The sequence below is a fragment of the Amphiprion ocellaris genome, chromosome 2, assembly GCF_022539595.1.
Source record: "Amphiprion ocellaris isolate individual 3 ecotype Okinawa chromosome 2, ASM2253959v1, whole genome shotgun sequence".
Taxonomy (NCBI): Eukaryota; Metazoa; Chordata; class Actinopteri; family Pomacentridae; genus Amphiprion; species Amphiprion ocellaris.
Window position 1 is genome coordinate 38,504,697 of NC_072767.1, and position 56,845 is coordinate 38,561,541.

The 56,845-nt window shown below is 39.8% G+C and overlaps 1 protein-coding gene, 1 long non-coding RNA gene and 1 other non-coding gene across 10 annotated transcripts; 1 reads left to right on the forward strand and 2 right to left on the reverse strand.

Annotated features, from left to right (window-relative positions):
* Positions 1–3,051: 3,051 nt before the first annotated feature.
* LOC129350158 (uncharacterized) lies at positions 3,052–35,319 on the reverse strand. 8 transcript variants are annotated; one of them, XR_008603462.1, is made up of 5 exons: positions 35,059–35,319; positions 10,349–10,449; positions 8,500–8,600; positions 6,414–6,758; positions 3,052–6,312 (listed from the first exon to the last, which is right to left on the reverse strand). It is a non-coding gene; the product is annotated as an uncharacterized LOC129350158 (long non-coding RNA). The 8 variants fall into 8 exon arrangements; XR_008603457.1 differs by having other exon boundaries at positions 3,101–6,312; positions 6,414–8,600; positions 35,059–35,169; positions 35,268–35,295; XR_008603460.1 differs by having other exon boundaries at positions 3,100–6,195; positions 6,414–8,600.
* On the forward strand, positions 12,852–33,062 carry cilp2 (cartilage intermediate layer protein 2). The gene is made up of 10 exons (XM_023286242.3): positions 12,852–13,154; positions 19,949–20,026; positions 21,378–21,647; positions 21,794–21,976; positions 22,842–22,997; positions 23,578–23,895; positions 24,291–24,399; positions 25,043–25,200; positions 26,817–29,248; positions 29,341–33,062. Exons 1-9 carry the CDS (start codon positions 13,091–13,093, stop codon positions 29,234–29,236), a joined length of 3,756 nt encoding a protein of 1,251 aa, XP_023142010.2. The 5' UTR covers positions 12,852–13,090; the 3' UTR covers positions 29,237–29,248; positions 29,341–33,062.
* Positions 35,320–35,403: 84 nt separating the features above from the next.
* Positions 35,404–37,553, reverse strand: si:ch211-212d10.2 (uncharacterized). The gene is made up of 3 exons (XR_008603464.1): positions 37,411–37,553; positions 37,006–37,126; positions 35,404–35,424 (listed from the first exon to the last, which is right to left on the reverse strand). It is a non-coding gene; the product is annotated as an uncharacterized si:ch211-212d10.2 (transcript).
* Positions 37,554–56,845: the final 19,292 nt, after the last annotated feature.

Below are 56,845 nucleotides of genomic sequence, written 5' to 3' on the forward strand. Positions count from 1 at the left end.
GGAAGACGATGTGAAGAGAAAGCTCCAGAGGATGAATATCACACATTTACGTTGGAAATAAATCTCCTTTAATTAGACATTGTTATGCAAAAGTTGGATTTCCCTTTAATGATGTTCAAATCTTTGTTGAATGTTTTGTTGATGTTGGTTTCTAAATGTTTTCTGACACTCGGCCCCAAAGATTAAAACCTTTTACTGCTCACAAGCTGCAACAATTCACACATTATCAACTATCTTTCTGACTAAACTAAGATAAAAAGTGAAAAACTGCCGGATTCCTGCATCATGAATGTAAATCTGTTTGGTTTTTATGACAGTAAACTGAATATATTTGAGTTTGACATTTTATGAACCAAAACAAGAAATGAATTAGTGGAGAAAACAATCAACAGATTAATGGACAAAGAAAATGTGTTTTCCAACATATATGGCTGAATTACTGCAACATTACAAGATACATACAGTTTTAATTCAATTTTATTTATATAACGCCAGTTACAGGTCAAATTGTCTCAAGACGCTTTATTTTATATTTTTTTTGTCATATTTAAAATATGACAAAGTAATAAATTTAAACATCTTGACTAATCAAATTTATTATTTGGTTTTTAAGAGACTAATGGACAATTAAAATAAGTTTCTCCACTAAAACTAATAAACATGAGGTCAAATAGAAGGAAGAGTTTTAAATACTGCAGTCCCACGACGACAAGAATAAAGTTTGTCAAGAAAAAGTAAATCTGCTGGTGGATTCCATTAAAGTCCTAATAATTGATTATAAAGTGTGATACTAAAGGTTTGTGGTGCTAAAAATCTGAAAGATATGAAGTTGAACATGTGGATGGAGGTTGATAAAAGTTGACCAACTCCATGGATTTTCTGGATGGTGGTTAAAGACCTGCTCTTCTAGTGGTCTTCCTTCTAGTGGCTGTAAAAAGTCAGTCCATCCTGACCGACTTCAACACCTCTTCATGACAAGTTGTTGTGCCTCGGACCTGGTGGAAACTCCAGAAACTGGGGAAAACCCGTGGAGACTGGAAGAACTCGTGGCGACTCGAAGAACTCGTGAGGCGGGGGAAGGTGTGGTGGGTGGTGGGGGGAGGCGGGGGAGTAGAGGGGGGAGGCCGCCACCCACCTCCCCGCCCACGCTCCGCCCTGACTCCACCCAGACTCCGCCTCGGCTCCGCCCATGTGGTCACTTGAGGAACTTCGATGCCAAAGGGACGACGAAATTATGTCTTTGTATCTGATCTGTAGCTCAGTGAGTTAAGGATTTGCCTATGGAGCTGCAGGTCGCTGGTTCAAGACCAGACACTTCTTAAATTATTGTCAAAATCCTGGCAAAGACAAAGAAAGAAAAGTGCCGGTGGTGGGTCTCGAACCTGCGACCTTCCACTTGGTAGTCCTCTTCTTATCCCCCTGAGCTACTCGCTCAGATACTAATTCTTCTTTTTTTTGCGCATTTATCATCTATTTTTTGTCGTTTTCGATTTTTTTTTTAACTCGAGTCTCGACTCGACCGTTTTTCTCAGGAGGTTGGACTTGCTGGAGGGTTGAACCTTCAGTTCCAAGACTTTCCAAGCCTCCACACCTCCCGAGTCCTCAGGACCTGAGCTTTCACACAGTCTGAGGGCTGAAATTTTCTAAGTCCCACAGTAGTTCTCTGTTGGATTGAACTTTCACACAGTCCAAGGACTGATATCTTCCAAGTTCCTCAGTAGTTCTCTGTTAGTTTGAACCTTCAGACAGTCTGAGGACTGAAATCCGGAAAGTTCTTGAGTAGTTCTCTGTTAGTTTGAACCTTCAGACAGTCTGAGGACTGAAATCTTAAAAGTTTCTCAGTACTTCTCTGTTAGTTTGAACCTTTCCACAGTCTGAGGGCTGAAATTTTAAAAGTTCCTCAGTAGTTCTCTGTTAGTTTGAACCTTTCCACAGTCTGAGGACTGAAAACCTAAAGTTTCTCAGTACTTCTCTGTTAGTTTGAACTTTATGGTTAACAGAAGCCTTAAAACTTGTGACCATGAGTCTTGATTTCACATTTAGACCATCCATCTGAGTTCTTCTCAGACCTTCACCTGTGGGTTTTTTAGAAATCCTCAACAAACTTTGATTCTCTTCACTGAACAGTAAAGTTTGTGGAGATCAGAAGGTAACATTAGTTTGATCCATGCCTTCAACTACTAGTAGACTTTATCTGGAAAGCAGTTTTCTGAAATGAGTTCTTAGTAAATCTGTCCACAATCAAACCAAGAACATAGAAAGAGGAAATGTTTGAAGAAACAACTTGATGTTTTCATTTCAGACTAGAAAACGCTTTCGGACTTTTATCTGTTTTTGCTCTTTTTGATCGTTTTGTTGTCTCTTCTGTGTAATTTGATCTTCTAAAGTCTAACTGGTGTCTTTTCAAATGTTTTGTCTTTAGTTTGATTCTTCTTAAATGTTTAGTTTTGCTCTTTTCTCACCTTTTATTCTTTTCTAATGTCTGATTTGATTTCCAAATGTTTTGTCTTTTTAATGTTTAATTGTTGTTTTATCAAACGTTTTATCAGCTTGTTTGAAAAAATGTCCTTTTCTTTCCCAATGTTTAATTTTTCGATTAAATATTTAAAACTTTAAGGTTTTTCTGTATAAATGTTTTACCACCTTTTTTTTAATTTTGTTTTTAAATGCTTCATTGTATTTTCTGTTTAATTCCTATTTAGAGTTTTATTGTCTTTAAGATTTAATTTTCTACTTAAACATTTAATTTTTTAATTAAATGTTTTGTCTTTTCAAAGGTTTAATAATCTAATTAAATGTTTTGTATTTTTTTAAATGTTTAATGTTCTTCTTGATGTATTTTGTAAATGTTTAATTATCTAAAATATTTCATCTTTAATGTTTAATACTTTTGTTTTAAAATTTTGTTTATTTTCATAATTACATGTTTTGTATCTTCTGTCTAATTATCTAATTCATTATTTTGTCAGTTTAATATCATTTAATTGTATTTAATGTTTAATTTTCTTTTTAAAGTTTTATTGTATTAAATGCTTTTTTCCTTTGATTTAATTGCTTTTTTAAATGTAGTTTATTTCTTCAATCTTTTTTTCTGTCAAAATTTTAAGCCCAACTTTAAAAATGAAACAAACCCTTAAATCACAATGAAAATACTTCTGTTGTCACAATCATGAGTTAGTCAATTATTCAGTTTATCAATTCAACTTTATTTGTTTAGCACCTTTCACACAGATGACAAAACTAAACAAGCAAAGAGAAAAAAAAAACTATGATTAAAACTCAAAAATATATTTTTAAAAAAAGATTTAACATGGTAATAAAATATGTTGTGTCCAGGGGATGGAGGGAGTTTATTGAAGTCTTCCTGGGCTCACGTGAGAAATCACTTAAAATATAAACTTGATCTTCAGTCTAAGGAAACTGGGAAACTGCAGAGCAACAGAAGAACCAACAATATCTCCTGTTTTCTCCTTTAATGAGTCGATTCTTCTTGTGCTTTCAGACCAAAGAACTACAGACTCTTCACAACCTGCTCAAACTCTTGGTACAGGACCTCACCACACGGGTCAATAAGGTTTCTGTCTCATTTCTACTCTGAAGATCACCTTCTCCTGCTCAAACTGCTGACAAATGTTTCTGCTGCTCTGAAGTCTGATCTCCAGAACTTCCTAAAAACTCTCAAAGTCTCTTCTGCTGCAGGTTGCTTTGTAGAACTGTTCCAGAAAACCTCACCAAACCACATGGAGGAGCCTCAAGATAGTCGTCCAAATGAAACTGTACAAAAACCAAACTAGCACAACCCAAACACTAAAGTCTCCTGCAGCCTGCCAGAGAACTTCTTTAAACAGAGAATCAGGACAGGAACTCTTACCTTCTGGACAACCAACCTTGGTTCACAAACAAGAATACAGAATGTGTCTGACCAAAAACCTCTGAAGACTCACTACAGCCAAGATAAAGACACAACTCAGCTGCACCAAATCCACTAATCACTGCACACATTAGCACCACATTTACCAAGACAACTATCCAGTACAAAGCCCTAAAACACACCACGAAACACATTAAAGACGATTTTACTGCTGGAAGCTGCAAGCCAACGCCTAAAGAAGAAACTAAAGCAACGGAGCCAAACCCGGTTCAGTGGTGAAGAGAAACAGAGGAAATGTTTGTCTGCAGCTAAATAAAGCAGGAAGACACTGAGCTGCTCAGGTGTTCCTGATAACACCAAGCAGCCACCTGGACAGCCAATAGGAACACAGCTTACTGGAAGTACAGAGGGCTGGGTTAGTGAAGGAAATTTAGTTTAAAGTGGAAGCAGAAAGTTAACAAAGAAAGTTGAAAACCACCTTCTGATACCTGAAGTCTCTGAGTTTTCACACAAAGAACACCTGAACATGTCAAACTGGTTCCATAGTAGAACCATCATTGTAAAAACGTCATAGTATGGTGTGTTGCTCAAAAAACATTAGGACCCGGCTGTCTAGGGTCGCAGAGGAGCAACACAAAAACAGGACAAACGCTGGTTTCCAGGGGGTTAGGAGGATATTTATTTGAAAGAGGAAGTTTACAAAAACACAACATGTGAGCAGAAAAATCACAAAGTCTATCTTTAGTTCAGCTGAAAATATTAGTTTTTGTCTTTTTTATTGACCAAACTTTTCAGGAAGTAGATGAAGAATAATTAAGGCCCTCATGTAGCAGTCAAACTTATTTTGGATCCTTGTGGAGAGTTTAATCTTAGAGTTTGTAAAGCTGTTGAGTTTTTAGAATCACATGGATTGTTTTGACATTTAATAACCGAGTCCTGAAATAAAATTACAGTTGTGGATTTCTGTCATTTAGTCTGGACTAAGTAAATAACAGCAGCATAAATCTCAAACGTCATTATGAGGAGTCTGGATTGAGGTTTCTCACTTGATAATGATCATAACATGAAATTCAGGTTGGTTTAAAGGAATATTCCACCTTAAATCTTTGAATGTTGACCTAAAAGGTTGGTTTCAGGAAGTATTCCACCTACAAGGTCCTCACACATCCACCTTAAAGGAACATTCCAGCAAAAATCCTTAGACATGCACCTAAAATGTTGGTTTAACCGAGTATTCCATCCAAAATCCTCAAAGAGACCTGAGGGGCTGGTTAAAAGGAATATTCCACCTAAAACCTCAAATATAGACCCCATAGGGTGGTTTAGAAAAAATCCTTCAATGTCGACCAAAAAAGTTAGTATGGAGGAATATTCCACCTGAAATGTAGACCTGAGAAGTTGGTTTGGAAGAACATACCATCCTAAATATCCTTAAATGTAGACTAAAAGATGGTTTGGAAGAAAATTCCACCTAAAATCCTCCACTGTCGACCTAAAAGGTGAGTTTAATGGTATATTCCACCTAAAATTCACTACTGTAGACCTTGGAAGTTGGTCTGATGGTATATTCCACCCAACATCCTTGAACATAAACTTAAAAAGTTCGTTCAAAGGAATATTCCACCTAAAGTCCTTCAATGTGGACCAAAAAAATCTTGGTGTAAAGGAGTATTCCACCTTAAATGTAGACCTAAAGGATAGTTTGGAGTAATATTCTACTCTAAAATCTTCCAATGTAGACCTAAAAGGTTGATCTGATAGTATCTTCTACCCAACATTTTGGAACATTTACCTAAAAGGTTGGTGTAATGGTATATTCCCAGAACCCTCGAACATTGGGCTTAATGGTATATTCCACCCAAAATACTTGTACATATACCAAGAATTCAGTGTAAAGGAAATGTAGACCTAAAAGGATTGTTTAAAGGAATATTTAAACAATTATTTTCATTATCTAATAATCTGTTATCAGTCAGAACCCTGGCAAACTTATTTTCATCAGTTTTTTTAGTGGAAGTCACAAATAAAGGAGCTCTTGGTTTTTCCTGGCGTTACTCAGTCCAAAGCTGCTGTTTCAACACAGAACGTTCACATGCATCCACAAACCTCTCAGCACTCAAACACCCACAGACAGGAGGCCGGCTGGACCGAGGCTCGGCGGCGTCCTCAGACCCACGAGTCGGGGAGTCGCTGAACTTGTTGGTCCGGTTTGAAGGCCTCCGTGTGGTCCAGTAGAAGTCCACGTAGTCGGTGTTGGCTTTGAACCGCAGCGACTGGCCGCCATCAGGTGGACCGGCTCGTCCTCGTAGGACTCCTCCTGTAGCCTTGAGGGGACCACAGGAACATTCAGTAGCTGTTGGAGTTCTTCCTGTCAGGCTCGTGGTAGAACGGCTCTGAAGAATCTTGTACTCGTCTTATCTGGAACAATCTAACAGCCTAAACTGTTAACAGCGGTGTAAAGAAGCAAACACACAGGCATAGATTAGGACTCAAACTAGATTTATTTTAGAAAACAAATCAGCTTAGAGGCATTTGTTCACACATGTGGCTGAATAGGAGGCCGTCCAATCAGATTGGAGGTCTTCACTCTGTAGGTTGTTTGTTGGGTGAGACTCTTGGACCTCCATCAGCTGACATGGATGTTTGATGGTCTTCCTCTCTAGTGCCAGATGATTCATCCATGAATTCAGCAGCTACAGACTGAAATGAAGCTCATGCTGCCGTTATTGAATTCCTGTTCCAGATCAAATGTTCAGATCTCACCTTGAATGCAGCCGTCTGCTGTCTGATAGTTTTTCTCATTGTAGTCTTCAATAAAGTCTTTTTCCTCATGTCAGGATGTGGTGAGACTCTTTCTCAGTCTCTGCAGACGTCCCTCATTGTGCATCTCCAGAGAAGAAACAGAAAAACTGATCACTGCTTCAGCATCACAAACGCTCTCCAGCATTGAGAATGTTTTAGGAATTCATTCAGTGTGTTGTGAACTTTGAAGGAGCAGAAACTTTACAGCTGCCAAAGATATGAGCTCCAATTCTGGATGTTTTAGGAAATGAAGTTCATCAAATGAACACTTGATTTTTGCTGATAACTCTTATTAAATTACTGAAGAAATCTAACATAAAAACCTGTAAACTCTCAGGCAGCTTTTGTTAAAGTTTGTCTATAATTCTATCATCATGTTGTGGAACCAGGACTCTGCAGAAGTTCCTTCAATCAGATACTTGTGTGTTTCTATTTAAGGCCTCAGGTTTGAACAGACAGCAGAGGATTAGAAAGGAGTGATTTTAATATTTAAATCAGTCCAGTAAATGTTTGGAGTAAAAATGATTAAAATTTGGATTTAGATAGATTTGTGTCAAATAATATTGTAGAGTCTCACTTAAATATATCCAAATGAGTTCAGTGTATTTACATTTTATAGAATGTTTGATTTCTTAATCTCAATACTGTAGGGTCTGACCCTAAATATTATAATAATGATGTAAATTATAATAATAATAATAACAATATTGTAGTACAGAGTCAAACTTTAATCAGCTAAACTTACATAATAAATATCACTGCACAATCTTAACCTGAACATTCATATTATTCAGGTAAATTTACATAAATCATGATATTCTAGAGTCTTAACTGGAATATGTCTAACATGAATCTTTTTGTATTGTGCTGATAAACAACAATAACCCAACTTTCAGATAATATTTATTGTCTGTGATTGTGAGACTAAATTCCTCCACATTCTGGAACTTTACGTGCAGCAGCTGTAGGAATAAATAAAAATAGAATCTGTTCATTTCCACATTATGCACATTTATTTATTCTTAATATCTCAGACTGAATGTAGCTGGCAGTAAAAACAAACTCATCTGCTGGACTGCATTTCCCAAAATGGAAACATGGACAGAATTTAACACTCATGTATCCATGGCAACGCTAAAGTTTCTGCTTCTTACCAAAGTTCACAACACAAGTAAAGATTTTAATGTAAAACTTCAGGGATGACTGCTGACCATAAGTATTCTGATCAATACTTCATGATCAATATCAGGACAGATGTTACAGTTCCAGCTCTTCCATTAGACTGCAGTTATTCACAGAGAAATTAAAACATCACATTCCTCATAAAAACTAGATGGAACTTTTATAAAATAAAGTGTTGGTGAATAAACAGTGTAAAAAGTGCAAAGCAGCTCCATTAAATCAGGAGATGTGAGACTTCCACAGCATGGATCACCATCTGCTGTGTTGATTCATAGCTGAATGTCAGAATGAACTGAGACAGAAAAGCTGCTTTGAGCTGCAACATTACAGTCTGACAATCCAACACCATCACAGTTTTCATCTGGTTGTTTTGCTCCAACATGCTGTGAAGTTCAGTTTTTACCTGAATCAATACAGAGATTCTATTTCCAACCAAGACTGGAATAAAAATTAGAATGTTATGGGGTTATTAATGCAACTAAATCCTTTCAGATGGAAGGATTTACTTCTAAGTTCTAATTCAAGTTTCAGTTGGAGCACATTGCATTCACAAAGAAAAACTGTGAAACCTTCATAGCAACATTCAATAAACCTAAAGCTTCCCTGTTGGCTCATTGGTGGAGTTTGTTACTGAGCATCTGAACCTTAAATCCAGTGAGACGACCATCTTCAGTCGAGGCCAGTCAGAGAACTTCAAGACCTTCCATCAGCTGGACCAGATGTGGCATCATCTCCCTCTGAACATCTGGATGACAGGAGAAAAGACAGAAATCAAACACAGATCACAGAAATACAATTTATTCACTTTAATCACTTTATAAAAGTAGCATGAACTTTATTAAAACTTGACAATATCAGTAATGAAAGTAAATGTTTTTATCTCATGTTGAAGCTAAATTTAAAGCCAATTTTAATGACAATTTATCCTGAGAGGAGTGAGAATGGAGCTTTTCTTTCCTTTTTAGAATATTCCCACAAAATATTCTGTTTATTATTGGCTTTAGAAGCATTTTTCTTCACTTATTTATTTTTAGATACCTCAGACTGATGCACTTTGCTGGTTTGCAGATAATTTCAGGTACAATGACAATAAAGATCTTCTATTATAACATATTTGGTAAAACAAGAACTGCAAACCTTCTCAACCATCTCTCAGTCTGCAAAATTCCAACTGCGACAAAGAATTATCTGATGTAGTTATTATAATCTTTACTGAACCAGCCCTGGAATTAATAAAAATCTGTATATGAATATGATTTTTTCTGATGGGACCACTAAAACTGCATACAATAAAGTAAATGTCTTCTGCACTGCACACATTCTACACTTTTGTATAACTCTGGATGTCAGAGTAAAGGCAGACAGATCCACCGATCAGCCACAACATTCTGACCACTGACAGCTGAAGAGAACAACATCCATCATCTTGTTCTAATGCAACGTTCTGCTGGGAAACCTTGACGTTCATGTGGATGTTTGACATGTACCACCACCTAAACACTGCAGGACAAACAATCCCCTAGTCTCCATGGCAACAGCAGTCCTTGATGCCAGCTGCCACCCTCAGCAGGACAAATTAAAACTGTTCAGGAGTGGTCCGAGGAACACGACAGAGCTAAGCTGTTCACCTGGATTCCACACTCCCCACATCCAGATCTGATGGAGCATCTGTGGGATGGTCCAGGATCAGCCTGGTCTAGGTAGAACCCACCCTGCAACCCACAGGACCCACAGAATCCACAGGATCCCCAGAGGTTCTGATGAACCACTGGGTCAGAGGAGTTTTAGCAGCATAAAGGGACCAACACACTATTAGTCAGGTGGTCAGAATGTTATACTGGTATATTGTCATGCTGATTATCTGATCAGTAAATGTTACCATCAATTATAACGTCCACATTGATCAGGCAAAAAAAACTATCAGTTCATTCAGAAACTGTGGGGTTAAACCTAAAAACACAGACCTCAACAGCAGTTTGCTTCAAAGCAGAACACCAGCCGGTTTTCACTAAAGAAGCTTTCAGAGCAACAATTAAATGACAGTTTTGTTCTCATTAAGTTCAGAGTCAGCCAAAATAATGTACACACATCAGGAAAAGAAAAACTTTTATAAATATTTCATTTGTATAAGTACTTCTATACATGTAGATTCCTCTTTCAAAGTTTGATCAAATCACGGTAACTCTGTGACCTGTTGTACGATGTTTTCCCAACAGATGGCGCTACCCTCATGAATGGAGCATCAACAAGTGACGTCTACAACACAACAGAAATGTCTGGAAGCCAGTGGCCACCACTTTGAGCACCTCTTGTAATTGTAGAGGCCAAAGATAACTTTTATTAATCTCCTGATGTCTGAATAAATTTGGTATTGAAATATTGATGCAAGTTTTTATTTTCCTGATGTCTGTAAACATTATTTTGGCTGACTCTGTATAATGGGTTTCTGACAGGTCACCAGGCAACATCTTTTTATAATAATGACAAACATACCTGCATTCTACAGGAGTGATTTTCCTCATGTGCAGGTAAAGATGTGTGAGGAGCTTAGAGATGACAGGAGCAGGAGTCATCCTCACTAATTCAGCTTCCACCTAGAAACAGAAAGACCACAAACAAACACACTGATAGACTCTCAAACGTTCAACCTCACAGCCTCAAAATATCTGTTTAGGAAGTGTTGTGTTTCTAAATTCTGCTGAAAGCATTGACAGACATTCTCTTACAAGGTTGTGTAAAAAGCAGCCTGTCCTCTGAGCTACTGACAAATCTTCCTGAACAAAGTTTCTATGTGTAAATCAGCTCAACAAAAACTAAAGCCTCAGTCAGAGATAACAGGTATCACAAATTATAAACAACTTTCTTTGTTAACTCAGACTTTCTGCTTCAACCTCACATAAAAAGGGGAGTATAACTCGTCAGGTGACTTAAAATGAACGGCTTGTGCAGTTCTAGATCCAAAAGGAGGATGTTTCCTCTCATGTTTTACGACAAATACATGCAATAATAAGTAAATACAATGGCTGGTTGTTAGTTTATTCACTATTAATGTCACTTTACATACTGGATTGAACTTGAGCAGTGGAAGAGAGAAGAAATTTAATGAAATTATGGAGATTCAGAGAGATAATGTTGCGCAATGTTAAGTTAAGGGCGGTTTAATTCAAACCAGCTGAATGTTAAACTTCAGTGTAGCTGAACGGGTTTCAGTTAACCTTAAAGTAAAATAACTTTTTAAAACCTAAAATACACAGCAGAGAAATACAGGTTGAGAAGCTCATTCTAATAATGACGGCCGCTGCAGCAGCAACTAACACAGGTGTTCAGCGGTAAGTTAGCCACCTGTGTTAATTAGCCCGCTAGCTAACTTAGCCGCTTAGCTGCTAACGCGTCCGGACCAACTGCTCAAACACGACCAAACACAACTCTTCACAAGTCGCTGACTTAACGTACAACAAAACAACGCTACTGGTTAGAAGTATTTATCTTCTTACTGTGTTTTACTCCAAAAACCAGGTCAACAGCAGCCAGAGATGCTACCAGACGTGCTGGCCATAGATACACATAGCAGACTAGATCCGCTAGCGCGCTGTCTTCTATCGATATCTATGGTCTGACCAATCACTGCTCTCTGGCTCCGCCCTCTGACAATCTTGTTGTCGTTTGGCTCCACGCTTGCTGATGACCACTTCCGGTCTCAGAAAATGAAAAAACGGACCTTTTTTCGTTTCTGTCTCTTACTGATTTTATTTTTTTGTTGTTCTAAATATTTTTTAAAATTTCGTATATCCCTTTTTGATCATGAAAAGGAAAAACGCCTTGTATTTCAATTTTATTTTTTGTATTTTAAAACAAAAATCAAATAACCACTCATTTTTTGTTTTTCAATACCCGTTTCAGAACGGAAAATCCAATTGCCAAAATATACACGGACCCTAAACACAGTAAAAATTGCCAAATTTCCTTCACAACAATGAATTAAACATTTACTTTAACTTAATCTTTGTCAAGAAGCAATGATCTCAGAGTCCATTTAAAAAGCTGCACTTATCTTGAAAGTCATTCTTCTAAAAGTTGCTGTTTAACACTCCTTTTTTAAATCTAGAACCAAGAGGGAGAAATAAAAGAGCTGAAAGCAATTAATGTTCTTAATTTCCATGGCTTTTACAAGCGTCGTCGCTAAATAGCAACAATTCACATGCTGCAAATGAGCACTGAGTACATTGCACCTCATAAGCACGTCTCGTGTCTGCGTTCCGAGGACTTTTTCCTGAATGGCATGCCATATGACGCCACTTCCACTCTTTGGCAGCACATCACCCTGCAATCAGTAACTGTTAAAAAGTTACAAAACTGAACCAGAAGTTGAACCTAGAGGGAGCGCAGCATCTGGCACTGTCCTGTGTCAGTTGGGGAGACGGAAACAGAGATTCAGACAGAGAAAGACTGAAGAGGGACCAAAGACGGACACAACAGTTTACAGAAGATAATTAGAAATGTCTTTGCATGTTTAACACAGAATAAACAGTTAATAGAATCTTGAGGTAAAGTAATGAATGTTTCAAAATAGTTTCCCATGTTTTGAATTTTGGGAGAAAAAAAAATCACTGAAGAGAAAATATGAAACAAAAAGTGTTTAAAAGGGCATTCTGATGTTTTGAAAGACTGTCACGGAAACCAAAAGAGGTATTCAAAAATGGAAACATGCACGAACACACCTGCTCTGTGGATAAATATAACTTCACTGCAGCAGAAGAGGGTTACAAAGACGCAGAAAAAATACAACTAATAATGTAAATAAGAAATTATGAGATCCTGCTCAGAAGGACAGGAAAACACCCTGTTATTTTCAGTAATCACAGCTACAAGCACACACTCCCCTCCTCCCCCTGCATGCGTGTCTCTCCACCCCCACCGTACCCTCACCTTTTTTTGGATTATGATATGGGGGACCCAGATGTTACATTTCACCGGCCAATGGTGAGGAGAGAGGGGCTGGATTGGTGTGCACTCCTGATGCCCCCTCTTTTAAAAAGCTTCCTTCTCCAACTCGGCAGCTCGACTCACATGAGAGGCAGCAGAGGCGAGACTCGGCAGCATCACTCACACCTGAGGAGCTGAAGAGAGAACTGCAGAACCGACTGACTCTTTTTTTTCTTTTCTTTAGTTTGTCTCAATGCTGTAGAAGATCAGAGAAAAACTAGAAAATCTTCTGCAACTGAGAGCGTTGGCACAATGTTGGAATTAAATAAGGTGGCACTCCTGCTGTCTTTCCTGGCCTCGGTGGCTCTGGGCCAAGGTAAGTGAAGACTGATGACACAACTGTTACTATTACTGAGTTTAAAAAAAGAGGTTACCAGGACAACACAATCACAGGAAACTACTGTGAAACTGCAGATTTTCCCAGCACAACAGACGATTTTAAGATGAATCTTGTACTGAATTAAGTGGTTTTTCATCTCCCTTGTCGTTTCTTGTAATCACATAAGAACAGAGGGGCAGTTTATGGCTGCTTGCACATGTGCAACACAACTGACAGTAGAGTTTTCTAAGTTGACGGCATTTCCCAAAGGATGTCGAAGCAGGATTTAGACAAATGTCTGGAGGTGAGCTCATATGATAAGAGTAGAAAGTGCATGTGTGTACTTGAATTACTCATGTTGTGAGGACATAAATGTGACCTGCTGTTTGGGGACAGAAACAAAGTCCCCATAACATGATTTAATTTCAAGGTGAGCTTAGAATAAGGTTCGAACTGGTGGAGTCAGTGTAAATCATTGGAAACATGATGTGTTCTGGCTGTTACCTCTGTCTAGAATGTTTCACCACCAGGATGATCAACAACATGTGGCCATAGAAGAGCAGGTTAAGAGAAGGAGGTCATGAAATCCACTCATCCTGTAGTGCAGTTTAATCATAGAAAAAGCTCTTTTGATGACAGTGAAAGTGCTGTTAGCGACTAAAGGTCCCGTTGGCACCTACTTTATTTTCATAATCACAGGCTGCACAACAGTAGCCGCCACTATCAGCAAACAGAAGGCCTGCACCGTGAAAAAAATGTGTCTCAACCCTTCGCTCTGCTTTTATGATCTGACAAAAAGTCATCTCAAACAAACATTTTTTAACACTAGTTTCTCATTTTGACTTTACTGCTGGTGAAGTGTCAGCTGTGTTGTTCCCCCTGAAAAATGTCACTCTTATCATCCTCTGAAAGCTCCCCACTCTTCCTGAATGACACCAGAGGCAGCACTTCTTCCAAAGCTGTCACTTTCTGTCCACCTCACAGCTGCTTCACATTAACTTTTTTTGCAAAAGTAACGGAGCTGGCAGTTCATACAAGTAAATGGTCGTGAATACACCTTAATAGTCTCCATATCTTGTTGGGCCCTTGAGGCCTCAGAGTTGTAAATTTCCTGCAGAGGCATTGTGCCATTTTCCTGATGAGTATATCACAACGATGAGAACGGTGAGCATATACTGACTGAACAGAACACTACAATCTTAAAATGGACTGTAAAATTTTTATGTCGAATGCCAGGCTCCTTAAGCTGCACATCCACATCTTGCAGTAAGGTGGTGCATTTTGTCCTTACTTCACCCTTGAATGCAGTGGCAGCAGCCCCTAAAGATATAAACCCAGTCACCTTGGAAACAAGGTGCAATAATCACAAACTGAGTGGCCCACTTTTCCACCTGCTGGGTTTGTGCTTGGCTAAATGAGAAAATGGAATAAAAAGGGGGGGGGATAAAGAGCACAGGTAAAATGACTTTACCGACTTTCCCTTTTTTTTCCCCTGTCAAATTGGCCAGCATGTCACTCTTTCCTTTTTTCCTTTTTGCTGCCCCCCCCCCCCCCCCCCCGAGTCCACCGCTAAAGTAATGACTGTACGTCTCCATCTGTTCATTCGTCTTAATCTGCTCGCCTTTTGTTTCTAATCATGTCTCCGTTCAGGTATTTCTTTGCGAATACCTTCCCCACCTTTCTCCCTTCTGTCTCTGCCTCACTCCATCAAACTCCCTCCTTCACCTTTCTCCACCTCTTTCTCTCTCTGGCCTGTTCCATCAAAAAGCTCTCCCCTCCTCGCCTTGATCTCTGTCAGTCTCTCCACACACCTCACAGCTTACATATTTATGAGCCGTTTTCCTATTTGAAGGTGACAGCTGTCGCCTGAATGTTCATCGTAACCTGGAGGAGAACGCTGTGGTATTACCAGCTCTCAGCATAAATCTTCCAGCCTTCTCTTCTCTTCTCTTCTCTTCTCTTCTCTTCTCTTCTCTTCTCTTCTCTTCTCTTCTCTTCTCTTCTCTTCTCTTCTCTTCTCTTCTCTTCTCTTCTCTTCTCTTCTCTTCTCTTCTCTTCTCTTCTCTTCTCTTCTCTTCTCTTCTCTTCTCTTCTCTTCTCTTCTCTTCTCTTCTCTTCTCTTCTCTTCTCTTCTCTTCTCTTCTCTTCTCTTCTCTTCTCTTCTCTTCTCTTCTCTTCTCTTCTCTTCTCTTCTCTTCTCTTCTCTTCTCTTCTCTTCTCTTCTCTTCTCTTCTCTTCTCTTCTCTTCTCTTCTCTTCTCAGGCAGAATAGTTGGTGTATGTGTGCAGCTGGACTCAGGCTCGAGGCCTAGTTCTCCAGATGCTGACCACTGTCTGCTCCAAACACAGAGCTGTCTGGCCAGCTGACTTCAATGACTGAGACAGGGATTACTATGGATCAAGGGAAAAGGCACAAATTCCCATTAATGACAACTTCTGAGCCATATCACATCTTTCTTTTCATTTCTTCTCTCTGTGTATATGGATGTGCCAAGAAATTATTTATTGCAGGACTAATCAGTTGCTTTCAGCTGAGCTATTTCCAGCCCCTTGGCTCCGTACCTGTGCACAGGTGCAGAGGTTCAAGCCAAGACTTGCAGATATTTTTAATGCGGAAATTCAAAGCTGCCCAACTGTTTTTAATAGCATCTGTTGAGGGGGGAGACAATGATGTGTTCTTCAAATGCCTTATTTTAAGAACACAAATCCTCCGTTATACCTTTGCAAATCCTTAAATCACATGGTTGATTTGCATCATTAGTTTACTGTCAGGGACGAGATCGCTGATTTTAAGGAGCTGCAGATGTTTTAGAGCTCAGACAGATTTTGGAGGAAAAAAAGGAATGTCAGGGTAAAAGAGAGAGAGAGAGAGAGAGAGAGTGAGAGAAAGAGCAGACTCCTCTGAAACCACACACACCTCAACTAAGAAGCCGGCCAAACACATAAACAGCTTCCATATGACATGGCAAACGGATCATCACATACACAAGCCCACACGCACACATACATACACTCACAGACCACAGTTCATACATGAAATACCTGCGTTTCAGCTAAATTCACACACTTCGGTGATAGATCTTCACTTAAGCGCAACACTCCTGATCTCCCTCTTAAGTGGAAGTTACATTAGCAAATCCTGTTCAACCTCACTCCCCTAGCGAGCTGTGCTCCGTCTAATCGGTTATGTAATATGGGGAGGGGGGGTTGGTGTTCACGTCTTCTCCTTTTTGTAAGGATCTGGAATATTACAAACAGAATCCAGACCTTCTATTTAAGTCTAGTCTGTCTGCCAACATACATCTGGCACAGCCATACCTCCCTAATATGACTGAAACCATTCTGGGTACAACCTCCTAAAGTTCTGAATTTTTCCCTGTTCCTCTCTTCAGTAGCTTTTTTTTTTTCACTAGATTCTGGAAAAGGCAGAAAACTCTCACTCAGAAAGTGAAGGAGAGACAGGAAGGCAGTCCTTTGCAAAGGCACCGGTGCTTATTATTAGAAGATTTGCCTTTGTGCAGCCGAGCTGTAAGCTCAGCGGCTGTATTTCAGAACGAGTTGCCGTGACGTAAATCGTTAAATCCAAAGCTAGTTCTCTAAAATAAGATATGCAGTTGTCACGGCAGACTCGCGGTGGGTGTGGGTGACAATGAAGGCAGTGCTGAATAAAAAGTAATCCAATACCTCTGTTTCGGACATATATCTGACATTCAGGAGCTCACTGTGTGGCTATATGTGGAACAAAGTGCAGGTCAAGCCTAATATACTGGTGGACTGTATTGTATCTTGTTACCTTGTCTGTGGTATATGAGGGTCACGGCGGGGTTGGACTAAGAAAATATGGGCCTTCAGAGGGCTTTGTCACTTGAGCGTGAACATATGTTATTTTGAAATGACTAATGCTGTTGTTTTTAGGAGGGCAGCATCTCAGTTTAACCAAAACCAAGTAATCTAAACCTAAAAAACCTGAACTATAGCACTGTCACTTCATAAAGAGATGTACTTTTCAGGAGTGTTTTTTATGGCTTGGGAATTCTCAGACAAATGTGCATCGACAAACAACAAGCAGGATGTTTTGAATTGCTAGGAAAATCCAAAATTGTAAAGAAATTTCTCCTTGCAAAGCCCAAAACCAAACAAAGTACACATGAACAAGAGTGAACAAGATATACTGTACTGGTGAGGCACTTTAGGGTGGATTTTTCAGTAAAGAGGAAATCATAAGCTCTAACCTTGCTCCTTTTGGCTCTAAAAACGTGTGTTACTTGCTTCTTGATGAGGTAAATTCGCTCACATACCAGCCGAATGAAGCGGTGCCCCAATAAAATCCCCGCAGCTTTTAAAATTCATAAAGTGTTAACATGCCACTCAAAAAGCACAATAAGCTCTGTGAGTTTGCTGTGGGAGTCGAGCCAGTTCATACCAGCCATAACTGAGGTCACTACCTCAACAATTTGCCTTCTGCTGCAACTAATCTGGGTTTCCTCTTTTAACTTTCTAAAACCATTAGTCACCCCATAAAACTCAAAGAATCATTCGCTATTTCGTTTGCATGATCGAACATCTTGAAATGATAATCGGGAGCCAAATGTTCTGCTGTGAATTCCCTTTGTTTTGGTGTGAGAAGGAGAAAAAATGTTATGTAACAAGAGCAGAAACGCTGCTTTTGGATTTCTTGGAAATAAATGGAGGCACTGTAGGCTGGGTAATTAATAGGCTGAAATCAATGTTAATTAAGTGAAACAAAAGGCTTGTTTGTGCACTCTAACCTGTAAGTTGCCAACAGAGCATGCGCTTTATAGAATGTGTAATAAAGCACAATAACAGTAGAGATGCAGTAGCAGAAAAACACTGTTTTAACTGTTTTTAAAATGTAATCAGGACAGACACATAACTGGAGAGACAAAAGGAGAGAATGGTGGAAAAAGTATTTGACTTGATTTACTAAACTAAGTCTGCAGGCCGAGCCACATCTGCTCAGCAGATCATTGCAAAAGCATTTGCTTCTGTATATCAAGCCATTCCGATGTATCAGAAAGACAAAAACCGATATGGAAACCTATCAATGGTTTTTTAAGCCAGGGGCATAAAAAGTCAACCATGAAGGTCAGCTTTCTATGTTACCGTAAAACTTATGTAATACATTTTTGGACAGTTGATCTTTGTTCTGTTGGGCCACTATCCTTCTTTCGCTAAATCTTACAAAAAGGGTTTGGGGTTGAAAAGAAATGTGCTGGCATGACAATAAAGGCTTGAAGTGAGCTGTAAAAACCAGCGGAGACTGGGATCGATACTGGTCTCTGTGCTGGGAGTCTCTGCTCGTAAACTCAGCAGTGTCTCACCGAAAGTCCTAAGTGCTTGTGCATATTACACACACGCACGCACACACACACACACACACACACTCACTCACTCACTCACTCACTCACTCACTCACTCACTCACTCACTCACTCACTCACTCACTCACTCACTCACTCACTCACTCACTCACTCACTCACTCACTCACTCACTCACTCACTCACTCACTCACTCACCAAGGCTACATAAGCTCCTTTTTGTTTCTGTCACAGTCCATGACATTAATTTTTTCCGCTTGGCACAAGTGAAACTCCAAGAAATGTCAAGCAAACAACTGACATTTTTGAAAACATAAAAAATTATTACTGTAGGAAAACGAATCATTACACATGAAAGCATGAGGGAAAATGTCACGGCACGTGTTTCATAAATCAAAGAGTTTCAATGAATGCCAGATTCCATATCTTTCTCTTTCTAATAAGGCAATATTCGCTTTCATCTTACACTCACCGTTGTGCTGTTGTGTGTGTGAACACGTGCATGAAAAATGATGTAAGGATTACTCAGTCATACAGGCATGCAATGCATATACATTACTGTATAATCATAAATCATTCAAAGGAAAACATCGGCATGAAATTGCTGTTTGTTAGTGAGAGGGGTGATGGAGAAAGTTGACATGAACTTTTCTGGCTTGTCCGCTGAATGCACTGATTTGTCTCAGCTGGAGCTTGATTAGCATCCTCACCAGCGGCTGCTTTTTGATGATGGATCGAGGGGAGAAGGGAGGACAGAGGAGGACAGCAAGAGCTGAAGAATGAAAAGCCGAGTGACAAGGAGCACAGGAAACATGATAGATGAGGAGTATGTTTGAGGGAAAAGAGCAGATCTAAATGGAGGAGAGGGCAAATGCAGAGAGAATTTTAAGTTTTAGATAGAGACAGATGAAAGCTTGCATTAAGAGAAGGGAGGAAAAGGAACAAAATATTCAATTTCTTTTCATTTTCTTGCTTGTTTTAAGCAGCTACAAAACCCTGCTTGTTGTTTAAGCACTCCAAAAGAAAACAGTATGTGACTAAGTGAAAAGATTTTAGAGAACAGTAAGTAAAGTGCATGTAATTAGTTGAGCTTTCTAGCCATGAAGAGAGAGCAAAACGTGCTCAGATTGCATTTTTGTGGGTGATTGAGTGTGTGCAATGGCTGTATTTGCATAAAAATATTGGATTAGGTTTCAGGAACTATCAGAAAATGCACATGCACTCTTACACAGACACACACATGTATTACTGGAATAAAACTAGCAAATATTTGAAATTATTTTACATGTTTTTATACACATTCACAAATACACACCCCAGAAAGCATGGACTATACATTACAGTCACATATTTTGCCAGATGGGGGAGAGAGAGGGAAGGAATGCATAAATTCAAGGATATAAACTGAAGGACAAAGTATACAGCAATGGTTTTTTAAAATGTTTTTCTGCAGGATATCTGTGGACCAGGAGCCAGTCAGACCGGAGCAGAAGAGTGGCCCTCAACACATTCACTGACCCTCAGACAACAGGTACCGAATCTAGCAGAGAAAAATCCAGAGCCAGGAGGGTTTTTCAGACTGTGAGGGTTTTAGCATCAGGTGAAAGGGGGCAGGTGCACGCCGAGTCCCTGCCAGTTGCTGTAAAAGCAACAGTAAAGTTAGCTATTGCAGTTTGATTCGCTGATTTAGCGAACTTGTCAGCATGACTGAACAGCAGGAGGCTCGTTGTTTATGGACAGTCACGGTAAAACATTTAGTGCCCTGACAGCAGCAATTTGCATCAAAAATTGTGCTCTTTCTTGGAGTCGTAACTCATTCAACTCTAAAGGCAGAGACAAAACAGCCCACTCACAGTTTAGATCCAATGTATGTTATCCTTCAAAAGATTAAGGATATTATCTAGAGTTTCCATCATAAATAAAAATCCATAAATCTATGAAATAAAATGTTTGATTTCAATCCAGAATTTGCCTGAAAATCATCATGTTCTTACATTTTCTTCAGTATCACAGTGATAGTTGTCCAGAAATCCATGGCTACCTCCCTAACAGGAAATGATAGTTAATTCTGTACCTCCAATCATACCAATTTGCCAAAAATATGGGCAAATCTAGACTATAAAACAGCCTCCCGCTAACTAAATCACTCCGTGGAAACATAATATTGTTATTAATCCCCTAAAATTCCCACATTATTGAAACTGAAGCCTCTTAAACTGAAATAGAACTCAGTTTGACTTAATAAGAAGATGTACCAGTGACACAGAAAGGTGTAATTCAGTGGAGAAGATGTCTTCTGTTTGTCCAACCTAGCATCCTGTGTGTAGAATTAAGAATGTTGTCATCTTGGGTTTAAAAAGCACAAGGTTTGGATTAAACAACTATTTTCTAACTGTACAAAAAGTATCTGTATCTGTAACTGTATTGTCCTGTATCTGGCTACAGTACAACTCTGTGCTACCTGATTTCAGCAATGCATTACCTTGTGAATGAAAAATGTGCCGTCCATGTGCTGCTAATGGATTCCTTTTATTTTTAATCCCTCGTATTTCTCCTGAGGAAACTGCTCAGGATTCGGAATATGTTGCAGACCAAAAAAATGAGACAATATGCCTCATCAGTCAGGCTAAGGGGGGCTCGGAAAGAACCTGGACAATGCAAAGCTCCCTGGGGTGTATGAAGTCAGTTTCCAATGGTAGTTGCAGACCTCTTAAATTTTGTAACCCACCGCTGCGGTTTCCCTCCTTGTTGCTTTTTCCTTATTCTTAACTATGCCTCTCCTCCATGTAAGATCAGCTCCACCTGCAATAAACCTGTTCAATATTTCTGGATCCTCAGCTGTTTTCCTCCTCTTTTGTTTTTCATCCACGTCTCCCCTTTAGGTGTGACTGAGTGGACGTCTTGGTTCAATATCGACCATCCTGGGGGAAATGGAGACTACGAGCGCCTAGAAGCCATTCGTTTCTATTACAGGGAGAGAGTCTGTTCACGGCCTACAGCCATGGAGGCTCGCACCACGGATTGGGTGGCAGCGGCAGACACCGGGGAGGTGGTTCACTCTAGTCTGGAGAAAGGCTTCTGGTGCATCAACAAGGAACAGCCCCAAGGTCGCGTCTGCTCCAACTACCACGTCCGCTTTCAGTGTCCCCCAGGTAGTCCCCATGAATATTTATGCAAACCTTTTCCCAAATGCACCCTCTCTACAGCGAGGTGTCATTAATGCCTCTTAGCTGTTTACTGTTTGTTGTACATTCTAAGATTAGGATGTGACACTCTTGTCTTCAATGTGTGCGTTCAGTGCAGAGCTACTGGACTGACTGGAGCGAATGGGGTCCCTGTTCCACCACGGTTTGCGATGATGTCGGCATCCAGGTCCGCCAGAGGAAATGCGTGAGCAGTCAGCCCATGCCCCTTCTGTTGGTGCCAGCATGTCAAGGGCATCATTCAGAGAGAAGGGAGTGCTCCAACCCTCCATGTACAGGTGAACATCCCAGAATCCATCAACACATAAGTCATTTCAGTTATCTAATTTACTTAGTGGCTATAGATCTTTAGGCCAGCCTCAATTAAACCGTTCTAATCAGCAAAGCAATTCATAATTTCCCCTCCTTTTATTGCTGAATTCCTCACAGCTAGAGGTCACTGTTCTGTACTTGACCCTTCCTTAAGAACAGTTAATAGGGAGATTAATGACATATTATATTCACTTACATAGCTAAATTCAATAAATATACCCTTGGGAACAAAATGACATTTACAAGTTACATTGAATGAAATTAAATGAGTTAACATTCATGCTTAAACCACATTTTCCTGTATACCATTAAGATAGCTGAAATTGCTCTATCAGATGCTTTAGTTTTGGTAAAGATTTTAATATAGATTTTTGTGTTGTTGTTTTTAGTGCCCACAGTATGGTGTCTGCAGTCTCAATACAGTATAACTGCCCCTAAATAGATAGAATAGACATTACACAGTGTACAACTAACTTAAGCAGCAATTCTGTGAGTGCATTCACACAGTCAATAGTTTATTTATAAAACTACAGTAAGAAATGTGCAAATATAAAATCTAAAAATATAGTAAAAAAAAATAATATGTACAAGCATGACTTATGAAAACAGTATATTAGCTGATCCATGCATGGAGAACTTATTTGGTGTATTAAAAACACCACATAAACAATAACTAATGTTGCCCTTCTGGAATTTCACATTGATGAACATTTATGAAAATGTCACGGCTTAAAGTAGCACAAAAAGTACATATAAAGTGCTCTTGTGTGCAAACATATACACAGGAACGTGCTTCAAATGAACATCCCCTGTGTATTCTTGTGTGAACAGCCAAGTGGAGTCCGTGGGGTCGCTGGGGTTCGTGTTCAGTGACCTGTGGTGGCGGGCGCAGGATTAGAAGAAGAACCTGTGTGAGATCCTCAGTGACAGTCCATTGTAGAGGACGGCCTGCTGAAATACAGAAATGTGGAAAGAGTCCATGTCCAGGTATGTACTGTAACACCGTATGAGGGTACTTCAAAAAGTTTGGACCCCTACCCGGAAACAAGGAGTGTAACTCCCAATTTGTTGCATAACTGTAAACTATAAAGCCTTATTTTCCCATCCATCAAAAATTGAAATGTTTGGAGCAATCAAAGAAGAAAAGAGAAGAAACCTTCAGCCTGGAGTGATACTGTTCCAGGACAATGTGTCCATCCACACAGCACAGAGGGCAGAAGCAGCTAAAAGTGGCTTTGAACTGTTGCCCCATGAACCTTACTCACCCAACCTGCACCGACTGACTTCTGTTTCGGAAACTGAAATCCCACATGCATGGTCGCCATTTTCAGAATGATGATGAGGTCATGCATGTTGAGGTGGATCTGTGGGCTCAAGATGTGAGATTCTTCCATGAAGGTATAGCAAAGCTTGAACATCGGTGGACCAAGTGCACTGAAGTTAAAGATTATAACACAAGAACAATCCCTCTCCTGTGATTTTTATTTGGTGAAATCAAGAATTTTTTGAAGTAACATTGTAGCTACAAGTAATTTCACACTTTATTTTGGTGTCTTCTTTCTAACAGTGAAATGCCAGCGCTTATGCACTGAAGGTCATCCCAGTGAGGACTGCAGCCACTGTGTATGTGAAGGCCACATGCTGCATGGAGACGTCCACACTGTGACCGGCGTCCCTGTGGCTGGAGCCTATGTGGCTCTGGCCAGCCATCCTAAGATCATTCGTGCTCAAACTAATGCCAAAGGTCACTTCAGGCTCCCAGGAGTTTGCTCCTCCAGTTCGACTCTGATCGCCATCAGGAAGGAGAAGTTTGTCCCGATCACCATCTCCACCTCCAGTAACACCACTGGGTTGTCCTGGTTACAGGCTGTCCTCAGATCAGCCGGTGAGTGCAGATAAATGAAAGTTTGTAAAAGGAGGTATTATTATGGGAAAATGTATCCAGAATTTCATTATGATTCCACAGAGTCAGAAATTCTTCCAATCATTTTCTCAGCCTGGTGAAAACAGGGAATTGACAGCACTACAACATAAACAGTCTGGACTATTGTAAGGCTTTCTCGAGTACTTACTCAGTTGCATAGAAACCAAATAAAAATAGACCCGTGCTGCTTTTGAAAGCATAATTCCCTCAGCAATCATTTTTCATAAGCACAGAGACCAATGTGAGAATAAAATGTAATGTTTGAGTGAGTTTTATGAGCTCCCTTTACCCTGCGGTACCATTCACAACAATCAGAGTAGAGTCACAGAGATATATTCCTTTTTCTGCTTGTACAGAGAAGCCATACATTGTGAAGCACCCAGAGGACAAAGTGCGCTATGAGGGAGGACGGGTGCTGCTGTGCTGCAAGGCAACGGGTTCACCGGCACCTGACAAATACTACTGGTGAGGCACAAACCAGTTTTGGCACTTCATTAATTTGAGTGTGACACACACAAAAAAGACAGAATCTGAAATGGTACTTTTACATATTGTGAAATGCACATTTTCCAAGAATCATTTGTGCACTAATCAAGTGAAAAGTACATATAAAAGAAGAAATGTTATCATGAAAGTGCATTACTTATATTTCTGCTTTGGGCTCCACTGGGTCTTTAGATAAATACCTGTTCTTTAGCTGCTTTAGTCAACTCTGCTCTGCTGTTTGATGATAAGCAGACAATGTGCAGTGGGTCAACAAAGCTTTTGCATTAAAATAAGCCGCCATATACAAGTGGAACTGACTGAACTAAAGCAGTATAGTCATAAAGTCAAAGCAATGAGCTGAAAGATTCAAAAACACTCCAAGAAGCATGAGAATGCTGCAGAGTCAAGGGATAATTCTTAATTAAACCTTAATTATTATATTTACAATGCATGCCATTATTTGTTGCACTGTGAATACAAATGAACAATTAATGCAGCTTTAAGTTTGAACTTGTATTTTCTGCTAGATTCATCAATCTAAAAGTGGTACTGCTACAATTTTACACACATTATACATTTGTACATTGTGCTGTTTCCTCATTTCTATAACTATTTCCTAAAGGTACCACAATGGGACTTTGCTGGACAGGAAGGTGTACAAGTATGAGGAGGATCTTGTACTACGGGATCTGAAGCCAGAGCAGTCGGGACAGTACTACTGCAAAACCAGCAGCCCTGTAGGCAGCATCAAGTCATCTGCAGCCCTCCTTACTGTGATTGGTATGTATAGTACCATTTTTGTACCATTTTTTTTTAGCTCTAGGTGTATTCTCAGAGACAAAAAATAAAGTTTGAGTAAACTGTAATTCATCTTCATCAACCTTGAGAAAAAGTAATTTGCCAAGATGACAGCAAGCAGTACACAGGGATTGTAACTCAGGATGGCTGCTATCCCAGTGCATTTGACAGTGACGTATTTAGTCAAAGTCTTCCACAAGTTTAAGTTTAACCACTTACAAAAAGCAAACAACTGCAATTCATTTTGTTGTATAAAGAGCAGCTGTCTCAGAGATTGAATACACAATTTAAGAGGAATGTCAGTGCTCCAACTAAGTGATCCATGAGCCATGAGCATGCATTAAGTGGAATCAAACTAAACCGCAGTGTTCTACAACTGACGGAGAGGGAAACGTGAGCTAATAGACTGTCATAAGAAAATAAAAATATCAGAACTCATACAATCTGGAATTGTTTTTTATTGCGTTTACATTGGTTGAAACTATGGCTTTCTACACAGGAATTCTTTACTGTGTGCTCTGGACACCGTAAAAACCTCACAACGAATTTCTCCAGACCACCAAGCGCTAAAATGAAACCCAAGATTGTCAATAAATTCTGTTTCTTTTCTCTCTCAGAAGTCAGACAAGCATGTGTTTCCACATCCGTGTGGCAGGGCTACTTATTCTTTATATTCTCCAGGCGCTTGTTAGTTAGGACACAGATTAACAAACAGGGTTTTCATGGAACAGTGCTAAAGCAATCTATCCCAGGCCGCAGACAAACCTCTGAACTCCTCAAGCCATAATAGCAGGAGACACTGTATGTGTGCAGAACAACACCTGCACTTTAGAGCAGGATGACAAACTCCTTATTCCTTCAGCCCAACACTTTATTTTTTCCAGTTTCCACAGTGCAGAACTTTAATTTGACTGATCGAATATGTTCAAACAGTTCTTACAGGTACCAAGAAGTTATGTGATTTAGTATCAAAAGAAACACTGATGGTAAAGCCATCTGCAATACAGTAATTATATTTTATACAAATCCATGTCTCTGGAATTACAACTTACTTTGGATACAGGGAACTTAACAACGATACTAGATTACAAGTACATGATACCATACGTATTAATTATACTGCCAATGTCTGTGTGAACAATCAGTCGTTCTTTACAGCTCCCAGTTGGATGTTCAGTAAATAAATGTTCTCTTCAACATCATGTCTAATTACCATGTCACACAGCCTCCAACTTGGCCACTCACAGGCACTTTTATGCCATACAGACATTGCGAATGCATATATTTTATATGAACACATAGTATGTGTGCGTGCACCCATGTGTGAAAAAGAAAGATATAAATAATCTTTTTTGAAGACTCTACATATAGAATCCAATTAATTTACTATATATCCAGTACCCAGAGGTAGTAGGCATGTTTTCAACATGGAAAGTCTGTGTTCCATTTTAAAACCAAAGCAATGTTAAAATGACATTTCACAGCAGTCAATTGTGCCTAACCTTTCGTATTTTATGTACATGGGATGACATTTATGATAGTATTTTACATATGTTGTATCAACATGAGTTTAATGTAATTTATTGTATAATTCACAGCCAAAGGAACACCAGCATGTAATTCTACCCCTGAGACGCACCTCATCAGACTACCGATGGACTGTGTTCAACCCGGGACTCACTCCAACTACTACAACGCCGGCCGCTGCCCTCACAACAAATGTGCTGGTTCCCTTGACTTTGACATGCGCTGCAGAGATGGAGCTGGATTCTGCTGTGGGGTGCAAAATATGGAAAGTCGAGTCATTGACTGCGGTAGCTATAGCCTCCCTATCCGGGCCGTGACACAGTGCAGCTGTCAGAAGTGCATGGAGCCAACGCTGCTGGTTCGCGGTAGAGTGGTCACAGCTGACAATGGTGAGCCACTGCGGTTTGGGCACATCTACATTGGTAAAGAGAGAGTGGGCACCACTGGATACCAAGGAGGCTTCACGTTACAAATTACTCCTGACACACAGAGGTTAGTGGTGAATTTTGTTGACCCTACCGAGAAATTTCTTGACACTCCGAAGGTGTTCATCTTTGACAGGAAAGGTGGCTCCATCTATCATGATGTAAAAGTGATGAGAAAGCAGACACCAATTGATATCTATGCAGGAGAGACCAATGCTATTAACCTTGGAGAAATGAAAGGGGAAGACCCTATAGGGCAGTTGGTGATCCCTCCCAATTCTTTCCATAAAGACAATGGAGAAATATACGAGGGGACAGTTAAAGCTAGTGTCACATTCATTGATCCAAGAAACATCACAACAGCAGCTGCAACCCCTGGCGACCTCAACTTTGTGGATGATGAGGGTGACATGCTCCCTCTGAGAACCTATGGCATGTTCTCTGTGGACTTCAGAGATGAGACCAACAAGGAGGTTCTTGGAGCTGGAGCAGTCCAAGTACTTCTTGACACGCAGCATGTCAAAATGCAAGAGCACATTCCCATTATGAAGCTGTGGTCTTTAAACCCAGACACAGGAGTCTGGGAAGAGGAGAGCAACTTCTCCTACAACACAACGACTACTGGTGGTCATGGGCGGAGCAAGCGTGAGGAGCGAACGTTCCTCATTGGCAACATGGAGATCAGAGAGCGAAGACTCTTCAATTTAGATGTGCCTGAAAGCAGACGTTGCTATGTCAAAGTCCGTGCGTACATGAGTGACAAGTTTTTACCAAGTGAACAGCTAGAGGGTGTCGTGATCAGCTTGATAAATCTGGAGCCTAAGCCTGGTTATTCTTCCAATCCCAGGGCATGGGGTCGTTTTGACAGTGTCATAACTGGGCCCAATGGAGCCTGTTTACCAGCTTTCTGTGATGCCCAGAGGCCCGATGCTTACACAGCTTACGTCACAGCAATAATGGGTGGTGAAGAACTGGAGGCAGCTCCTTCATCCCCAAAGATGAATCCAAACATCATTGGAGTGTCTCAGCCCTATCTAGATAAAATAGATTACCAGCGTTCAGACCACGAGGATCCAGCTCTGAAGAAAACAGCATTCAAGATCAACTTAGCAAAGCCTAACCAAAACAATCTTGATGAGACCAATGGGCCAATATACCCATATCAGAATTTAATAGCTTGCGAAAATGCCCCCGCTGATGCAAATCATTTCAGATTTTTCCGAGTGGAAAAGGACAAGTATGAATACAATGTTGTCCCTTTTGAAGAGAACGATTTGACAACCTGGACAGGAGACTACCTCTCCTGGTGGCCCAACCCTCAGGAGTTCAGAGCATGCTTTATCAAGGTCAAGATCCATGGACAGAAGGAAGTGATGGTTAGGTCTAGGAATCATGGAGGGACACACCCAGAGACAAAAGACAAACTTTATGGCATTAGAGACATTCGCAGCACCCGGGACATGCGGGAGGCAAACACCTCAGCAGCCTGTGTGGAGTTCAAATGCAGTGGTATGTTGTTTGATCAAGCTCAGGTGGACAGGTCCCTCATATCGATCCTTCCACAAGGGAACTGTCGCAAGATCAACACCAACAGCCTCCTGCAAGAGTATCTCATTAAACATCCACCAGTCGCTCAGAACAATGAGTCCCATGCCTTCACCATGCTAGCACCTGTCGATCCTTTGGGACACAACTATGGCATCTACACAGTTACAGACCAGAACCCCAGAGTGGCCAAAGAAATCGCTATCGGGCGCTGCTTTGATGGCACCTCCGATGGTTTCTCCAGAGAGATGAAGTCAGACTCAGGAGTGGCACTGACCTTCAGTTGTCCAGAGAGGAAAATTAACAGGGAAAGCCTCTTCCAGCGTCTGCAGACCAACCCAGGCCAGACGTTGTCTCAGATGGCGAGGGACATGAGGGAGTTGGAGGGTCTGCAGGTGCAGAGATCATCCACCCAGGTGGTGGCTTATCCCTCTGAGCAGCGGGGCAGGACCCAGAGTCGCAGCAGAGTTAGCTCCACAACCAGGAGGAGAGTGTCCACACGTGCACAGCAACGCCAGTAGAGGTGCCAAGAAGTAGGTGTAGATACCATAATAAAATGATGATCCTTACTTAAACTGACAGTAAAATCTGACTGATTTATACGTTCTTTCCTTTTCATGTCAAGGTCTTCCGTTGAAGTCAATGTGATGGCATCTATTCCTAAAAGTTGTCCATCTGTTGATGAGTGTGAATTCCCTCGACTGTGAGAATCACAAAACCAAGACAGACAGCAATTCAGCAAAATCATCAAGTATGATTGAAGATATTCGTTAGTGTGATGCTTACTTGAAGGGTTTGGTATATTAATGTCTTCCTTCCTTCCTAAAAGACAAGCATCATTTGTCTTTAACTCAGTGACTGGCATTTATTTAATTGGCTTTGGTGTAATTTTTTGAATGAATACGCTAAATTGACAGCTGAGATTGTAAGTTTTATAGAGTTCATTTGCAACATTCCACTTTCCCCAATGATGGGTGTTTTCTGCTGACAACTTTCAATGCTTGAGTAGAAACCAAACCTTCCAAAAACTGCAAATACTATGGTAAGCCCCAAACACTTCATAATTGACCATCGCTTTCCACTGAACTCATAAGTTTCCTCAAGATCAGAAAGAAACCAACATGAGGTCCTTGTTGTCCACAGCAGACACTGAGCCTTTTTTCTTCGAAGTGGGAAACTCTCTCCACCAAAAGGAGGCACTCTAAAAAGAGACAGTGGGCTGAGGCATGCCACCCAGGGAACACAGGATGTTTTCAGTCAAGCTTTCTCAATGTTTTTCGTTGACATGTCACATTGCCAACTGTGATTCAGTCAAACGTCCTTCCACACCTACTTAAAATGTGCAAGATCTAGGTTGTCGCCAAGACAAACAGGGATCTCAAAACCAGCAGGCAGTCTAAAAAAAGATAATTTATTGGGAGGTATGACATAATTTCCCCTTCTTTCCTCTTGCACATTCCAAAGTCGCATATCACCAAACAAAAGTTACTCAAAACAAACTCAGTTTCTCAGCAAAATGCTCTTTCAGGGTCTAATTGAACTTTGTTTTAGTTGTTAGCTGCCTTTGTATCTTGAAGTGCAATAACTATAATTAAACTTGAGAATCAGTCAAATCCAGCATGTTCCAAACTATTATGTTGGTTGAGTGAAACAACTCCTTCAGTATATGACACAGGCAGTGTGGCAAAGGTGTTTGTACAAGATCTTGCACAGGACACATTTTATGTGATTTTTAAGCAAATAATTCTGCTATGTAATCATTCTTTGAATCTGCAAGTGTAATAACATTTTCATACTGTGCTGCATGACTCAGCTGATCTTACAATTTGTACATCACATTAATCTTTTTAGCTTCGGAGTGGTATCTTGTTATAGGGCTTGAAACTCTCAGCAGAGCCTTCTCTTCATTAATTAAACAAACTGCATAATTCTTAACCTCTAAGAATAAGTAAGAGACGCACTTCTGTGTTTACTGGCCAGGTTTCTATAAATACTGTCCATGTGACAGAGTGCGGGATAACATAAAACTGAAGTCAGTAAAAAGCAGAAAGTTGACTCCCTAAACACATTTATCTGTAACACTGGCTCTTGCAGACCCACGGGAGAAACTCCTCAAGCTGAAATAATCCAAATCCAGATAAGGGGCATGAAGGTCCTTGGAGAAACCAGAAGAGCCTGACAATTAAATATAAGTCTGCTGTTAATTAAAAAGTAATTTACATATTCTGTTGCAGGCAGTTTGATTCTGACTTTCACAAACAGCCAAACCTTTCAAGAAAGCAAAGACTGAACTTAAGTAATTAATAATTTATTGGGCCCAAGAGTATTGTGGTCCAACATATTTACTATCAAAATGCCACTTAGATCATGTTAGAGTTAACTTTTGGAGATGTTTTCAGTTCAGTCCACTTAGGCTTCATAACATCTTCATTCCTAATGTGCAACAGATGGCTATAGCAAAGTTGTGGAAATGAAAACCATAGATTGTACCCCACACACTTGTACATGTCCCCACTCCTTCCATGAGTGAAACACTCCAAGAGTAGACTCTAGTTCTTAGTTTCCCCCGGAAACTAAGAACTAGAGTGACAGTCTATGGTACCTTTGCCATTATCATTGACCTTTCTAATCACAGTTCTGTGGGCAGTCCAAGACTGTACACTTCAGATCTCCAGACTAAAACAAACATCTCTCAGCAGCATTTGCACCATCCACCCCATAAGAAAGACGATGATCGACTCCAGGTGTGGAAAGAGATAAGTCCTATAAAAATGCAATACTGTGTGAGGTCAGCTGAGGAGGCCCAACAGATGTAAGGCAACTGAAGGAAATGTTAGACCAAAGACATCAGGAGAAAGAAAAGCAAGATTATCTTGTGATGGATTTAATCATTTTGGGGTGTTTGGTAAAAGGAAAGGGAAAATATTAGCGGTCTTTGGCTTTCACAGTCCATCACTTAGAGGATCTTGAGCTTTCAAAGTGGTTGCACATGGAAGAATGTTGGTTTTCTTCCTAGAATGCTTTGACAGGAGAATTGACTTATTCAGGAGGAGAAGTTATCAGGGGAGTTTGAAGGACAAGGTAACAATAATAGCCTGAGTAAAGCATTATGTAAGGCTTTGCATGGGAAAGCAGGCTGTGCTTTCCAAATAGTTACTTTGTCTTTGGGGAACTTCAAAGGAGATTAAAGAACCTCTGAGATGGTTGGTTTAATGACTTAAGAAAAAGTTCCCAAAGTCTTTAAAATGAAAAAAGATGAGTTTAAGCCAAAATCCAACAGATAAAACACATTGCAAACATTATCTCATTGAATTTCCATGGGAAGGGCAGTAGTAGTAGCAACTTTTGGCCTAATGGGGCTTAATGTACCCTTTTTGACACTTTCAAATGAATAGTTCGACTTTGTGGAAAATATGGCAAAAAAGAAAATGCTTCCTTGCTGAGAGTTCGACAGGAAGATCAATAGAACTTTCAGGCCTGATAGTTCGGGATGAGGCTTCATTTTTATCACTTTGATATTTGCACAAAAACAATGAACAAGACATACTTTTAAAGGTGTTGGTGTGCAAATTTAGCTGCAAACAGAAAACTGAGGCGTTTTTCCTTATAACTGTATCTTTTTGCCTTGCAGATGTAAGAGTGGTACCAGTATTCTCATCTCTTAAATCTTGACAAGAAGACAAAAAAAGCATATTTACCAAAATGTGGAATTTTTTCTTTATGAATACAGTTTGCTTATGGTACAGTTGTAAAAATACTGAAAAGAGTGAGTCCTGTGCTTGAAAGATGGTTATTTTCTTGGGTATTATCCATCCTCTTAGACCAGTTGGCCACATTTAAGGTGCTTTGTGCCAACTGAAATTTGAAAAAAAGGAATCTGTGAAGCTGATTTCTTGACCTGATTTTGCCTCTCTGTCACAATAACGCTTACCGGCACTATTTGACTTTAAAGCAGAAAAGCACAAAGTCTCAGAACTCCTGCCAGAAACCTCTGACAATTTCAACTCAAGCATGAACCGATTAATCCATTTTCTCTTCTCTGCACAGTCCAGCTGGTCTCAGGGAGATCATAATTTATTCAGGAGGTCATCCTTGAACCTTTCCACTACTTTCTGGAGTATATGGAGAGACGTGTACATTTGCCACTGTGCCCCAGGAAGCAACCCTGAGTAGTAAAAGAATTACATAGATGAACTCCTGGTAATACTCTGTAGCGCTAACTATTGCATGGTGATGCTCATTGCTTTGTTTCTCTCAGAATTAAATTTTTATGTGTAAATTGTGTATTGTATTAAATCTGCTATTATTGTATGAACAAGAAACTGTAAATAAATGATTTTGTGTTAACTTTTTGATTGATTTTTCATTTTTTGGTTATTTATTATGTGCTAAATGCACTGAAAGATCATAAAAGTATAACAAAGTCCCATTTATGAGAGTAATAAATGGTCTTAATCTGTTTTATAGTAAGTATACCACAATGATACTGACAGAATAATTTAATTTATGAATAAAATAACACAGATAAACATAATTTCAGCTTTGCATAAGTTACAAGCACAGTTTACAGCAAACAAATCCATACTAACATACAACAGATAGATTGCATATGCAGTCTGGAGAATGGCAAATGTTTGTAACTTAAAGGCCAGATGCATATGTGAAACACAAAATACATCAAATTAGCAAAGCATACCAAACACATTTTCAGGAAATATATAACAAAAACCTGACAAGAATGCTGTCTTCCTCAATGTTTTAGGAGACTCCAGGGATGTCATGTCAACATGTAATAATGTAGAAGCCACTCCTGCAGAACTGCAGACAGTGTTTACTTTGACTTTTCTCCTGACACAAAACAGCCGCATCTCCACTGTGCGTGCCCATTACCCTCCAGGTGGTGAGTTATAACGCGACAAAGCGATACCTCTGGTGCACATAATGCACATTTTTAGCCAGTAGAATTATTATTGTAATAAAGTTGCACAACGGGCAGCATAGTAGGGAGAAAAACTAGGGTGTTGAGCCACACTGTCATTGACACCTTCATGACTGGCCTCTATGCGTCCGCCAGAAAGCGGAGTTGACAGAAAATATAGTGAGTGACTGCTCTCACCACTGAGGAATAAAGAAAACACTCTCGCATCAGTGCGCGTGCACACACACACACACACACACACACAGCAAGAAAAACACATTTTTCTTGAGTCAATGGTGCATTTCAGGTCGTGAACCTTCCTCCGGCGCCTTACTAACCGTGCCTCTTAAATCCCATTGCGTCAGTAGCAGACAAACCTGTCTGAGCAAAAGCCAGGAATGGAGAGAAATGCTGATGGAGACGTCTTAGAACTGGAACGGCCAACAATCATAACCGCAGTGTCCTTCATGTGTGTTCTAATTGCCTGGACTCTAATTGGGTTAAAAAACAGTTGAGGGACAAATTCTGAAAGGGAGTTTCTGCTGCATGACTTCACTGGAATAAAGTGTTTAAATTTATCCAAAACCACAACTCAACAAGTCTGTCAGTCATTGATGGAACTACAGGTGATGTTTGTTGAGGATAGGAAAAGCATCATCGGTCGATCGGAATAAGCAACCGTGTCTCAACCATGAGACAGTGCAGCTTGTTTATGTCTTAGCGGTTGAAAGAAACTGTCATTATACTTCACCATTACATGGTTGCACCCAAAATGTATGCTTTATAAAGGAAAACCTGCACTGCTTCCGCCAATAACCTGTCTGTCTGACCCTCAAAGTTACAAACATGCCACAATTAATGATTGTCAAAACATCAAGATGATGTTTTATTTCATTTACTCTCCATTTTAACCGCTTCTGCAAATTACTTGATTAGAGCCACATTTTGCATAATTATAATGAATAATTCCTCTGCCATGACTGCAAAACACAAAGGCTTCATTAGTAGCTGCACTTGAAATTCATCTTATAAGAGCAATTCTAGACGGAGTTTTGCAAATGATAATTTCATGTTCTGATTAGAGACATTTGTGAGCGTCCTCAGTATGTCCAAAGAGAAGACATTTACTTGCTGGTGCATACAAGTGCAACAAAATATGCAAAAAGAGCATATGAGAAATTAAACTAAACATTTTCAGATCCCCAACAGTTGTTGAGTTTCAGGAAAACAATGTAGTGAATGGTGCAAATCAGATTCCTCAATGTGAAGATCAAACCACTTTACATTTACTCTAATATTTGCATCAGAAAAAAATGGCAGTATTAAAAAATTGAAAAATTATATTGGAAAATTATATTCCATGCTGCGAAATTTGATGCGTGCTACTGTCCGGTGTGTTATCAAGTGCCAGTGATGATTCTGTACCTGGAATGCCGGCAAGAAAAGCTCAAGCAAAACAACTTCATGATGTCATGTCCTCTTCAGACAGTCTTCTTGATAGGGTCCTGAGTTCACAGCGTCAAAGTAGACACAGCTCTGAGAACATAAAAGATAAGGCTTAGGAATGTTTTCGGATGGCTTGGGTTTGTGGAACAGATCTTAAAAATAGCCTGACTGGACTACACAGGTCTCACAAAGGGCTGCAGGAGGACGAAGAGGCGGCAGCAGCAGCAACAGCGCTGACGTTGTTGTTCAGCTTTTCTGTTCTGCAGGTAAAGGCTGCAAGGAGAGACGACTCGGGTGCTTCACGTACACGTTGCCGTCCTCCAGCTTGACTTCATACACTTGTTGCTGTAGTAATGAAAACACGGAAACACAAAAATATAAGAGGTGAGAGAAACACGCCCACCTGAATTGCTGTGGGAGAAATCACACTTTAATGTGTCAAGTACAAAAATTCATGGTGGGTTAAACGTTACCTTGAAAGAAACACTTGCGTTGCAATATTTTGGTCTTTCATGATTTATATTTCAATATTAAAAAACACAGGAAGTTTCACCAGATGACTAAAAACAACTCTATTTAGAAAGAAATAATTATTTTAGACCGATTAGGGTGATTTTGTAGCAGAGTGCATTTGCATAGAAAACCATAAATGATAATAATAAAGCTGAATAATGACTTCAGCATGATATGGTGTAACTGGCGAAGACATCCAAAAAATGTTTTTTTTGCCCTGGACAGCATTCAGATCCAGCTTTGAACTCATCATACTCGATTATCCTTTCTGTAGCCAAAATATTCTCATACAACTCACTAAACTGGCACGATTAAGGAAATTATGGTGATTTTGGAATAATACTGAGATCATGATTAACCTATATCTCACAATCACTAACTGATTTTAGAGACAAAATATTTTTATTGCACTTTCACGTTATAGTAAAAGCACTACATTCCTGCTAATGTACATATCTGTAGTAAAAACACACAAATACAGTGCAGCTCATAGATGCAAAGTATAGATAGAATTGTACTGGAAAAAAAAGACGATGAACCCAGGCACACATCAAAAATGATCAAGAAATTACTAAATTCTGCTGGACTTACGGACGTCCTTACTTACATCCCATCAAGTACTTGTGGACTGTGATAAGAAAATGGGTCTTTTCCAGAAAGTCAATAAACTGAAGTTAATTGTACCAATTCTGTTAACAGGAGTTGCCAAAGATACAACCAGGAGCTTGCAGAAGTTAACCAAAGGTGTATGTATATTTTTTGACCCAGCAGATTTTGTCATATTTCCAAAAGAACTACAATAATGGACTGTTTGTTCCGCTTCCCTCGGGGAAACGGTACAGAAACATAAAAACTCTGACCTCCAGACTCAAAAACCGTTTTTATCCAAGAGCTGTCCATCCATTTCCCTCCTACACACACAACAGACTCACTATGTGCAATAAAGAACTGTCTGCACTGGACTGAACTTTACACTCATCCTACTGCTCACGTGCACAAAGACTGTTTACATATTTATATCTTTTAAATATATATATATATATTTAATTTTATTTGTACATAGTGTACCTTTTTCTATTTTTTATATATAGCTGGGAGTCACCAATAGTAATTTGGCTGTGTGGAAACACAATGACAATAAAGATTCTTGATAAATGTGTGAAAGAACTAAAATGAAGTAGTTTGGGGCATATCACTGTGTACATATTAAACTGATATTCGAAAATGTATACAATTAAAAAGGGAATAGACATTGTTCTCACGAGGAACATCTTTCTTTGGTTTACCCTACATATTGCAGTTTGTATTATATGTTTTTAATGTTTTACACAGGGCAAAAAAAAGACATTTTGCTATTGTAGTAGAAAAATAAACTAATATAATGAACCCTGGAGGACTTGTTTCATCACTGACCTGTAGTGATGTCCCTGATTTCCCAGTTCTGAGGTCGAAGTCGTAGTCATGCCATGGACAGAAGACCTGCAGGACTCCTTCAGCCTCCTCAATGTCCCCCTCACACAGAGGACCCCCTAGACTCAAATACACAAAAACAACATCCTGTCAAAACAATCACAATCTCCTAGGAAAATGTGATGCTTTCATAACAATGTTGGAGACAGCAGGGGGCATGGTGCTTTTCAGAGAATGACTCAGTCTCTCATATGTTGATGGAAGCTCCGTTAAACCTCACAGAGACATTTATAGTACATGACTACTGTTATGATCAGCTGCGCGCACTGTGACTTTAACATTTTGCAGTTTCTCACTTCACATGTAGCTGAAGGGTTAATCTAAGCGAACGTGAATGTGGGTTTTTACCGGAGTGCGAGCATCGAGCATCCATGGCAAAGAACTCTCCCTTTACGTAGAAGAGGCACACATCAGAGTCGTAGCCGAGAGAGGAGTGCATCAAGCGGCAGCGCTTCTTGGAGAGCTCCGAGGCCGGGCCTATGAGCCTCCACGAACCGCCGTCCGTGTTTCCCTCTTCATCTCTGGAGCCAGAAGCCATAAAGAAACGAGCTGCTTTTCTAATTTGCGCTACTGCAGTGCTCCTTTTTTCCGCCGGTGCAAACGGTTTTGGCCGCTGGATCCGTGCAGATATTCCATATTAACCAGCGGGCCGAGCGGCGCGACGCGCAGCCGTATGGAGGAGCTGCCGCTGCCGCTGCCGCCGCCGCCGCCGCCGCCGCCGCCTCCATCCGGGCTGCTGCACCGACACACCGCCGTGCACAAGCACCGCAGCACTGTACATATGAGTGAATGCATATCACACATACTGAATGAGCAGCACAAACTGACTTGCATACTTAAAAATGACGCTTAAACTGCAAATCAGCTGCAAATGCGCATACTGAACTGTTCCAAAAAACAAACAAACAAGCATCAGCCGGCCCAACCCTGCAACCAGGAGGCCTTTGAACTTCACTAAATTAATGTGCATCATAAATGTGAATGTTTCATAATGAATGGAACCAGACAGACCCTTCCTGTTCTTTGATTAGGGTCAGTCTGTGAAATTAACTCACTGTTTTATGTTCAAACATGGCAACCAGCTGCAACAAGCCCATTCTGCAGAGTTCTTGGTGGCCTGCCGAGTTTATTGAGAACACTTAAATATACTAGAGTATTGGACTTGTTCCCAAGGAGTGTGGTAAATGTGGAACATAACTTTTTTATGCACTGTGCAAATAGTTCAAAATCATTTCTCAATTATCAGTTACAAAGCCTGTTATTGTTCTCCATGGCAGACTCCGTCTGCCGCTCACCAGACAGGTATTTGTCTGATTTCTTCAAGTCCCCCCCCCCCCCCCAACTTTAGCATTACATTCAATTGTTTGTGAAGTTTGTGTCTCTGCTTGTGTGTTGTTGTCTTTCACTACAGAAAAAAAAACTGCTTTCTTCAGCACTGGTACATTAAACGAGAGATGAGAGAAGACAAAATTTATCAGAGAGATGCATCTTCTAACAACATAGGAGATCTTCTGTCAGCAACTTTCTCTGTGTACAAGTCAGCCATCTGTCTAAGATCAAAGATTACTGACTCATAATTATCACCGGTGTTTAAAACCAACCTTTTCAGTAGCACTAAAGTTGAGCTACAGATTCATCCAAATGGCAATTTGCAAAAACGAAAATGCACTAACAATGATCTGCATTTCTTCAACTATCAACCACATTGTCTCCATTGCTTCATTGAGCCAGTAATAATGCAACTGGGAGTTAAGCCTGTAAGTAATGTGAGTTAGTGTCTAGACTGGGGTGATGCGTAACAGAGGCTACTTGTTCTGATTTGTGTCTTTGAGAAACTGACTCATGTGAGGCGTGCAGCAGGAGGAGAGCAGCAATGCTGTGAAAATGTGTCACAGGCAGGAAGAAGGAATGCTACTGCGTCTTGTCAGAAGTTGGATCCTCAGCAAAAGTAAATGTGAAGAAAAGAAGAAGCCAATGTTAAGAAATGTGAGCTAAGTGAGCGTGCTAAGCAGATCAACAGAGAGGTAATTATTATTTTAAATCACACTATGCAAGTTTTCAGCTGTGAAGGCAGAAAGGGATGCCCACAAAGGCTTCTGCACACAACAACATCAATAGTTTGGAATAAAAATAATGATGAAGTAGCATTTATGGTGATCTGCATGGTAAATGTGTGCTGTTTTCCCAATTGTCAACATCACCTGCTCTGATACTTTGGTTCTGCATCAACCAGCATTCACTGCAGTTGAACTATTTGGATTATTTTTTGCTAAGTCGCTACTGCAGTATACTTTGTATGTGTCAATTCATGTTTTTGTGGTTCAGTGTGTAGAGGACCAGATTACCAATGCATGACTGATTGAACATTACCAAATGACAACTACTGAACATGAGAACTGAAAGAATCCATGCCTACTTGTCATATACCTCTACTGAGTGTTTAACAGCATGTCATCATAGCATTTCTGTGGAAAAACCCAGAAACAAAACCCAAATCACTAGCAGTGAAACACAGCTGGGAATATTTTGCCATGCTGATTACAGGTAGGCCTGAATCATGCAGCCTCCTCTCATACAGCAGGGTTAGATTGGAAAATCACCAAAGGTGTTTATTTTCATCGGTGCTTCCAAGTTTTACTTATTAGAGGGTGGGGTCCTGAGGTTATGTAATAGTTTGCAGAGGATCGCAGCCAAGAAGCTGTACAGTGAAGTGAGCAGTCGGCAAGCCTGAGGTGGCAATGACAAACTGAAAGTCATTACCAACAGCTTTGCCACTGCATGCTGAACGGTGACAAGACAAACTGTACACATGCGGAAAATCTAATTAAATGAGCTCCAAGTGATTTGAGTTTTTGCAGGGGAAAAAAAACAATAATTACAGAAATGAAAATGATGTATTGTGGAAAGTTTGAATCAGCAGGCTGGATGGGATTAATAAACAAATCTGCAGACAGTAAGAAACAGGCCAGAATGATCACAGGAGCATTGCACTGTCCATAAATTTCTTCGACTTCTCATTGCAGCACTTCGACCACTGGACAGTGTAACTATTTGCATGGGGCAAAATTTGGTGTGGGGAAAGTCTGGCTCGGATGAGATATTAGGCTGAGAGCAGAGCCAAAACTCATCCATCATTAGCTTCATCTTGTCCACAACCCAGCAACTACCCTCAAAAGTCTCTTAACTCATCCGCAAAGGATGGATGGAAGATCAGCTCTCCAGCCAATGTGGTTTTCATTAGCTAAGCAAATGCTGCAGCCAACTCCAAACACCACTCCCTGCTTGCTTTGCTCCTTCTCTAATGGAGCTTGTCATTCAATTGCTTCTTGTTTCATGTACTGATATGAGGACAGTGAGCTTTAAGGGTCCCCTAAGGAGCTCCTATAATGATAACACTATTGCTTGCGTGGTGTGCTTGATGTCCTCTACAGCTGTGGAACATGAATAGCCACAGTATCATAATAGCACTTCAAATGCAAATCCAGACTCAGCTTTGATGTTTAGTGGACGGGACACTGAAGCCACTGCTGACTTCTCATAATCCTGATGTCTGCCTGCACAGACTCGCAAACCTGCATTTCATCAAATGCTGGCCCATGTTTCACGAGGTATTTTGAGCTGTTGCACTGTTGTTGCTTCCTTGCCAACAGCTAGATGAGAGTCAATACCACTGTCACATGTGTGTATTAAATGTGAAGCTACAACCAAACCAGGAAGCTAGCTTAGCTCAACACAAAGACTACAAAAAAAGGGGAAATGAGCTAGCTTGGCTCAATGTAAAGATCAAACTTCCAGACTGTTTTTACGGGGGTGCATATACTTGGAGTCTCTACTGGTTTCTTGGGAACATCATGATGACAACAAGCCTTAAGGAAGTCACTGTACACAGTCAAGAAATAATGGTTACATAATCCCCCATAACATCAGTTTTCAGTGAAATAACCTAGAAATAATGTGCCCAGTTTCCACAAAATGATGTTCCTATACAGCTACACTCAATTCTTAATTATGTTTGAAGGGAAACTAATTTTGTTTTGACCTAAACCTCAACCTAATTTGCAACCTGTTATGAGGTGGGAAAAGTGTCCAGTTTGGAAAACTGTCAGAGTTTACATTAGGAGGAAAGTGGTCCAGTTGGTGGCATAAACCAACAACTGGCCTTTCACCCAAAAGACTGGAGTTCATGTCCCATGATGAACCCATCAATCTTAGAATTAAGTTTTATTCTCGCTCCTTGTTTAGTTTAGGTTTATATTTGTTCTCTGGTAAGGCTAAGGCACCTAAATGATGTGGTTTGGTTTTGGAAAATTCCACTTTTTAAGACACTTTACTTGTTAGGCCCTCTGTTAATTTTAAGCACCAAAATTGCCTGGTTAGGGTTTGGAAAAATGTCCTGGTAAGAGTTAAAATATGATCATTTTAGTACATGTTTGAAGCTTCTACTCTGTTTCCTGAGCTACCAGGGTAACAATTCCTGCACTATCTAATATATGATTGATACACTGAATAGAAATGTATGATACATTACAAGCAAATGTAATCTGCAGTTTAGTTATATAGAAATATAATTTTGTGGAAACTGGGTTGGTTGGGGGAATATTGTTACCTTCAGACTAAGCAAATCACCTTTCACCCCCATGTGTCCGGTCATTATACAAGGCAAACCAGCTGCTTTTTAACACTTCATTTCATACTGAAATGTTGTGGTATACAGTTTATCATTTAACTCTCATCAAGAAAGAAAATAAGCACAGTTTTGGAGTTACTCATTTGATCAAACGTTCACATGTCATCCCTTAGGGCTGAGGTTAGAACTGGGCCTCCTGGAGAACTCACATCCCCCCAAAATAATACCTGATCCTGAGAGAGAGCTAGAACACTGATTAGGGTTAGCCGCAGTCCCTACCAAGTCTTTAGCCTGGTGGGTGTACAATACAATAAAAACAGCAAATAAAAATAATAAGAAAACAGTCTAAACTCTACTTGGTAAAAAGCTATTCAAATCCTCAAGTAAGTGCAGTGGGATACTGGATCATTTGTCAAGAAGGAAATCCTCGGCTAGAGGGATGGGAAGGAAGCACCTCCAAACTCTCTGGTGCAGATCTCATAAAGGTTCAATGATGTTTAAATGAGGTTGCTGTGGAGGCCAAATTCTTGTTCTTAATAGTGTTCATGAGACCAGACTTTGATTTGTTTAGCAGTGTCTATGGGCACATCAGAATCTTAGAAAACAGAAGCATGGTTAGAGAACAGGGTTTGCACCACCTGGATTTGTAAAATTACCTCATTCCTTGGCTGTTATAAGACCGTGCAGAGCAATAATCAAATCTAATGACACGAGAAGGCTGCTCACACCATTACAGATCCACAGTATTAAACTGTTGGCAGTAGAAATGCAGACAGAAAGCATCCTTTGGCTTTTTCCAAACATAAAGCTGTCTGAATGAAGGAACAAGGCTAAAAGTCGAAACTACTCATCAGAACAAATTTTGGTCTGAATTATGGAAACTTGCAGAAAACAGGACAATGAGCAGACCTCTTTGCTGCTAATTACCCTAAACTTAATATGCCCCTCTGTGGATCAAAACCTAAGCAGCAACAAAGAACTCTGACTTGGAAATGTTGATAAATGTTTGCTTGTTTGCTTCTCTTAAAGTTGGACTTTGTGAATTGGATCACACTAATGAGACCAATGGTGCTAAAATGGGAGTGAATGCAGACAACTCTTATTTTTCCCTCCGTCCCCATACACAAAATCTACTTCCTCAACTTGTCAAAATGCATCTTGTTGCAAACTTACTTTGACATCCTTAATGTGGCTTAAGAATGTAATTTCTCATGTAATGGTTGGTTCTGTCATTTTAGTTGCAGGATGTGCCGCCCTGGAAATTTCACAGGATCAAGATCTACAGAGTAATTTTCTGGTTTCACTGCTAAGAATCAGCCTGACAAAGATTCCGACCAATTTCTGAAAGGCACTGCTCAGTGAAGTGTACCTTATTTGACTTACAAACATCTTAAATGTCCAAATGTTTTTCTCCAACCAGTTTGTAGAGGAAAGACATCATTTAATTTTACCCATGAGACAGCAAGGTCTTGACACTGAGCCGCTGAGTCACTCTGTGTAAAGTCCACAGCATACATGTCTGCAGGAGAGATCAGACTATGCTACATTCCTTCCTTCATGTCCTTAGTCCTGATTATATCCAGACACAATACGTCTTGTTCTTCAAGGTTCCCAGCTTAGCAGACGAACGGTTTGGGGGGGTTGTGTCTAAAAGTGAGGACACAGGAGTTCACCATCTGAAAATGTAGACATATAGTTGTCATGACGCACCTCTGTGATGATGATTTTATGGTGTACCATATGGTTTATGTTGGATTGTGGTGATAGGCCGTGCTGATGGGTGGACATAAAATCAGGTATATATGGTTGCAGAAACATTGCGTATTGTTTTCAGGAAGCTTGAATTCAATCAGCTCCTGTCACGTGCCAACATGAGCACAAAACACATCTATATTACGTAACACTTTATGATGAACTACAGACGGCAAATCCTGTTGTGGTTATGAGGCCTCTTCATTCTAGGATGATATCTCATCAATCTACCCATGGGCAAAACACAAAATACTGGGCAGGTAGGTTGTTCCCAGCATCTCGCCACAGTTCCTCTGTGGATTTAAGCTGTCTCAAAACTTTTTCACATAACTATATATCACAGAAAACCTACACACACAGACCAGTACCTGCTGTTTAATTCCAACCACCCACTGGAAAGTAAGCTGGGGGGTTATTATAAACCTTACAGCACTGGGCTGAGAATGTCTCTACCAAGGGAAAGGGGGAAAAGGCTGCACACATATATTAAGAAAGCACTTGGCCTTTATGAAGTCAGCAAAGAACTCTGGAACAAAACAGCACCACAACAAACAGAGACGAAAAGAACAAGCGGAGCAACATTGTCCTTCCACATGTAGCTTGTGTGTCTGAGAAACTCAAAAAGGATTTTCTCCCAAAACAACATACCAGTGCACTTCAGACCCAGCAACACTCTGAGAGGAAAACTGGCTCACCTCAAGAGTAACACACCCACATACAAGCTGAGCCATGTTGTATATGCAGTCCAATGCAGCGAGGAGTGCATAGACCTATATATAGGTGAGACTAAACAGCAGCTCCACCAATGCATGGCACAACACAGGAAAGACAGGTATTCAGGGCAAGACTCAGCAGTCCGCCTGCCTCTGAAGGTGAAGGGGTGCTGCTTTCAGGACAGCAATGTAGACATCCTGAACAGAGAAGATGTAGTTGTCAATTAAAGTTTACATGCACTTGTACACACAGTGTATATCATGGCAGTGGTGTGTTTCCATTTACTCATTTAACTCTTAATTTTCTACAACAGAATCATTGAAACACATGCATGTGTGTCACAATTAAACATCATGCATTTGGTTCTTTCTTTGATTTATTAAAGGTCTTCTGGACATGTGGCAAAATGTGCTGGGCCAAAAAAATACACATACAGCAAAGCTAATAACTGATTAAACATCCTTTGGCCATTTTCACCTCAATTACGCACTTTTGGTAGCTGAACACAAGCTACTGGTTGTACCTTTGACCATTCCTCTTGACAGAATTGATGCAGTTCGACTAAGTTTGTTGACTTTCTGATGCAGACTTGTTTCTTCAGTACAGTACACAGATTCTTAATTAGGTTTAAGTCCTGCCTTTGGGGAGGCCAATGTAAGACCTTAATTCTAGCCTGATTTTGCCATTTCTTTACCACTTTTGATGTGTGTTTCGGATCATTGTGTTGTTTAAACACCCAACTGGGTCCAACACCCAGCCTTTTGTTATTCCCTTTACTTTGTGTAAAGCACCCCCACCCCCTGAGCATAGTACTACCACCACCATGCTTACCAGTAGGTTTGGTGTTCTTGAGGTTAAAGACCTCAACTTCTCTGCTGCAAACATATTGCTGGTAATTGTGGCCAAATAGATCAATTTTGCTTTCATCTGACCACAGAATGTAGCTCCATTTAGCAGATTGTGTCATTTTTTTCTCAAGATATATAATAAATGAAAGAACCAAAATGTATTATTGTTTTTGTGACAGACACGTTTCAATAATTCCATCATAGAAATTAAAAGTTAAAGGAGCCATGAGAAACTCTAGACTGCCACGATACACATGGTCTTCACAATGTAAATATTTGTTCACAACCATAGGTGGTTTAAGGGAGGAATGAAAGAAGTCATTTATGTGAAACTGGAGTAGCCATTTCTGAGCAGAGAAGAGGGTCTCTGACACCACTTATGAAGCGACTATATTGCAGTGTTCAGATCTTTCCCCAGAAAGTTTCACTGCCATTAACATCTTGAGTCACCCTGGCAGACATGGCAACTTTACAGTCATTGTTCTGAAATCTGGCAGCTTCCAACCATTGTTGTTGTTGGGTAAGCTGGCTGTTTCACAGCCATAATTTTTATTCTTGGTTGGAAATCTGGCAGTTTCAAAACCATTCACACTTCGAAACACGTGAGTCCTTGTTCGTTAATGGGTCATTAGCCATGTGACCTAAGGGGGAGTATATACATCTAAGAGTCCCCATCATCCAGTTAGAACTGAAAAAGTCTCTTTGGTTAAGAGGGGAAACATCTTGAAGAACCTAAAATTGAAGCCCAGTTGCTTTTTTACTGAAGCTTTTAGGATGACCATGACCTGGGTGAATGAGAATCTACACAGACATGAAAGGTCATGAAAGGTCAGGTGATCTGGACAAACGAGCATTAACTCTTCATCCCCCAAGAATATTTGTACCAAATTTTGCTTCAGTCAACCTAATAGCAAAAAGCACAAGTGCCAGTCTCATGAGAGGCTTAGAAAAGAGAGATGATCACCAAAATCATTACTATCCAACCTGTGGAGAATATGAATGTGGACACAAAATTTACCAGAAACAAATTTGTTAAATATAAAAATATTTATCAAAGTGCCTTCTAACACTCCCATCCTAAGACAAAGACCAAAAAAAATGCTGAAACATTTGGGGGGTTTGGGGTATAACTGCAAACTTGTAATTGATGGTTCCAATCTCAGAGAGAGAGCACTGAGTAGATTTATGGTCTTTTTCTCTTATTATTATTTTCTGGTTCTTCACTCTATTTAACTCTATAAAATGCTATCATGTATACATTTTTGTACATCACATCATCAATATATATACAATTTAGAATTTAAAGATGACTTCAAAAACTAGCAATAAAAACATTCTTAAAACCAAAAACATTTAAAACAAAAGGTAAGTGCACGTGCTTACACTGAGTCACACATCCCATGTGCTCATGTAGAACATCCCACAACCCCACAGAGAGCAGACAGGAGGAGAGGAAGCCCACAAACCTATGCACGGCACCGTTATAAAACACACAAACCACACCTATAAAACATAACCCAACCTCAATAAGCAGACCTACCACTGCACAGGACACAGTGTTCTCCTCAGGGACCAATAATCACTTGACCCTCTCTGCCTGCACACCAGACTCTGACACACATCAGACTCTTTTCACATCAACATATTATTAATATCCAGGCCTTGAGGCACACAGAGGCCAGCGACTTTAACAATAATTTTGGCTCAACCAGAGCGACAACCTGTAATTTGTTATGGTTTGCGAACCACGAGGCTATTTGCCAATTTAGCCTGAGGTTTTTTTTGCCTTTGAGTGCAGAGGACAACACAAATCTCCTGCAGTCTCACTATACATATCCTTCAAAGGATGGAATCACCTGATGTGCTGATTCACATTTGGATGAAAGTTTGCACAAAAAGTATTGGTAGCCGCATGAGAGAGAGAAAAAGAAAGAACCTTTGTTCAAACATAACATTTAAAAGTGGGCTATGGAGACATGTTAAGTCTGTTCACGTCTGTTGCCATCAGCAGGACTGACTTCCATCTCCAAATCAAACTAAGACATGGGGTGCATTCCAATATTCATGCTACCATACTATGTAGTATGCCAAAAAAGATCTAGTATCTCCTAGTGTCAAGTATGTCAAATAATAAAATACCAAGATGTCTTTGGACATTTGGTGGGATTTTGCAGCTGCACACCAACATTTTCTACCCATTTTGACCTTGAGTCTTCTGTGCAGTTACATCACACATGCTAAAATATCTCGCACAAGTACAAACAAGCTTAAAAACAGCAACATTTGCACAACATATTTTGTAAGGACAGATTTAATGCGCAGTTAAGGTGAAAAGATGCATACGCAATTTGGAATGTAGCCTTAATTTTCCTCAAGGATATCTCAAGCCTTCCTGATCAGCATGTGTCCCATAACAGCCTCTTGCAGGGACATACTGTACTTCCCTGGCCTTCAAAAACAGAGAGGAGATTTTATGAAAGAATATTACAGTCTGGAACAAGACAGATCAGAGACTGGATAAATGGAGGCCTCTGGCTTTCTCACAAAGTAAACAAAAACTGAACCTGTGTGTGCTTCATTTTACTACAGATAGATTATAAAACAGTCCATCTGGACTACTAATACTAATACTTCCAAGGCTGTAATGTAGTGAGATATGTACTGCTTCGTAGTTGCTCAAAAGATCAACAGAAGCAATTCACAATGAATTCCAGCACAATCCGGCATCAATAGATCTAACACGTTCCCCGGTTTCAATTAGAGAGGATGGTGTAATGGCCAGAGGATATATAAAAGATCGTTAAAACAACACCAAACTGGACACGTCTATCAATTTTATGTATAAGCTATTCAGAATGAATGTAAGGATTTAAGAAAAGACAGCCCGGCTCTATAAAAGGGCATTTGATAGACCATGAAAGGAAAGATGAAATCTGTGTTGGCTTGCGGCCCTTAACCACATCACAGCGCACAGTCAAATATTTTCTCCAACCAGACCGTCTCACTGAGAATGAGAGCACACAGGATCGATTTGTAAAGAGGGACCCTCCATCTGGGAAAGTGAGCATTCAGAAACCTGTGGTGGAAAGTAACTAAGTACATATACTCAAATACAGTGCTTTGTTTGAGTATTTCCATTTTTATGCCTCTTTTTACTTCCACGCCACTACATTTTAGAGATACTTTCCTTTAAATTCCATTTATTTGACAGATTTATTTCCTTTTAAGGTGGAGATTTTACACAATGGATAACAGCACACATAAAAACAACACATTGTTAATGATTAAATTGCTGGTTTTCAGCCCTTTTGGCTTCTGACGTGTTACTAAAAGCAATGTGTTGGCGGGTTCAGATTTTCAGATGTCTAGGAGTTGCTGACAGCTCCAGCAAATTGTAATTTTTTCCGGCTAAACTTCTTACATGGTTTCATTTAAATAACTGTTCAAATGATCCAACATCTTACAAAAAAATCAAAGATTACAGAACAGTGAAAAGTTTAAATCCTTTTCTACTTTTACTTTAGCAGTATTTTAAGTAGAGTTTTAAATGCAGGATTGGAATACTTTTACTTGGCTTTTACTTAAGTAAAGGCTTTGAATACTTCTTCCACCACCGTCAGAAACAAAAGGTCTCATAGAATGAAACTCTGCTTGTTGGCAGCTTTTCTAAAATCTTCAGGGAGTCTCACGTGATATTTGCATGAATGGAAACGCAGCGTTGTTTTTAGTGTCAAATGGGATTCGATCCGCTCTAGGCTTTTATTATGTTTTCTCAAAGATGTCTGTTAAAATGTTAAATGTTCCAGTGCACTTAGAGCGCTGAAGATTTAGAAGCAGTGGCAGGCTGTTTTCACCACAGATTTTGCCTCTGGGGCAACATGCAATGTGTCCTACTTTCTTCGTGGAGGTTGTTGGGTCTCAGTGCAGCTTGTGAGAAAGACTGCAGACACTACTTCAGGCTAAGAGAACGCCGCCAACTCCTCTGAATTTTTGGGTAAACTCATCATCTAGCTGTTTTTACTTAGATCTAATTCTCCTGGGGATGCTAAAAATGACCATCGATCAAATATGCCGTAAAACCTGGAGCTCTTTGTGGTAAAGACAGAAATAAAATATCATTTATTGACTTTAGAGGTTCATTGTTGCCACTGTAGATGGTAGCTTTGCAATTTTTTTTTAATATCAGTTCAAGCAGAGTCAAGTCACTGATAGAACAGACATTAACCAGTGTAGTGTACAGCTAAGACAGAGTAGATTCATTATACAGAAAATTTGGATTACTTAAAGAATGAAATATTGATATCATATTAATAATGTATATCACAAATAATCCAGTGCCAGTAACTATATGATTGATACTCCAACATAGGAACAAGATAGTCAGGGTTACAGACTTCCCTACCATGTGCTTACAGGAGTATTTGAGTGTAATTTATGCAACAAAACACATATTAACAAAGGCAAAGATGAATTTGACTGTTAGCATTACTACTTGTCAAGTTTTTTTTTAATGATTTGCTATAATAAAGTCAGCGTGAATTCTTTTGGTCATAATTATTGTGTAGTGAAAACTGATAATGTGACAGTCTGAATACAAACAGAAGCAAAACATAGAAAGACAAACTAAAGTAAGAGCAAATATCAAATCTCAGTTTAGTTTTAAAGGCCAAAGAACAAAAATGGGGTTTCAAATGACTTTTTAAAGGGTCTCGTGTTGGTGAATATCTAATTTGAAAGGACATTTTTTTCCCAACTGAGCAGCAGCTACTGCAAATGATTGAATCTCTATCTTAGGACAACAAGGAGTATCTGGTGGAAAGACCTGGGATTATGTCAAATTAAAAGATCACAGTTAAGGAGCTGCTAATCCTCTAAAATATTAAACTAGAAGCCAATGGAGAGAAGTCAGCAAAGGCTATATATGTCTTTGCTGATGTTTGCCTGTCAGAAGCCTAGTGTCTGCATTTTGGACCAGTTGTAGCTGAGAAAGCAGAGGCTGGTTGACATCTGAATAAAGACTATTGCTTCCAGAGATGAGATAAAGGCATGAATCACCTTCTGGATGAAAAAAAAAACACTTTTCAAGGACTCTAAGCAGCGATAAACTGGGCCTGACAACTGAATTCATTTGTTTGGAAAGGAGTTATTGTGGGTATACAAAGGACTGAGGTCATTGCTGAGGCTGGTGTGGAGGTTCATGGGTGCAAAAATCACATGTAGCATACTGAAATTAATCAAAAAATATTAAGTCTTTGTCAAGAAAGTGACTAGTGCCCGAGTAAGTTTTTCCTTTGAAACCAGTAATGTGCTGAGTTCCATCCTGTAAAACCTCCCTCTGAGGTCACCTGCAGTATGTTTCTTAGTACCAGCTAACCCATGGAGAGCAGATGAGTATTTAGCATTTTTCCAACAGTCACACCTGTATAGTTTTTGACTAAATCAGAATTTTATCCATTGCTATGGGCTTGGCATGCATAATAAAGATCAGCAATTCTCCATCATATTATTGTTATAGTACTTTCAACGCAGTGGCTCTATATTTCAACAGCCTCACGTGCTTCGTCAGGCTGTATTAGTTTTTTCCATTGCAAGAGATGCCTGCATCTTCTATGAACCAAATTCTCTCTGCAAGGCACGTCCTCTTTGCAAGAATCAGTCCACTTCCTATCACCAACATGCCGATGCGGTAACGCTCACGTAAGAACTAAAAAGATGTGAAGATATGCATCGTACATATCAACACGATCTCAGTGAGAGGGAGAGTTGCACCAGATATTTCAGTAGTTGCTGACACATGTTCATTCAGAATTGGTTCTTATTCATCAGAATGGTATGAATAATTTCAAATCCAGTGACAGAAATACCACCAGAACACGCATGGATTAACCCACTAGATTGCGTCCTGGGGCAAAAAAGAATGGTTGGATCACTGATGCCGCCTTCCTTCCATTGTAGGTACATTGTGTAAATACCCACAGAACATGACAGTTTTGTTATATTTTGCCTTAAGCCTCCGGAGTAGTACATAAATAATTAAAGGTTCATATCTGACACAGGGCCCATTCATAAGACACCATTAGTTAATTAACATAAACTAAAAATGACCTGCTTAAGGCCCTTATCATATCAGATGATACTCTGACCAAGCAGTGCATCTACCAAACCACTTTGCACCAACCAGTTCTCAAAAAGCAACTCACACACACTAAATTTGGACTTTTCACCCACAAATCATGAGTCTCAGAGCAGTTGTGGCCTCAATGTCAGTGTCTTCTTCTTGTAACACTGGTTTTATTGCTCCATGTCTCTGCAATCGCCTTAAACAGCTCTAATATTCTTTTCTTCACTTAATTCCAGCAACAATACTGGTCTTGCTCTCTGCTGTGATGGCGGGCGGAATAGATGCAAAACTATAACTTGCAGCAGACTAACTTGAGCTACAGATTTTTCCACATGCTCTATCTGTCTCACCGCATTCAAATGAAAAGTCACTTTGGCTTGTTGAAATGGGCATTATTCGTTGCATTAAAAGATGCCGGTGAAACAGAGCAGTTTTGTGTTTTACCACATTGCACTCAACATGTGGAGCAGTAAAATCTGCCTCTAACCTCAGACACCTCTTGTCTTCCACATGTTCCGGCATTTCACCTCAGATCTGGAAATTATAATAAGGTGCACTTGCTAGAAAGTAGGTCAGGGCCGGAGCTACCTTGTTGAAATATTGCTCAGGGAATCCTCCATGTCTTCCTGACTGTCCTTTGAGTGTGAGCTAGGAGCATAGGAGTCACAGTGGAACACTAAATGAGGTGCTGAGTGTCTTTCCAGTCTCAGATGTGGAGGTCCAAACGTCCTGAGATTGACCAATTCAATATTCTCATAGGAAACTGAAGGGGGAGCAAATCCAGTGATTCTCTACCTTATAGTATTGAAAATAAGCCCTCAAAAGAATAAGAGGTTTGATATTCTGCCGCTGCATAAATCAGCAGAGGAAGTGGTTTCTGATAATAATCTTTGTTTCTTGTGACTTTTGTTAAGTTGTTGCTACGGTCTCAGATCAAACCAGTGACACAGTTGCTCAGACACTTCTGGATGGGTTTTACCAGTAAAAAAGTGCTTACAACATGCTGTATGTCAATGCTATCCAATATCCAACAAGCAGCTCTGATATAGTATCCTGCATACTGACTTCTATAACATGACCTCGTTATACAGCCTCATATGTACTCTTTCTTTTACACTTTCAGCTCTGCTTGTCCAGCAGGTTTGGAGAGGGAAAAGTGCGGAGGAATGGAAAAGGAGAACAAATGAGCAAACCACCGAAATGACTTGAACAAATGTGAATAATATGAAATTTCCACTTCCTCCGAGTTAAAAATGAATTCCTGTATGGTTTTGCTGAATCTGTACTTATTGCACACAGTTGCTTGAAATTGCAGTTATGCATATTTTGTTAAAGAGGTGAATTCAAGCCCTCTCTTTGCTCCAAATACTATCCCTCAATTTTGACAGTTTACTCATCTTTTCCGCAGGTTTTAGTGCTTTTGCAGCAAAACACTCTTGCAGCAATGGTATGAAGTTAACCTCTTTTCTGTTAAAACTTTGACCTTTGCAACAACCTGCATAAATAACATCCTACAACTGTGTCCTACACCTGTGTGATTGTCTCTTATAATGAGGTATTGTTAGGAATTAAAATTTTTAAGATTCCGAAAGATGCTTTTCACCTCAGACATATCCTGCATCATTTCAAAATTCATTTTGCCAGATCACGAGTGACCTGTAATATTAGAACTCTGAGACCTTGAAGGGAATATCATAGTGAGACTGCTGCTGAAAGCCAGATGCTTGAGACATGAATCATTGTGGCAAACAAGTGATTGTTCATTTTTTAGGCATTTGAAACTAAAGAAGTACAAGGTGAAACACTGTTTCCTTTCCCGAGGTCATAATATTCTTCTCCTGTGCATGTGGCCTTTCTGCACCATAACAACATGCATCTGTAGCTGTACTTCCTCACGCAAACAATATGTCAGTGTATTGTATTGTTTTTTTTTACACGGTTAAACAGTTATTTGGGAATATTTGTTGCATGTCTTTTTCCTAACAGAGCGTCTACACTGTCACTATCTACTATGTTATAGGTGAAAATGTTGTTTCCTCCTCAGTATTTCTTCATGCTTTCTCCTGTTTATTCTTCTGTCTTTCTTAATGTCTTTTTGAACTATTATTCTAAATGACTTTGGAGTCACAGCTAGGTCAGTAAACAGGAGGTGTGACACTGATATATAGCTGCTATTAAGTGAATGACTAAGCTGTTGGTGTCATGCTACTCAAATAATGAATCATAATGAAAAAAGGCATGCCAGATTTGGTGCATTCGATTAAAAAAATAAATAAATTCAACGTTATTCTGGTGTGACGCCTGAGAAATTGTCATATTTCTGCAATTAAGTGGCTTCGATGCTCGATGTAAGTTCGAACAGTAGATTATCATGATGAAAGTCCAGAAATGTAAAGAGAGGCTCATTAGAGTGTTATTGTTTAGTCAAAACTAGCAGAAATCAAAAGGAGCATTTCTAGTAGCACGGTGGTCTTTAGGGAGGAAATGAGGCATGTTCCATTTTCACAATCAAAACCATAAATAAACGGACACGCAAAGCATGTCCCCACACAGACTAGTAAAGTCCAGGCATAAATGCACCCACACAAACATACTTATCCCCCTAGTGTCTGATCACAGCTGTCAGCAATCATCAGATAAGAAGCACTCATCTGTTTTCTTCATTGTAAAATCTCCTTTAATGACAAACACAGACTGTCTGCCTCTTCTTCCACCTCGAGGCAGACCACTTGAAAGATACACACTCTATTGTTCTCACTTTCATCCTCTTTATCCACCTCCTGTCTGTCCACTCTGTATCCAAATACCTCCAAATACCTGTCTTTTCTTATCCCCTCTGACTGCCAAATACTCAGAATACCAGTGTCCTTTCCCATCTGGTGGGACCAATCTAGTCGAGGTTTCCTGTGTAAAAGTGAACTCTGGGGAACTGAACACTGAGAAGCTTGGCCTCAATAAAAGAAGTATCCACAGAGCAGGTATTCCTACTTTACACAAATAGATGATAGTAGATATGTTTTATTAATCGTAAAATTCTTTGTAAAATCCCCACATTGCAAAAGAATACATTCTGACTAAAGGAGGAGTCAAGGATGTGGTCTGATTCATATCTTAAGTAGAGAAATGAAAGATAAGGAAGACAGATTGAATGTCCCACTTATTCAACCGCATCTTTAACACACCCAACTTGAGTTTGCTTGTTTTCATCTCTTCCGAGGACTTTACACTTATTCTAACGACAATCGTAACCAGATAACGCCTAACTTTAAGCTAACCTTCCACTACTTTATGCTAAGTCTTCATACCGAAAGTTACTGATATACGTTAAGGGGACTTGCTTTATGCATTGGGACTGTGTAAATAGAACTACGGTATACAACAGAAATGAGTGCAATACCATAAAAATTCAAAATGTCTAAAAACTGTATCACCTCTCAATGACTGCATTACTTCTAAGTTGACAAATAGAGTATTTTCTAATAATAACAATGGAAAACAAATACATTAGAAAGACTTTATTGAAAATGCAGGTCCTAAAGTAGAAACTAAATGCAAAAAAAGTGAATACACTTGTGATCATTGACACACAAGTTCGTAAACTTCTAATTCCTGACACTTAATTCAGTACGTCTGTGATTTCGAATTAGCTTAACTGAATAAATATGGTTATAAAATGGCCTGTGAACATCGGAACTTGCTCAGTTTTTGACCTATGTACTGTATCCATCTGCATGTCTGTATCATGGCCCCACATGGAAAAAGACTTGCCAAAGGAACTGAAAGGGTTTTCACAACGATGGAAAAGGATACAGGATGATCGGTGACTAATTAAGAGTCAGCAGAAACACAGTTGCTGCAGTAACCAGGATATAAAGAAGGAGCGATAGTACCACTTATCAGAGCAGCAGTGTTTGTTGTCCTAAAACGACACCAAGAACAGTGCATTCCTTGTACAATCTAGCTCTAAAAAAGACGTGTGTCACTGCGTCAGACTTGGTACAAAGCTTTCCAGTCAAATCAGAGTTGTTGTTACAGCTCATAATTTCAACCTCTATGGACACCAACCTAGAGAAATACCTTTGTTTGTTGTTTATTACAAAACTACCAGATTAAATTTTGTTAAAGGACCTGAAAAGAAGCCTGATGGATATTTCTTGGTGAGATAAAAAAGGTAAATTTGTTCAGATGGTTCAGATGGGGTCCAGCTTTGGTGCAAATCTCGCCAGGACTACCATAGTGAATTCATAGTCCTGGCATTGAAGCACAGAGTTGGGAATTGATGCTTTGCGGCCGCCTGAGTGCAACAGGTGTTCTGCAACATGAATGTCTGTGGATATACCAAAATTCTGGCCGCCAGGATGACTTCCAGTCTGCAGAAGTTTGGCTGAAGAGGAACATTCCAGCATGATAACGATCCAAAACAAACTACCAAAATCACACAAGTTTCTGACTTGAACCCAATCGAACACATTTGGGGCATTTTGAAGAGAAATGTGACGCAACACAACTCATCCAGTAAAGAGCAGCTAAATAAAAATGTTTGAAGAATGGTTGATGGTCTCTTCAGAAATTTGCGCAGCAGTGGTATTCTTAATGCCGAGCAGGACTGAATCTGTAATCAGAAACAAAGGTGGACAGATAGTCCATGGGCGAGGACCCAAAATTCCCCGTATTGGTACCACTTGAGGTGGCCAATTCTTTTTGGTCTTTTTAACTTGCTATATGTCTCTAGTTCTAATTTCTGTTACTAAGTTGAACTTTCAAATGCTTTTGCAATTTTAATTCTAATTGCATTTTTAATCAGTTCCATCTCAGGAATTGTGCTTTTCCTAAATTCAAAGGTAATTTTAATAAGATAATTAATAACAAGATGAAGTACCTGAATAATAAATGATCTGACTCTTAATAATATAAAGTGTACTGACTTCACTGCAGGGCCTGTATTTTTGTTACAGTAAATTTAAATGTTGTGGATAAGTTCATAAGTATAAGATACAAGTAGATTTTTATGTGATATTGCACCATTTGCTGTATACTGTATGTCTCCACAACCATGTGAGTTCCAACTGCGAATAACACACACACACACAGACCAATTTAGAAGTGGCTTTGGAAAAACAAAGCAAAAGGACATGGGATTCACTTTAGACCCTTTGTCCCACCTGCAGAGCAGAGCAGAGCAGGCAAGGCGAGACCTCAAGCCTAGCGGAGCAAGCTAAAAATCAAAGAGGCTACCTGTCACCGTGTTCCTCTGTGAACACGACCTTATTATGGGGATAATGACTTTTCCAATTCTGTCCTAAAAAACTGTAGAAAAGAGAGAAAGAAAATCTGCTCATTAGCCATCACAAAAATAGAGATGGGTCCTGAACTCAGCAGGCTATACGGTGGATACCATGACCCAGTGTGACATTGTCAGACCAAACCGGTCCACATCTGGCACTTCGATCACTTCCCTCAGCCACACCGGGGTTAACAGGAATGTCTAAATATCAGCTTACCATTCCTATTAATTACACCTGACCCTTTCTTTGCCCTCCATGAAAAGGGCTGATGTATTAGTCTTATGTTGCCTACTTACAGACCTCTTTTGCACCACAGTGAAAGTCTATACAGCACCCTTTCATAGGTCTGTTTTTGTTTCCACACTGTTTGACCGACACGGTCTTCTTTCAGAGGTGCTCTCTGTGGTCTGAACACTGGATCTGTGTGCTCAGACAG

Bases quoted from the DNA above. Each gene is read 5' to 3' on its own strand.
- cilp2 (XM_023286242.3), top strand. From the start codon at position 13,091: ATGTTGGAATTAAATAAGGTGGCACTCCTGCTGTCTTTCCTGGCCTCG. The intron at 23,896-24,290 runs GTGAGTGCAGAT...CTGCTTGTACAG, and splicing joins GGCTGTCCTCAGATCAGCCG to AGAAGCCATACATTGTGAAG. The intron at 24,400-25,042 runs GTGAGGCACAAA...TATTTCCTAAAG, and splicing joins GCACCTGACAAATACTACTG to GTACCACAATGGGACTTTGC.